The sequence below is a fragment of the Beta vulgaris genome, chromosome 8, assembly GCF_026745355.1.
Source record: "Beta vulgaris subsp. vulgaris cultivar EL10 chromosome 8, EL10.2, whole genome shotgun sequence".
NCBI lineage: Eukaryota > Viridiplantae > Streptophyta > Magnoliopsida > Caryophyllales > Amaranthaceae > Beta > Beta vulgaris.
In genome coordinates, this window is record NC_079209.1 from 53,039,149 (window position 1) to 53,111,237 (window position 72,089).

Consider the following 72,089-nt stretch of genomic DNA (forward strand, 5'->3'; position numbering starts at 1 on the left):
TTCTTCCCAAATGAAACCTAAACTATGAAAAAGTGAAATACGCATAACAACAATGAGCTCAGCTTCATCTTCAAGTTTTAAAAAGAATTCAAATAGCAATTTAGGTAATGGTAGGGTGTATCTATTGTCGACATCGATTGCTTGCACTAGTCCAAACTATTTAGAAGTTCAACCACAATCAAGGAAAACGCTGCTATGGCTGCCCAATATCTAGCACTTGACTTATAGCTGGTGAGAATTTCGATCACCAACCTCATTTATGATATGGACTGAACCCAGGTCCATAATTTTGGGTGTTCTGGTTATAGGTCGTATTTGAGGCTGTTTGGTGCACCCGCACTATAATTCAGGATGTTGAGGCAATTTTTGCCACTAATTAATTATGCATTCTCTTTAAAATAAAGGGAGCAGGAGCTAATACCTTTTTAATTCCTACATATTATCTAAACACTTATTGACATCTTTTTTAAAAATTTATTTTTGAATGTTAGCTTTTCCCAATGCTTAAGAAGTGTAAGTGATAATACTAACAGTGTGAAAAATACCTTTACTAAATTAAGAAGTCAACAAAATAACGATATTAATAAGTGAAAAATATCTTTAGAATAGAGGAAGTACGAGTTGTAATATGGAGATATAACTTCAAAGTAAGTTGTCCTGTTGTTTTTTTTTTTTGGAAAAGGAGAGTAATTGATGAAGTGATGATGAAAGTTAGGTAAGGTATGTGATGGCTAACGATTACTTATATGTCTCTTATCCTGTCATTTATTTTCAGAAAAAAATTATAAATAAGAAAAAAAAAGAATGTGATCTAACTTCCGTAGGTTCATGTAATAATAAAGTGTTGCCACTAGTTTAGTGCATGATAACAAAACCCCGGAAACCATGCCAAATTTGCGTGTAGTAGGTCCTATTTAATTAGAGGCAGAGTAAGGGCAAAACGAATTGCATTTTTAGGATAAGTATCAATTGAAGAATATGTTATTTTAATTTGAATAAATTTCTAGACTTGGTAACGTATAAAGTTGAAATTAATATATTCTATCCCACTTTTGCTATATCACTATTTTCATTGTACTGGTTGTTGTTACTATTACTATTATTATTGTCTGCCACATCATAGTTAAATATTAACACACTTTTTAATCAATCAATAAAAATAAATGACACACAAATTATACATAATGAGACCTAAAGTTTAAATCCTAACAGAATGTGCTATCTTCAAGATATTTTTAATCCTGATTTTGAATTTAGTAGTAGTGTTACTTTTCTCCCATGGTCTATTATAAGAATGTACTATAATGTAATTGGTTGAAATGATAAAGCTTATTTGAATAGATGTCGTTTTAATTCGAGTAATGAAATTGAGTTAAGATATCTTCACTAAGTACTGCTATTTAATATTTTACATATTCACCATAATTTTTTGATGAAAATTTTGCCTCTTAATTAAGGTATTTTACATATTTATTCGTCTAATTTTCACATAAGAAATTAATAATTCTAAAATTCCAAAACTCGACCCCTAATATCATGACTCATGAGTTTCTCATCAAAATATGTAAGTATTACATGATGTAGCATATTTTCTACTAAGAATTTTCTAATTGTGATCGAGAGGATTAATCAATTTTTTTTTTTCAAAATATCAACTTTTTATAAATTTTACTTAGCTTGTACATAATTAAAGACAATGGCCAAACTTTTGGTTGATGAGTCCAAAATTCAAGTTTTGTATATTATGAGAAACAGAAGTATTAGTGATAATGAAGTTATAGTGTAAAGCAAAGATCTTTTGTTTGTTTTATGATCATCCCTTACCAAATTTAAATTTCTTTTTAATGTCTCTTACTAAATTAGTGTGAAACTGTTTCGTTTACTCATTACAATTCAACAAAAACTACAGAAAATTTGAACCGAACAGATGCATCGTGTTACCTTAGAAATTCATAGGTAGGATAAACTTTGATTAGTTGTGTTGAAAAGATAAGGAAAATTTGTCAAAAAAATCTTTTAGATGTTCAATTTTACGAGAAAAAACCTTTTAAAACATTCTTTGCGAAAAAAACCACAAACTTAATTTTTTTTTGAAGATGAAACCTACTCCCATTTTCTGATGTGCTTTTTGAGATGCATAGGGGTGGTGCTCCAGTTACTGGAAATTGAGGGTTAAAGAAAGATAGAAGGGTCAACGTCGGAATTGAGAAAAAACACACCGAAAAATGGGAATAAGTTTCTCCTTGCAAGGAAAATTAAGTTTGTGATTTGTTTTTGCAAAGAATGCTTTATAAGGTTTTTTTTTTCGCAAAATGGAACCTTTAAAAGGTTTATTTTGACAAATTTTCCAAAAGATAATTGCTAATTTAGCTATAAAGGTGTCTGTAGACTGTAATAAGGGCATGCATTGATTCAATAAAACCTAGTTACAATACGATTATGTCATATAGATCACCCTTAGTTAGCTGATCCTAAATAGGCAGCTAAGTTATTTCAGTCAGTTAACAAAGAACTTTCATTATGAAAATAGTAGTATGCACCAAAATGGAAAACTAGTTAATATTTTGTTGTATATTTGGATTGTGCAGATATCACAGCTTACACCATACAGAGAAAGACTGTAACTTCTGTCTATTTATGCCTATTTATGATCTACTTGGCAATACTCTCAACGGCAAGTCTTGGGAAATTCAGAAGCAAATAAGTCTAAATTCAGGTTAGGAAACAATTGAGAACTTTTATAAGATATTATCTGACCAAATCTTTCTTATAATGTGAAAAATGCATTCACTTCTCATGTGTTCTTTGTCACCTTCCTCCTTAGCTGTTTTCTCACATTAATAGCTATGTTAGGAGTGTTGAAAAGGGCAAAGATTATATCTTTGGTTCATATATGAAGCAAATTTTATGTGTACAATACTTGAAGGAGTCATAAAATGTGCACCAGGCCACGCCAGGCCAGTCCCACCATGTCACCATATTAGTGATATTACCCTACCTATTAATCATTGTAGAGATCTCTTGGTTCTTTCAATAAAGAAAGAAAATATGATAACATGTGATTGGTTATTTGGTTTGGAATTGAACATATATAGATGTTCACATTAATGCTAACCATTTTCTGGTCACAAAATATAAAAAAAGGGTAAAGATTTATAAAAAGAAAAGTCTAACACGCATGACAGGTTAGAGAAAGAAATAAATGAAACTCCAAATAAGATAAAAACATAAGTAAAAATTTTTATGAAAAAAATTATTTTTTAAAAAGAGTTAATATTGAGAAAACAACTGGAGTATATATGATCATTATTCCCACGGTTTCAATATATTGAATTCATTTATGCTTCATAAAACCTTTTTACTATTAATATCTTTAATAATTGAACAGTAATAGAATTATATAATACATTATTCTTTTTTAAAATATACATCAGGACAACTCTAGCAATATATCTTTAATAATTGAACATCAATAGAATTATAATTTTTTTTTTTGAAAAATACATTAGGACAACTCTAGCAATATATCAGATGATAATTCTTGTCCTTGTATGTTAGTGAAATTAAAATAGATGATCAAAGTTGATGAAATTTAACTTTGAAATAATGACATGAATTCAGTATTTGTGATAGAAAGAATCTTTTCGTTTGTCATCTTTGAAGGATGAAATTGTTTGAATATTTAACCAATTGATCAAATTTCTTTTTGTTATAACCAATTCAATGCAAACAACAAGAAATTAAAGAATAAGGATGAGGAGTTAGCTCATGTGGTAGAACACTCCCCTCTAATACCTGAGGTCAGGGGTTCGATCCTTACCCCCATCATTATGTTGGGGTATTTCCTTAGCATGCTTTTGCATGCTTTACCAGCCAATGTGTTGGTAAGACTAGTAGCCTTGGTAGGGGTTAGCCCTTGGGCTTTCTTAATTTCCCAGTCAAAAAAAAAAAAAAAAAAAAAACAAGAAATTAAAGAATAATCAACACAAGAATTTAACGTGGTTCACCAACGATGTGGTAGCTATGTCCACACAACAGGAGGAACAAATTTTTATTAGTTTTAGGAAAGCGAGACCCCTAACGTTGGATAATTCAAGTCATATATCAACAATTTCTTCAAATTTTGTAGCATATATTCGTCAAAGCACCTGCAATACAAAAAGTTAGTTTACATATATACAAAAAGGAATTAGGAGATATAAAATTTAAGCTTTTAACACATCTTGGTTCAAAAAGAATTAACATATGGATGTCACAAATACAGGGAAAAATGTGAAGGTGCCAGAGTTTGTGTTCTTAGCACATATAGTTGACATATCATCCGCAATGCATGTCCCATTTTTGTTCCGCGCATATGCCTCGTATCCCTTCTCCATGCGGTGGTTCCTCTTGCCTGTTTGGCTACCTACATTCTTAGTGATGTGCGTGATGTGGGCATGGGCCAAGCCCTTCTCGGTGTCCTTCTACAACCTCCGCAACAAGTTGCACCATACTTGGGTCGTCCCTAGGTTTGGTTTCCAGGTACATATACTTCCTTCATCTCTCAATTCTCAACATATAAAGTAATTTTCAGATTATGCACGTACATTAACTAAGTGTAACGTAACAAGTTTTATTAGAACTACATTGGTATTCTGAGTGGGAGCGGAACCAAAAATATAGTAATTTGTATTTTTAAAAGCGGTCAAATATAAAAATTAACCTATTTTATTTTAAAAAATTACATTTACAACCTCAAATTTCAGAAAAATTCAATAGTTGGCTGGGGCTGCGACTTTACCTGCCCCAGTGATGTTCCGCCCCTGATTATGAGTGTCGAACAAATGTTGTCTGTTTTCGTAGATTGTATACTTAAATAGTTGTACTAAACTTGTTTTTGTGTTTTTCTGTTGTCTCTTGGACAGTATTTCTTGCCATTTGCAACAAAAGGGATCAACAAGCAGATAGAGCAAGCTATACTTAAGGCAGATAGAATGGGTGTCAAGGTTCTTAGCCTAGCAGCCCTCAACAAGGTGTGAAACTGTACTTTTTTGGGTTTTTTTTTGTCAATTTTAATATCAAATTTTTATCAGTGAAATATTTAATTTGGTTAACTGTTTATTTTAATTATCTTCTATTGAACCCCGTGTATGTTGTGCACATGTGAGTTGTCCCATATTGGAGAAAAATGAGAGAAAGTAACACAATATAAGCTAGAGGAGCTACTCCTACTATTGCCAATTGGTTTTAGTATGGAACCTCCAAAGTTTTGTATGTGGACCAAACTCTCCTCTTCCGTACTGGGTTGCCCAGCCCCATATTATGTCCTATCAAATTTATCATCTTCTTTGCCTCATTTATTCATTTTCTTTTCTCAATCTGATATTGAAAATTTGTATAATTTGCAGAATGAGGCGCTAAATGGTGGAGGAACATTGTTTGTTAACAAGCATCCTAATCTAAGAGTACGAGTTGTTCATGGCAATACATTGACTGCTGCAGTTATTCTTAATGAAATCCCAGATGATGTCGAGGAAGTGTTCTTAACTGGGGCAACATCGAAGCTTGGAAGAGCCATTGCCCTTTATCTGAGTCGTAAACATGTGCGAGTTTTGGTGAGTACTACTTTAGATCTCTAGCTACTATTTTTCTTTCTTACTCAAAAATATCCAAATGAAAGTGAGACATATGTACAATGTGACCAAGCAAATTTAGTTAAGCTTTACTTGGGGCAATCATGATATGAGATCCATGGCTAAATTGTCCTCAGTTGCATTGTACAACTCATTGAATGCTGCACTTTGCGAGACCCTATTAGATAATACTTCGTACAACCAAAAAAGAAAGTTATTCATTATAGATAAAGTTTTTTTATACTTTGTGTTAATTTGAGACCACCCACAATGTCAATTAATTTATTTTGACTTGTTCGAACTTTATCTTTTTTCATCTTAAAGAGGTCGAAATGAATTGAACTATCTAGTTGATGAAAGCTGAAAAGTCTTTAGGATACAGCTGATAATACAACATGAACCAGATACGAAAAAAAAGATTCATATATATCAAGGATTTCCAACATCTTTAATCAAACGGGACAACACGATATGACACGTCTTATTAGATGGGTTACGTTAACATTGAGATTTCCAACACTAAGATGACATGATTCATGATTGAGTCCCTTTAACAACAAAGTTAGGATTTTTTATATAGAATATTTATTTAAAGTGCCAAAAACCAGCATAAGACTACACTAATCGGACACTAAAAAAGTGGGTTAGTGTTGAAAATCTCGACACGCTTAAAAATGGATTGAGTCCCTTTAACAACAAAAGTTAGGATTTTTATATAGAATATTTATTTAAAGTGCCAAAAACCAGCATAAGACTACACTAATCGGACACTAAAAAAGTGGGTTAGTGTTGAAAATCTCGACACGCTTAAAAATGGATTGAGTCCCTTTAACAACAAAGTTAGGATTTTTATATAGAATATTTATTTAAAGTGCCAAAAACCAGCATAAGACTACACTAATCGGACACTAAAAAAGTGGGTTAGTGTTGAAAATCTCGACACGCTTAAAAATGGATTGAGTCATTAGTGTCAAGAATTCGTTTCATACTTAACATGGAAACGAACATGATAAGAACACCAACTTTCTCTAGCCCTAATTGACATATATACAAGGCAAAGAAACATTGGTGTTAAACTTTGGGGCCTATGAGTACTAGTGGGAGGACCAAACCAACATTTATTGGATTGGAGGTTGGTTAATTTGTTGGTTAACTCGTTAGCTGGCTGGTCCTCAATGATGAAGACAATAGAGACATATAATTTTGGTTTTGTTGCATGTGCATTGAAATTCATATTCACTTTTCACCTACCATGTAGACCTAAGACCTTTAACTTTAATTTGTGTCACTGGATATAGTTCAAAATTTTGAGGGTTTGTTACAGCGATAGCAAGAATTGTGGTTGATCAGGATTAGTTCATATATTGATATTCTAGTACTATATAGCAGTAAAATTTACCTTTGTTTCTTACTACTTTTATGTTGTATTTACAATTAGTTTGTGGAATAATATTGCAGATGTTAACTCTGTCAACTGAGAGGTTTCAAAAAATTCAGAAAGAAGCTCCAGTGGATTGCCAGAAATACTTGGTACAAGTGACCAAGTACCAAGCAGCCAAGAACTGCAAGGTAATAAATTACAAACAAAAAATAATAAAGAACCAAAATAATAGATTAATAATTTATAGAAAAATGATATATCTAGCACTTAGAATTGCATATAAAAAACATAAAAGTAAACATATTAAGCAATAACTAGAAATCGTCAACTACACTTGTTAGACACGTGACTTTGATAAATTACTTAGTTAATACCGTTTTAGAACTTGTATATTATTTTTTTCTATTATATCTTATCGATACATAAATCTGTTGGAATATTGATTCAAATTAGTGGGTGGTTAGTTACTAAGTACACTAACACATAAACTCTAATATGGTTAGTTACTAAGTACACTAACACAAGAATTCAAATTAGAGTTCTTGTGTTAGTGCACTTAGTGAGTTAATACTTAATATGGTCGCTCACTAAATATGATCATGGAAATTTTTTTCCTATTTGTAGTAAGTAGTTACTTTATTTAGTTATATAAGATTCTTCTTAATTTCTTATATACGTTATAAGTGGAATGAATATAACTTTTCTCCTCCTTTTCTTCTCTTCATTTTCTTATAAATTTTTACAAACCCAATAATTATAACCAATACATATCTAGGTTTGAATGTTTCATTATGTACTGAACTATCTATATTTTTCTATTCTGATGTCTGCATCGAAAACTATTTTTATATTAAAACCACATTGAACTATATATAAATAGAATTTATTTTCCATTCAACTGAAAATTTATTCATATGAACGTTATATATAAACATATGAAAATATAATATTTTAATCCAATGATTGAAATCTAGACATTTATAATGGATTCGGAATAATTGTACCTGTTATAATATGCATAATTATTTGGACCATAGGTCTACACACGTCAAAGTTAGGACCATAAAATAAGTTGAAAATATATTTGTATCTTGTTGCAGGCATGGATTGTAGGAAAGTGGATCACACCAAGAGAGCAAAGTTGGGCACCACGCGGGGCCCATTTTCATCAATTTGTGGTTCCACCAATCTTGCATTTTAGGAGAGATTGCACATATGGTGATCTTGCTGCCATGAAACTACCCCAAGACGTCCAGGGTCTTGGCAGTTGTGAGGTAATTAGGCACCATTTATTCCACAAGTTACATACTAGTTCTACGTATGCATGCATGTTGTTACACCTACTATGGCTCCGGATGACAACCCGGTAGGTCAGGCCCGGAAATCATTTGCTTTGATTTGGTCTTTCGTCAGCTTAGAGCCTTAGATCCCTCTGGACTGGCTTATCACAATTATTGTAAGGATGGCAATTGATAGGGTCTGAATAATAGGCTCTAGTCAATCGTTTTGCATATTCTATTTTATGTCGACTCATAACCTACCTACACATGGTGTTTGAAAAATAGACCGTTATCTGTACCCATAATTATTTAATCATTTATCAATACGCCAAAATATATGTTATCGAATAGTTTTGTTTGACAATTGCATATTAATTCACATACATAGATCATCTAGATATAAGTTGTTCTAACTTTTGGATTAAATGCATATACTTGCAGTACACGATGGACAGAGGAGTTGTTCATGCTTGTCATGCTGGTGGAGTGGTTCATTCTCTAGAAGGTTGGACACACCACGAGGTTGGTGCCATTGATGTCGATAGAATTGATGTTGTGTGGAAGGCTGCTATGAAATACGGTTTCAAACCTGTTTAGAGTTTGGAATATGCTCATGGATCAAACTGAATAATCAAAAGGGGAAAAATTGAACCCCAAAATTTCAATGATCCAAGTTATTGCAAGTTTCCATTTCTTTTAGAAAAGCTCTTTTTTTTCAATTTTAATACTCTTTTAGGACTAGGTCTCAGCTTTATATTTATTGTATGTATTTATGTACTCTCAGAAAAAAAAAAACAGGATGTTAGATGACAATACTAAAGTATTTTATTCATTCAATATAATTACCAATATTAGACACGGTATGGAATCTATGATGTCAATATAAGTGTAGATTTGTTCAAAAGGAGGTTCCTAATTAACAATCCAATATGCAATAACTGTTGGTAAATTATAAAAAAACACAAAATAAGGAAATGAAAAGGCATAGCGGCGGAAGAGTATGAAACTGATGCAATAAACTAAAATTTTTTTTTTTTTTCTCACTAATTGCATATCTAACTTACATTCAAGATACCTGCTATTATATAAGCATACAAGACACCTACGGTTAGACTTCCTAAGAGACTAATAACTAACTAGAGAGAAGTGGGGATAATAGTCCACCAATTTCTCCACTCACTATACCCTTAACAACAAATTAAACTAACAAATAAGAAAACAAACTCCCTAATAAATTAATGCAACTAGTATTTGATTTACTCCAACACTCTCCTTTGATTCAAACTGTTACCCCCATAATGTTAGATTGTTGCTGACTTCAACCATTCCATATAGCCATGGAATATACTGGCCCAATAAACACTTGTGAATATGAACTTTTGATTTTTTTTACTAACACTTGACTTCAAACATAGAAGAATTTGCCCTCTTCTTCAACCACACAACCACAAATACTTGACTTTAATGAACACAAACTCATAATTTTAGAAGAGTTTGCTCTCGTCTTCTTCAACCTTTTGAGCAAAATTATTTTGTTGACCTTTCTCATCCCTTTCCTTATCCCAACACCACTTTTTTGTGACCATACCTTTTGCAATAATAACACTGGATGTTTCTTCCAGCCGGAGGCACTTCACCTCGACCACCATGACCTCTTGCAAAACCATGACCACGACCACCATAACCACCTCTACCTTGACCATTTAACTGCCACTCATCAGAATCTCTTACACTTGAAGACTTACATTGGACTTGGAATGCCTTGTCTTCCTCTACAACCTCACTTTACTTACCCAAGACTCATGAGCTAACAAAGAGCCCATTAACTCGTCAAAAGTATAATCAGACAAATCTTTTGACCCAACGATTGCGGGAACTACATGTTTACAAACCCTATTCAAACTTTTTAAAACCTTACTCGCAACATCCTCACTACTAATATTTTCACCGTAAGACCTTATTTGACTTACAATTTTAAGTTACTTTAGAAAAGTAACTTTGCACAAACTCTTTATCACGCATAACTAATTCTCCAAAATTACGACGGAGAGTTTGCAATCTCACTTTAATCACTTTCTGATCACCTAAGTACTATTGTTTGAGTACCTCCCATGCCTCTTTTGCCGTCTTACTAGATGAAATTTGAGGAAACATTCCATCATCCACTGCCGATTGGATAATAAATAAGGCTTTCGCATTCCGTTTACGACTCTCACGCAAATTTTATCGTGTTTCGCTGGTGCCACCGGGGGTTCTTTCTGCCAATACTCATCAATATCCCACAACTCTTGGGATTATAATATAGTTTGCATCTTGATACTCCACAAATGATACTTCTCACCCTTAAAGATTTAAATTAGGAGTTGAAAGGATGAATTGAATCTATTGTTTTCCATATTTTGAAACTACCTCACTGTGAGTACTCTTAATTTTTTTTGCACAAAAGAAACAAACGTAGTACTGCTTCTTTATTTTGAGAGCAATATTTTTTGGTAAGAGCTGTGTGTGTAAGTCCATGGCAAACAATGTTGGTAATATGTCTTTCAACCCTTAATCCCAATTTCTAAGGGGGGAAATTATAATTTATGGAGTCTCAAGATGAAGACTTTGTTCAAGTCTCAAGAGTTGTAGGAGATGGTGGAGCAAGAGTATGAAGAACCTAAGGAGGCTCCGACTGAACATGATCAAAAATTGCGGGAAAATAACAAGAAAGTTGTGAAGGCTCTATTGTTTATCCAATTGGCATTCGATGATGAGATTTTCCCAAGAATTTCCACCGCGTCAACCTCCAAGCAAGCATGGAAGATTATCAAACAAGAGTATTATGGGATAAGAAGGTAATTACTGTAAAAATTACAAACTCTTCGTACTCAATTTAAGAATTTATCTTTGACAAAGAAAGAATCGATTCAAGATTATATGTCTAAAGTGTCTTCAATTATTAGTCAAATGAAAATATATGGTGACAATATCTCAAATGAGATGATTGTGGGTAAGGTGTTAAGGAGTCTTAATATTGAGTATAAATATATTGTAACTGCAATTATGGAGTCTAAATACCTATTAACTTACTCATTTGGAGAGTTGATGAGCTCCTTGCTGGCTCATGAGGAGGGAATGGACAAAACTATGGATGAAAATGTCGATGAAAAAGCCTTCCAAGTTAAGGGAAAAATGGCAAAAATGATGTTGATCTTTTAAAGAGTTTTAACATGAATAATTGCAAAGTAACAGCTACTCCTATGAACACTAATGAAAAGTTACAGCGTGAAGACGACATAGAGAATGAAGAACTTGATGGTTGAAATTACTTGACACACACTCGACCCGGCATACTTTTTTTTTAGGATCGAACCTGGTATTTGCTCTGGTACCATGTCGGTAAATTGTGAAAGACAAAAAATAAGGAAATGAAAAGGTATAGTAGCGGAATAGTATGAAACTGATGCAACAAACTGAAATTCTATTTTTGTTTTTATCACTAACTGCATATCTAACTTACATTCAAGATACCTATTATATAGGCACACAAGACACCTACGGTTAGACTTCCTAAGAGATTGAACGAAGTAACTGGAGATAAGTAGGGATAATGATGGTCCACCGATTTCTCCACTCACTATACCACTAACAACAAACTAAAAAATAACAAAACTGACATTAGAATAAGAAAACAAACTCCCTATATTAATGCAACTAGTATTTGAATCACTCCAATAACAAAATTAGGGTATCTGGAGTTTGGGGTAATGAGTTAGCTCCACATCTTGAACAAGTACTCGAACATCAACTACGCACATGCAATTCTTGGATCAATTTAATAAAATTTCTAAGCATTATTTAGCATCTAGTATATAGTTGGCCTTTACATATACTATCTTTCAGAGAGCCTACTTTAAGCCGTATAAATTATACATGGGGTGCCTAACATTTATAGTCATTCTTTAATGGGTTAATTGACCTGTCTAATGGGTATTCTGATCATGTGCACTAATTCTATCGTGCGCACGTCCTCAATCCTCATGATGAGCATTATGCACACGAGGAAAATATAATCACTTTAAATGAACTATGCTCAATGCAGCAATCATTTAATTGAAATTGGATTTTGGGAAACTTTCTTTCTCCTTGATTTGGTTTGCATTTTATTTATTTTTCTAAAACTCTTCGCTTCTCTCTCCTAGTTTGTGTCTCCTCTTATTAATAGTTTTCTCTCTCATTATTTTCTATCTCTCATTTGTTTTATATTATTTTATTGCTTTATATATACGATATATTTTCCATTTTCTCTCTTTCTCTCTCTCTCTCCTGAAGTTTATTTATATAGATTGTATTATAATACGAGTTGATGGATTAGTATTTATTAAGAAGAGAAAATTAAGTATTATTTTATAAATAGAAATAGAGTGGGGGAGAAAAATATGTTCGGAAACTACATATAATAATAAGACCACGACAAAAATAAGATTAAAAAAAACTAATCGAGACAAATAAAAAAATAAAAGTGTCCAAAGTATTCTAGGATTAAGAGATCATAAAAAGCTAATTTAAGTTCTTGGGTTAGATTTTCTCTATCGTTAGTGCCTATCTCTAATGAAGACCATGACCCATCTGGTAGATAAAGTTTTTTTTAATATAATATTATTATACTAGTTTTGAAGCTCGTGCATTGCACAAGTTGTTGTTCATTTTATTTTTCTATAAATTTTTCTTAACAAATTAAGTTGATTTTTTTTTTTTGTGAAATGAGATTTTTCAAAACCATTATATTTATATGTGAAAGACTCAAACTTGGATTATAATTTGGAAAATATCTTCCAGTTTTTTGTAAGAAAAATTACAGGAAGGAATTACTCCCCTATTGTGTTCTAACAGCCATACAAGCATTACATCCTATATATATATATATATATATATATATATATATATATATCAAAGCATTAAGAGAAAACCTACACCTATACAAGAGAGTTGTACATAGGACAAAAAAATACAGCCAAAACAACGGTCGTCATACTAAGTACAGGATCCTAGGAAGATGATCTACATTGGGAACATGATAGCAATATGTTCTTTAGTCACACAAACAATAAATAACTTGTATATTCCAATACCCCCCCCCCCTCTCAAGTTGGACTTGTGGTAAACAATCCTAACTTAAAACTGGAGATATTTTTGTTGCTGTTCACTGAAACACTTGGTCATGATATCAGCAACTTGCAGAAAAGATCTCACATGTAGCACATTAAGAAACCTAGTAGATAAATTCTCTCTCACATAGTGACAATCCACCTTGAGATGTTTGGTCCTTTCATGAAATATGTGATTATGAGCAGTGTATATAACAGATTCATTGTCACCGAACAAATCAATAGGGGTAGGTATAGATACACTCAGGTAATTTGAAAAAATAAGATTAATTGGTATAATCCAAGGTTTCAATTATATGCATCATAAAATAATAAAAATTCAAAGAAAAACCAAGAATCCAGATTTGGTCTGTGAGCAAGCCTTCAATCCAAACCATCTCACATGTGGTTTGGGACATACACTTGTATTCTGCTTCTGTGGAAGATTTTGAAACAGTCTTCTACTTCTTTGTCTTTCGTGATATGAGTGAGTTTCCAAGAAAAACATAATAGCTTGTCAATGATCTAGTACTGAAAGCATAATTTGCCCAGTCTGAGTCACAAAAACCTATAAGCTTAAGATCATATTTGGATGGGTAGAACAATCCTTGATTAATAGTACCTGATAGGTACTTAATAACATGAATGATAGCTTGAAAATGAGGTTTCCTAGATTATGCATGCCATGAACCGACTCAGTTGTTGGACTAAGTAAGATATGTCTGGTCTGGTCAAATTAAGGTAGAGCAGCTTGCGTATAATGCTTCTATATAGTTTAGCATCATCTAATACTTCTCCTTCATCAAGAGATAGTCTAATGCCCTTGGGAAAAAGGACATTTGGTAGGTTTGCATCCATCTGTTCCTGTGCTCTTAAGAAGATCAATGATAAATTTCCCCTGATTGAGCATTATCCCTCTCTCATTTCTGGCAACCTCTATGCCAATGAAGTATTTCATTTCACCAAGATCTTTTATGTTGAAAGCTTTATCAAGAGCACACTTCATTACTTCAATTTCACTCTCATCAGTGCCTATGATGAGCAAGTCATCCACATATACAAGCACAAGAGTAATTTTGTCAAGTGTGTGCATAATTTAGAGTAACTAATCGTTCTTTGATTGTGTATAGCCATGGCTAATCAGAATCTTGGTCAGCTTGAGATTCCATTGCCTTGATGTCTGTTTTAACCCGTATATGCTCCTTTTAAGTTTGCAAAACTGATCAAGAAACCCTTTGTGATAGCCTTTGGATCGTTTGATGTATACTTCTTCATCTAGATATCCATATAAAAAAGCATTGTTGATATCTAGATGATGAAGTTTCCAGATTTAAATACCAACTAAGCCAATCAAAGTTCTCATGGAGGTAAATTTGGCTAAAAGGGATAAGGTATGGTTGTAGTCTTTGCCTTCTACTTGCTTATCTCCCCTGGCAACAAGCTAAGCCTTGCCTTTAGTCTGTCTATTTCACCATTAGGCTTGAACTTCAACTTATATACCTATTTTGCTGTCAATGGCAACTTTTCCTTTAGGGAGATATGTAGGCTCCCATATATCATTGTTGTCCAAAGCATCAACTTCACTTTGCATTGCTTGAACCCAACCTTCATCTTTTGCAGCTTCAGTGTAGTGAAGGGGCTCCCTCACTCTCAAAACATTGTTGATATAGTTGATATAGTTGTCAGTGAAACAACCTTACTTCTTGATAGCTTCAATAGCTCCACAAGTTGTGTCTGTATTGCTTGTGGTGTTCCTTCTTCCTGGTATCTCATAGACATAATCTTGCAATCTTGATGATATCTCACTGGTTTTAGATGATCTTCTAGGTAAAATTTAATTTGCATCTATCATATCTTGATGTTCATGTCCATCATCTTGAATCTCTACTCCTTGCTCTCCTGTGTCATCAGTCTCAGGTTCACCTGTTTCTTCATCATTCACTTCATTAAGAATATTAGTAAGCTTTTCATAGTCTATTTCATCATTCTCACATTCACTATTACATACACTTTATATTTTGTGAAGTATGTGAGTTGGTACTTGATTTGTAAAGTAAGGAAGGGACTACTTTTTCTTTGAAAACAACATCTCTATTGACAAAAACTTTTCTGCCAATTAGGCTAACCTAGAATCACATATCTGATTGCTCTGGCATCAAATTTGTCTCCCGACTTCTGATGTGGACTGGCATAACAGAGACAACCAATCATGTTTAAATGGTTGTAGTCTAGTTCTTGCTTTGTTAATCTGTTGTAGGGTTTCCCACTGTATGACAACACTTAGGAGAAGATTTATCAAGTGTGATGTTGCTAGGATGCACTCACTCCATAAGTATTTTGGCAACCCTGCATGTATTCTCAAGGCTCTTACTGTTTCAAGCAAGAATTTGCGTTTTCTTTCTACCCTAGCATTTTGTTGGGGTACTTATGGCACACTTCTTTGATGACTGATCTTTTAGCAAACATATGTTTGCACACATCTTGAAGAATCTAAGTTCCATTAACACCTTCTAAGAGTTTTAATCTTAGTGTGAAAATGGTTCTCAACATGGATGAAGAAATTTAAAAGTGTTCCTTTCACTTATTCTTTGTCAGAAAGCATTTGGGTCCAAGTGACTCTACTATGATCATCAATAATAGTTAGGAAATATTGTGCTCCGGTTAAACACTTTTTCCTATAAGAACCCCATAGATCCACATGTATAAGCTCAAAAATATTAGCAACAATAGATTTATTAGGACTAAAAGGTAACTTGTGGTGCTTAGCAAGAGCACAAATATCACAAAAGAAATCTTTAAGATTTTTACACTTGCAAAAAGCTAGATGCTGCATCTTGGATATAGAAATGTGCCCTAATCTGGCATGGATAAGGTTCAAGTTCACTACATTTATTACAATTCACTACTGTTTCATTTCTTCCCTAGTTCAACTTAACTTCATCATCTTTTCTTCCAGCCTTACTACTCTTCACCAGCTTATAAAGATCATTTTCCTTCCTTCCAAAACGGATGTTCTTCTGAATGGAAAGGTCCTGTAACACACATCCATCTTTGTCAAATGAGAGTTGCAGATTTTTTTTCTTTTATCAGTTTAGCAACAAACAACATATTATTGTTAAAATCATCAATGTAAAGAACATTGTTCAGAGTGACATCATGGTTTAGAATCACATCACCTATCTCACTCACATATTTGATATTATCATCAAGTAATCCTACTTTTATTTTACCTTTCAAAACCTTTTTGTTACTTAGCAAATCCCTGTTACCTGTCATGTGGTCACTAGCTCTGGAGTCAATGAGCCAACAACTTATTTTCTTAACATTTTTATTTAAAACTGCATTAGAGATGCTAATCTTACCTACAAAATTTGCTTGACCACTGCTTGATCCCGCTTGTTTCTCTGTCATAGCTTTAAGTACCTCTTGAACAATGTTGTTCATGATGTCTTGTCTTGTTTCAGTTCCTTCAATGCCTTTATTTGTGAAATCCAAAGGATTGTCTTGCATCTGTTCTTCACCATCTTTGATTGCATTACCAGCATGTTTGAATTGTTCGGTAGACTTCTTGTACCAATCTAGAAACCCTACTATCTGAAAACATTCTTCTTTGGAATGGCCTTTCTTTCCATAGTGCTGACATACCCTTGCCATTTTTTCCATCTTCAATTTCTTATAGTAGTCCTTCTCTAAAAGTTTTGTCGCAAACCTAAACTTCTGCTTTGATTTTGTTTGTTCACAGCCAAAGCATTAGCTTCAATGCTGGCATTTTCAATTCACCAGTGATCTATGCTTCTGTCTTTCCATTTGGAACACCAAGTTATACGCCTTGTTAACAGACACCAGAGGATCAATACAAAGCAAATTTGTTTTCATTTGATCATAACCTGTGTTGAGGCCCATCACAAATTAATCACTATCCCACTCCCTTGTAATTCTAATACCGTACCTTCTTTACAATGTTACAGCTGCATTGCTCCACAAGTACACTCTAGCATCCCTTCCAGGTCTGCAATTTGATTTCGAAGACCTTTAAATCTGCAATAATATTCACTCATCACACTCAAATTATTTTGTTGTAACTCCCAAAGATCATTTTTGAGTTGGAACAATTGTGGAGCATTAGTTTGAGCATATCTCTCTACTATCTCCTCCCAAAGTAATCTTGTTGACTACATACTCACCAAACTTCCAACAACATCAGGTTTCATTGTGACAAGCAACCAAGATCTTACCATGTAATCACATCTCTCCCATTTTTGTGTTTATTTGTCATTTTTAGTAAGCTTAGGATGCTTTCCTTCAAGAAAACCAAATTTTTTCTTGGCTCCCAATGCTATCCGAATGCTCTTGCTCCAACTTATAAAATTTGTTCCATCAAAAGTTATGCTTCCAAGAGGGTTTGATCCATTTTATTTATTCACTAAAATGAATAGAGGATCTTTGTATGGATTCATAGAAAAAGTTTCTCCTTCATTTCCTTCTTTTCTCGCGGAACCTCCACCAGCCATGTATAAAGTTAGAGCCTTCGAAACTTTCTTAAGCCTAAGGCTTAACTCATGTTGCTATGATACTATGAAAAGAATCAAAGTCTCAAAGTTGGATTATAATCTGAAAAAAATCTTGCAATTTCTTGTATTGAAAGAGAGAAAATTTACAAGAAGGAATTACTCCCCTGTTAGGGTCTAACAACTATACAATCATTGAGAGAAAATTTAGACCTATACAAGAGAGTTGTACATAGGACAAAAAAATACAACCAAAATAACGATTGTTATACTAAGTACAGGATCCTAGGCAAAATAATCTACGTTGAGAACATGATAGCAATATATTCCTTAGCCACACAAACAATAAATAACTTGTATATTCCAATAATATGTTTTCTCCCTTCTTTTTCTATATCACTTTAGATAATTTATTCACCTACAACGATAAGTTGAAGAGATAAAAATGAAAAGAAAATGAACAAGACACGTGAGATATTCCAGAGAGATACACGTGTCTAGTTACCATCCCAAGTGTTCAACCTGTCAACCGCTAAATCCCCCCGCCCAAAATTCTTCTACACAATACACATGCATACATTAACAAAAAGCAGATCAAAAATATTTATACATAATTCAACAACAAAAATTGGATGAGATAAACTCATACTTAAAGCGGCAGTAATTTCTTCACCCAAAATCAAACAAAAACAAAGGAAAATTCCCTAAAAATTATACATGGAGGTGAAGAAAAACATGGGAGTGAAGAAGAAAGTGCCTTTAATGCGTACTAGTAACAAGAACAAAATTAGAAAGAAGAAGAAATTTAGTATTGATTACCGCAAAATTTTCCCAGAAATTGTTGAATATCTTAAATCTGATTCTTATTTTTATTCCCACTTCATCTCATCTTCTACGGCGTCGAATTCGTCTGCGCAATATGATGTTTTCTCCTCCTCTAGAGGTAAATTTAGTAACTTTTTCTTGTTCCTTAATCTTTATATAATCCCGTCTTGTTTTTATTTTGTGTTAATTTCATCGCTAGTTCAATATGTATGTCTTAGATTTTCATGGAACTCGGATATTTTTAGCTGTTATGACTTATAACATACTACCTACATTTGACATTTCCTACGCTCAAATTGAAATCTCCTTAAATTTCCCTAGGTTTCTTCCCAATATCCCTTATTATAAGTTACTAGCTTTATATGCACGCTATGCATGCGAAATTATTATAGAAGTTAAATCAATTGCATAATTGAATTATTAACGTTGGGGTCCCAACTATTTGTCATTGTTGTCTATACGTACGTCCCAGCTATTGATTGTTACGTCTCTAGATTTTTCAAAAAATTGATTTCAAGTAGCGTTTGTGAACCCGAATTTCATTTCAATTTTAGTATTTTAATTCTCATTTGAAGTCCAATTCCGATTCCTCAAACTCGTTTGGGAAATACGGGAATTGAATTTCAATCGGGTGGTGGGGTCGCGGGGGAGGGGAGGGAGCGAATAATGGGGAACTTAGAGGAGAGAGAAATTGGAATGACAAGGAGTGGGGTGGGATTTATACCATGTGTTTTTAACTTGGGTTGGAATTGTATTGGAATTGGTCTAATTTCAAATATAATTCCATTGAGTACCCAAACAAGTGAATTGGAAATTATGGTTACCAAACAGGCCCTTATTATTACATTATACTTCATTATTTTAGGTTAATTTGACTTAAGTTACAAAAAATCTCAATTTATTTACATTAATTTTTCCTCTTCTGGATGTAGAAGTGTTGTATTCCAGGTAGTTAGGCGTGGTTCGGTGGTTGTGACTTGTGTTTCAAATCATTGTGCTAGAATCTAGATAATTGGCGATGGTATTGTAGATGACTATGGTGGTTGGATGTACCAATGTTTGTAATCGGAGTATCTTAGAATTTATAACATCTATCTGAATTTTTAGGATGTGCTCTTTAATTTCATTTGGATTTGTGAAACCTGAATATGTTGAGTTACCGATAAATCTTCAATGGATTTGTACGCGTAGAGGTTTGCGGAGGAGAGACTAACCACATACAAGATACAAGTCTTGTAGGGTTTCACCTAAGTCTATGAGCACTAGGTGGAGTAGTCAACTACACTTTTATGGCAAAAAGGCAATCCTTTATCCTCCCCTAGTCTCCTTTCTTCCATCAAGTCCTCTAACATTGGAGAGTTTGGACTACTTATAAGTTGAAGGGAGGTTTCATACCAATTGTCAATAGGTGGAATAGTTCATTCGTACCGAGTTCTCTTCTTCAATTTGGAACAAACTCACATGCGTGTGACTTTTCTTTCAACCGTATGTCTACTGAAAAGCTAAATTTGGGGAAATTTATTACTCCTTTCACTCCGATTTAGTTGCCAAAATTGCTATAAGACACGTTTAAGGGAAATTGAAACTTAGCTAGAGTGATAAAGGTTGGTGAGTGGCTTGTGTGAGGCCCAACTTCGCAGAAGATGGTGAGAGGCCCAACTTTACAGAAGATGGTGGGAGGATAACTTCATCATAAAAAGCTATGTCCAAACGAAATTAATTAGGACATCCTACAATTGGGTTTCTGGGAACAATTGGGAGAGAGGGAGTATATATTTTTTGAAAATTCTTCATCATAAGTGGGGGAAGAAGAAACAAATTGGTAATGCCCCTATTGAAAAAGTAAACAAATAAGATTACAAATTGTTTTGATGAAATGTGGAGGTTTAGGTGAAATGGCGATCTTTGTTCTATTTTTGCGTCGAAAGGTTGTTTCCGAATCTTAAGTAATGTCAAATCATGTCATTGGGCTCATTTGTTCTATGTGGTGTCCGGTTTAGTTTGTCGCTTAATGTGTGATAAGGTCTTTGGATCATCTTGGCCTGATATGTTAGCTCTGTTCCCCCCCCCCCCCCTCTTTGGAATTTAAAAGGAGATTAGTTGAATTAGTTGGTTACATATAAAGGACATTGAATAATTGCTACTATTAAGTTGAATATGAACTTCCTGTTCAAGGAGCTTGGTTTCTTGCCTTGTGAATTGTGATGTTTATATGGATTTATTATTATTAACAGTGTTATGTTAGTTTAAGAAAATAAGAAGTTTTTACAGGCAGGGTCCTTTCTAAAAAATAAAATGAAATGATTTGAATGGTTTGCTGAAAACCTTCCTTTGTGTATGTAATTCTACTTTCTGAGGATTGGATACAGGTGAACCCATTTTGGGGAGTAAGGGCCGAACAAAGGAGAAGCTAGTGGAGTACCTTAAATCTGATACCTACATGTATGCTCCACTGGAAGGTACTCAACATCGTGATGATTTTGCGATAAAAAACATCATCTCTCCTCAAAGAGGTAAAGTTCCTTTTGGTATATTAATATTATTGTGTGTTAGTCAGTGTTTTGATTTGGAGGAGCTCATTGGAATTGAATTTTTATACGGGAAGTACATCATATAGCTTTCTTATAAAACTGAAATATCTTATTCGGAAAAAGTATCTTGCTGCCCAACAGACTTTGCTGTGCAACACCATAGCTGTCTCGAATATATAAGATTGCGGTAGATCCTACAAGTGAAGTTACAAAAATGCCTTGACAAAGTCTTGTTTCTAACATTTGGATATCTAGCCATCCTCTTCTTATTTTTTGGTTGGCTAGTCAATTTTACCTCAACCAACGAACTTTGAGTTGCTTTAGAGATTGGAGATCAATCACGTTCATATTTATTCGTATCTCTTTAATTATGCTGGAGTCAGGTATAATCTCTCTTGCAATTTGCATGATAGAGCTTGATCCAGCAATGTTGTAATTAGATGAACAACATTCTTTTTAAGTATCTCAGTTATGAATTTGGTTCATTAATGTTTCAACATGCAAACATTATTCCGGTTTCCTCTCCTGTTGGTTGCAGGACACGACTTGCAGTTTATGAGGGTAACTAGTACAGTCTTATCCACCAGTAAGATTGCCTGGCAGACAAAAGAAGTAGCAGAAAAACCTTCCGTGGTTGAAAAGTGTAGAGATCATGGCACAAGAGGTAATCCACCTGATGAGAATTTCGCCTCTCCTAAAACTCCGGGACTTCAGGAAGTAAAGAAGCAAGCAGCTCGACGGAGTGGTCGCTTATCAACAATCTCAGGTTCCTTGAGTCATACACTTCACTCAATTGCATTACGTTTTTGTCCAAAGAAAACAATATATAAAAATAAACAAGAATCTTCTTGAATACTTTGACAATAAGTATATAGTTAGTATCAATCTTTACTGTCATTTTTTTGTTCCTTGGTAACTTGAGTATAATTATGAAGTTATTCTTCTTTGTTTCTGTTTTAAAGCTTAAGATGTCTTGTCTTTGTTGGTGGTCTCAGGTTAGGAAGCAATTGATAGGAAGTACAAGAAGTCTTCATGGACTTACATTGCCTTCAACGGCCACGGCATAGAAACTGAGATCAATGTCAGTTTGTCCGTGGACTTGGTGCTTGGTTCTGTAATGGATTTTCAGCATGTGAATTCTTCTAATAGTTCTTGTAATCTTCGCATATCGTCTTTGTAACTTCTGTATGCGTAAGTAGATGTTTTAATTGGATTTAATAGAATGTGTAAACAAAGATCGAAAGATTTCGATTACTGATAGTACATTTTAGGTTCTATATCTTCGCCTAATCCAATCGTTTCTAATATTTTTCTGTAATGTTTTCTTATATGCACCTTGATCGTTAATTGGATTTTGGCATGTAAGTGAATGTTTTAAGCGTCTTTTCCTGGTTCAATATCGATAGGCATTGTTATATGCGCCTAATCCCTATCTTTCCCGCTCCACAACCTACCTCAAACCCGCCTAAAATTCAACACGTACTCGTCTAAAACCCAACTTTTTTTTCTTGAAAGGAAACAGCAATGTCCGAAAGTACATATGGGAAAATGTCTGAAGGACAACGATGTCCCAAAATTGCTCTATCCCAAACGGAATTATTTTGGCGAGATGATGGGCGACGAAATTTCTACCTTTCTTTACATGAGATCAAATAATAAAACTAAAATAACAGCTAAAGGACGGAATATCTTCCAAACACTATGTACCATAACTTAGTGCTTAATATAAAAGTCAAAATATATATCATTTTCCATAAAGATAAAAACATAAGCAGGGTAAAAAGGTCGGGTTAAATCTTCTAACAAACAAATGAACTTGAAAAAATATCAGCACATTTAACAAGAAGTTACTTCAACAGGAGATTAATTCTCTTCTTTTTTCTTCTAATTTTTTTTATTAAATATATACAAAGCAACGCATGGATGAATTGGATATAATAGAACGGGACGTTTTCCTATTTGGTCGTGTCAATGACATCCCTTTATAATTTGGACCCTTGGTCTTTTTTAGTAAAATATTTTAGAAACACAAATATAAAGGTTGAGACTGGATGTTATAGTAAGAAAATTATGGTTTATACAGAGTTTAGAATAGGGGTGCAAAAGCAAAACTAAAATGGAAAATAATACTCCTCAAACATGCCGTGTTTATATTTCTTAAAGGAAAATTTGCACAAAACCACCTTAAGTTTCACTTATTTGGAAACTTCCACCTTTATGTTTTTTTTTCTCCTAAATTTCCACCTAAATTTTACAAAACCTTTATAAACTCCCACCACTTAACAGATTTTGCCAAACTCCGTTAGTGGGGGACCCACATCAGTTATTTCTTTTGTTTTCCCTTCCAAACTACTCACTCCCCCCTTTTTATATGAGAAAATTTCCTTTTTCACCCTTTAATCCTTCACCAACATCTTATCAGAAGGAGGTTTGCCCCCTTTGTTGCTTGTGTTGGAGGGAAATCATCTTATATAAGAAGGGGGAAGTGAGTTGTTTGGAGAGAAAAACAAAAGAAATAACTGATGTGGGTCCCACCACTAATGAAATTTGGCAAAATCCGTTAAGTGGTGGGAGTTTATAAAGGTTTCGTAAAGTTGTGGAAGTTTGGGAAAAAAAAATAAAGGTGGGAGTTTCTAAATAAGTGAAAACTTAAGGTGATTTTGTGAAAATTTTTCTTTCTTAAATAATAATAATCTTTAGCGAAGTCCCACAATCGGATTGCTCGAATTGATACCGGAGTTAAGAGTTTGGCTGTAAAAAACGAAAATTTTCAGTGTATTAGTGCTAAATATTTGAGTTACATATTTCACAAATTATTTGTGACATGTATTTAATTTAGTACTACATGTTAATTACAAAACAATGGGGCCGACTTTAGCCTGACAGCATCGTGTCTATCCCATATGCCCAATTGTTCAATGTCAGTCTAGCCCAACATTAGTAGCATTGCATGAGTCCGGTGATATGTGGTGTTGTCTGATGGCCCAATGTGGATTTTGGATGTTTGCTGCTAATAGGAAAAATATTTGCCAATAATTCGAGTTAGGGATGGCAACGGGTCGGATCCGGATCGGGTTCAGGCGGATCCAGATCCGTTTTCAGACTCTGGATCCAGATCCGACCCGGATCCACCGGGTCTAAGAAAGTTGGACCCAGATCAGATCCGACGGATCATGCGGATCCGGGTCCAAAACGGATTCAGCTCATTTCATGCAATTTCACCCACTTTGTGATATTAAAATGATTATTGACGTTACTTGAGGCATTGTACTTTTGCCATCTGTATTGAATTGGTGATCAATAATTGTGTTTAATGCACATCATACCTATTTGGCTTGTATTATGTTTTTCTTGATGTTTTTGAATATTTGTGAGAATAGTTAGCTGAAGGGAGTTTGTTTAGATGTTCCTTTGTGTGGCAGAGCTAAAATGTTATGGAGTTGATGTTCCTTTGCATGACAGAGCTAAAATGTCAGGAGGCCCAGGTGCCCAGCCCAACATGGAGTTTTTTTAAAAAAAAACGGATTCGTGAATCCGGGTCCGGGTCTATTTTACAGATCCGGACCCGGATCCGTGATTTGACAAGTGGACCCGAACCGACCCGGATCCAACAGGTCCATAATTTTAGGATCCAGACCCGAAAAAACGGATCCGGGTCCACAGATCCGGGCCGGGTCTAGGATCCACTGCCATCTCTAATTCGAGTAATCGAGTATTTATGTGTGGCCTGTAGACTTGCAAAGTCAACTAGAGACTTCGCTGAATTATTTAAATATTTAATGTGTTTGTACTTCTCTATATTTTATCTACTTCATGTTGGAGTGTATAGTATAAAATTTTGCTTCAAAGAATATGAAAAGTATTTTGCCCTTTGTTCCACATTAAAAGAATAGACTGGAAGAGTAAGATTTATAACTATTACTCTTGATCAACCCTTTAAGTTGAGTAGTAATGAGACTTTTAGTGGGATCGGAGTGTGGTGATGGATGCTTATCACACACCTGTGTGCTGCCTGCTAATTGATTCAGACTAGGGCCATGGGCATTTTGGGTTTTGAGAAATAAACTTAACTTTCTTTTTGGATAAATTATTTATCAACATCAAGTTATGGTTTTTCCCTAAAATCTCTCTTAAGTGACCGGTTTTCCTAATTTTTCTCCTAGTCTACTGCCATTAACCTCCAATTATTGACCGTTTTATCCCATATAATCAGTCCAAGATCTAATGAAGTTTGTTTGTTCAGTTTCTATAAATACCAGTATTCTGATGGTATGGTTTAACACACAGAAAAATACATCTTCCTCTTCTATTCCAGTTTCTCTTTTCTGGGCAATATTCTTGAACGTTCTCAATCTGCTTTTCTGTGGACACCGAAAAGTTAGAAATCATGTATCCATTGAGGTTGATTGATGTGGGTCCTTATGTTGTAGCGGGGCAGATTCAACTTTAGGACAGTGTTTAATTCACGCCACGGTTGTCAAATAAGTTTATTCTATTTGTTACCAGTTTACGTTACTACATTCTAAAGTTGATTTTTTTGTATATGTTATTATGGAGTATGGTTGTTGCTATTCCTAATGATAGTGTCCCCATTCTGGATGTCGTCCCTATTACCAATCTCTTTGTCCCTGATATGTCTAAGTTAGAACATTTTCATGGGAAAACCTATAAGATGGGATCTAGTAAGATGGAATTTTTCTTGGGTCAGATTGGGGTAGATTATTGTTTATTTGTTGATGTTGCTCCTGAGAATTATGTTAGGGATTTTGTGAAAGACAATAAGACATGTCTTGGGATGTTACTGCATTATATGACTTCTTCTCTTTACATGATTTATAGTAAGTCAAAAAATGCTAAGGATATTTGGGATGCTTTGAATGCTAAGTATTGTATTGATGATTTTGGGACTAAAATATATGCATGTAGTCGTTGGTTGAAGTTTCCTATATATGATGATATATGTTTGTTTTAGATCATGTTTATGAGTATGAGACTTTATGTGCTGATATTGTGGTTGAGGGTATGGATATTTCTGAACTTTTCCAAGGCAACTATTTTCTTGGAAAATTACCTCCTTCCTGGGAAATTTTGTTCATTCCTTGAAACGCAAACAGAAAGATTTTACCCTTCAGGATTGAGTTTCCCATATTAAGATTGAGGAGCAGAACTGTATCCAAACCAAAGGGAAATCTGAGCATTCTTCCTCTACTGCTAATCTGGTGGAAAATAAAAGGTGCGGATAATGGATCAAGAGGTAAGGGTCCAAATCAGTTTTATGGTACAAGACAGAACCAAAACAACTTCAAGGGAAAAATACATTTTTAAGGGAAGTTGCTTCATTTGTGGTAAGTATGGGCAAGCTGTCACGGATTGCCGTCAAAGAAAGGAAGCTCAAAGCAAACCAAAAGACAACAAAGCTCAAGAAAACCTTGCTGAAGATGACATTATTGCTGTTGTGGTGTCTGATGTCTACTTGGTAAGCAATGTTTCTGAGTGGGTTGTGGACACTGGTGCAACCAGCCACATCTGCACCAACAAGGATATGTTCCAGGACTATAATAAAGCTTCAGAGAGAAAAGCCATCTTCATGGGAAAACTCAACTACTGTGAGTGTTTTAGGCAAGGAAAGGTTTCCCTGAAATTAACCTCCGGAAAAACCATTGATTTGCAGAATGCTATGCATGTCCCCAATACCCGCAGAAATCTCATTTCTAATTCTTTTTTTTTAAAATAAAGCTAAGACCAAGTTAACTTTTGAATCTGATAAACTAGTATTAACTAGAAATAGTGATTTTGTGGGTAAAGGCTTTTGTAATGGTGGACCTTTTTTGTTATGGATGTTGTTATTGATAATAAAATTTCTATTGCTTCCATTTATATTACTGAGTCTGTTTCTTTATGGTATTCTAGACTAGGTCATTTGAATGTTGCATCTATTAAAAGGCTAAAACAACTTAGTCTTATTCCTGACTTTAGCAATACATCTTTTGATAAATGTGAAGTATGTGTAGAAGCTAAGCACCCTAAGAAAGCATTCAATAAAAAATGTGTCATGATCCTCTACTTTATTAGAGTTAGTCCATAAGAAGTTAGATATAACTCCCTATGAATTTTGGAAATGTTATAAGCCTAATTTGGGTTACCTCAAAGTGTGGGGGTGTTTGCGTAAAATAGGACTTCCTGACTTTCAAAGAAGTAAGATTGGACCTAAGATTGTAGATGGTATCTTAATTTGTTATGCTTCTAACAATGTTGCATATAGACTTTTTTTTAAGGATGCATCTGGTTTTGGTCCTATTAGAGAGTCAATGGATGCTGAATTCTTTAAGCATATTTTTCCTATGAAATTTAGTATACAATAATCATGTTTGCCTGATGTATCTTCTTATACTTTTCATCGTGACATTATATCATAATTATTAAAATCAATATTAATTATTAATTATTTTTGTTATTTTTTAATAATAATAGTAATTATTATTATTATTATTATTATTATTGCTACTATTATTGTTGTTGTTGTTGTTATTATTATTATTATTATTATTATTATTATTATTATTATTATTATTATTATCACTTCTTCAGTTCAATGTAGTTCAATTTATCTCAGTCCAAAAGAACGGGGTCTACTTTTACGGAAAATCCTATATTCCGTATGAACTTGGTTTTCATCGTTACATTACTGTTGTTCATGATTACCTATTTTAATGATGTCAGTCAACTTTTAGCGAATGGTGTGAAAATCAAACTTATTTCAAAATGACGGGCTTTGAATATGATAAAGTTAATTTTTTTCTGAAGACCTTATCCCGATATATCATCACAAAATTGTATAGGTGAAAGAAAACATACTCCTAACTATGTTCTTTACAGTTCTCATACAATCCTTGTCTTGGCTTATTAGGATGCTAATTGGGAGCCTTAACTTTTTAGATAGTTCCTAACTTATTATTTGTTATGCTAGCTACTTGATACTAATTTAGATAGTAATATCGGATTAAAGAAATGGGAGGGGAAATAGGAGCAAGGGCAAAGGAAAGAAAGAGATGGAAAGATGGAGTTCCATTTTCCATCCAAACTAGTCCAAGTTGTGATAGAGGATGTTTATTACAGAAGGAAGGAAATTTTCCTTCACTCCTTCCTTCCTCTCTCTCCCCTCCCGTTCCCCAACCCTTTTATCTAGATAAGGGAACTTGTTCTCCTTCCTTTCTATTTTTCTCTTTCTCTCCGTTTCTTCTTGTCCATACAAAGTGTAAGTACTTAGTGAAAAATTAAAAGTTTTCAAGTCGTCTACTTAAGAGCGATATAAAGTAATTGTCCTGCCATATAGATCGATCATGTCCCATACATATATATATATATATATATAAGTCAGTTCATATGAGGGAAAAAAAAATTTGGGCTCAAATTTTTGGGGGTGATATAATTCTAATGAACAGGTTTTGTAACTCTAATCCAATTGTATGATTGAGATTCATTCTTATTTCTCATGTAAGGAGCATTCTCATGTGATCTTCCCTCCCCCCACCCCCCACCCCCACACACACATACATATATGGGTGTGTTATATTGTACATATTTGAATCACTTGGCATCTTTCATTCCTTCTGTGTGCTCCACTCATACATATGTTTGACAATGTTTCATCCGATTAATTATATATCATCGAAAACATCGTTCTTTACCATCGATATATATTTTAGTTTTTTGCCAATACACCCATGACAAATTAAATAATTCACCTTTTACGCTCAATGTTTCATATATTCACCTTGTACCCCCGAGTTTTTAAAAGTGTGCACCATTTACCTTTTTCTGCTAACGGACGTTAACTCGCTGTTAACTCAAAACTTATTGCATCATATGCCCTTTCTTGTAAACTTATTTCAGCGTACACTCCATGTACAATGGTTAGCTAGTGTTTGAAATTTGAAAAATAGTTGTTGGGTTTTTTGGTTAAAAATATAGCAGGCTTTTTGAGTGAAATTCAAATGTTTTGTCATGGATCTCATCATCCTCAACAATTTCCTGTTCATCCTCAATGAAATCAGTTTCAAATATTTCATCCCCACTAGACTCCCATCATTTGTAAACGCAAAATCCTCTATCACTTTCCTAAGTGTTGTTTGATTGTTCACTCAACTCAAGTTGCCTTTCACTCTACTTTCCCCTCCCACTGCTATTTCTTGCATTGGAATTCCCCTTAGGCCTCGGGATTCCAAATTTAACTGAAGTAGTCTTTAGTATCCTAAAACCAGCAGGCCTAGTCATTAGGTTAGAGTAAAGCAACTAAGGTAAATAAAGGACATACGGTGCAATAAGTTTTGAGCTTGCAACGAGTTGACGCATGTTAGCAATAAAGGTGAATGGTGCATATTTTTAAGAACTCAAGGGTATAGTATATAGTAAATATTTGAAACATTAAGGGTATATGGTGAACATTTTATATTGTTAGGGATATATGGCGAAAAAAACGTATCTATTTTCACCAAGTCTATGTCCCCTTTTTAAATTTTCTTTTAAAAATAATTTAATTTGTTATTTTAGAACCTTTTATAAATAGAAGAGATGTTATACATTGGCTTCCTCGTTTCTTTAAGAAAAATAAAAGATCATAATTGTTATATATATGTGACCGTATAAAATTATTCATTGAGTTATAATCATCAACTTAAATATATTTTCTTAGCTTACATTTTTTTTTAAAAGGTAAGTAAAAATGTTCTATTGGATCAAAACCTTGTACAGGATAATCTGATCAATCCAGCTATACATGCAATACCTTTTGAAAGTAGAAGGAAGTAAGGAACCTCATCTCTAAAATGCCTCTACTAAAATTTGACCTCATAACAATAAATATTACCACTAAATCAGATACTACTGGGTAATAAGGTATAGACTCTCTTCTCTTAAATTTGTCCTGATTGTGTAGATAATTGTCGCAATACTAGGTCTTGTTTGGTTGTATATAGGAAGTCATACTTCCTAGGAAGTTATTTTTTTCCATGTATTTGAAATTCCTAGGAAGTGTAAAATTGTGTTTGGTTGATAATGGGAAGTAGAACTTCCTATGTGAAGCTCTACTTACCTAGGGGGACCTAGGTAAGTAACTTCCTCCATTTTGGAGGAAGTAGAACTTCATAGGAAGTGCAAATTCTCATGGTTTTGCCAACCAAACAATTTCATATACTTTTACTTCCTAAAAATTTGCACTTCTCATAATTTATTTTGTTAACCAAACAAGCTCCTAATCTCAAAAGTTAATTTAATGTACATTTAAACATTGCACGAGGTGTACGATGTCGGTTAAAGTAGATTGGATGTCTAATATCTATAGGCAAATTAACTCCAAGTATGAGTGTGTGACGCTCAAGCTGTTGCAGGTCACATTTTCATAAACACGGCCACCATTGGCCAGATTACTAGACCAGCTATCTAATATGACATAGCCACATAGGCTTCGTGTCGGCTCACAAATGTACAGAAATGCTTCACAAATCACATATAAAGATAGAAATTAAAATTTTGAGTTCAATTAGTACAAAACTACAAATGGTTACCAAGTACAAGTTCACGTTCAAGGTATAAAAACGATCCTAGCAACATTGCCGTCCAAGGACGACAGATTAATGAGCACAACTACATAAATCTGTTGCACTCACTTGCAGGCACATTAAAATTATCCACTTTTGTGATGTTAGAAATTATTTGTTGAGATGATAATGTTTTTTGAAAGGAAGAATCGAAAAAAGAGTAATATCCTCGTGAAATTTTATCATATCTTTAGATATATTGTAAACATAAGATATTCAATATTTTTTTTCTTATAATTGCTCATTTGAAATAATTCAAATGAGCAAAATGAATTAGAAAAGAGAATTTTAAATGAGCAAAAATTAATCTTAAATGTACCACATGTATATGATGAATGAATACATTATCCTTGTTTTTGGGTTAAAGCATGACTATAATACTATGAAAGTAAATTGATTCCTTACAAAAATCATTAACCCATCACACTTTAATATACCAATATTACTAGAGTAGTCGTAGGCTATGGTTAGGACAACTAAGATAAGATACAATCAATTAATTATATCCTAGATTTACAAAATTACTAAGATTACAAATATCTCTGCATAATATTATAGTTTTTTAATGGATCGGAGGGTAGTTAATTATTATTCAAAAACATTCTGTTTTTACACAATCAATAAATTATTATATATATGAGAACTATAGGGGGACACCAAAATAATGAAAGACCCATTTTACCCTCACTAAATTAATAAAACGGTTTTTTCACCAGGTACTCCTATGATTTTTCAAAATTCATGGGGTAATGCATCAGGTACCCTTACTGTTTTCCAAATCCACTGTAGAGCGTGTTTACATGGATTATGATCTTATGGATTGATGACATGGACATTATTCCCGCCACTTATTGGAGTTTGAAATGTTTCGAAATTTTTAACGGTTTTATGCTTTTCATTTTTTCAGTTTCAAGTTTGAGTTTTTTTATTATTTTGAACCACTTATCGTAATCGAGTCATTTATATAAATTCAGTAATTGATCCTATATTTGTAGTCAATATATAATACTTATTATTATTATTATTATTATTATTATTATTATTATTATTATTATTATTATTAATTATACTATTAGAGTATATTAAGAGTCGATACTCATTAATAATCAATGCGTATTAGCTATAATATTTCCAATATTATTCTATCGTACTATAATATTAAGCTTACTAATAATATAACCCTAGATTATAAAACTACTCACTCATAATTGAAATAACAAAGCAAATAAAAGATAGGAGAAAATCAATATAACCCAAAAAAATTAGCAGATTTACTTATATAGCAAATAATCGAGTCATTTACGTGAAATATAGTATAACAGTATACTTATATTGATGTATTATTGTATCAATGAGGTTTAAACCATATGTTTTCTTGATCGATACTTATAGGCTTCATATCAAGATTTTATTTTTCTTTATTACCCCACTTAATACAATATTTTCGCCCCAACATGTCCCCAGGAGTAATATATCATGATATCACTTTAAAGCAGTATACTTAGTTATTTTGTCGTCTATATTTTGAATTTGTAGTTTCTTCGAAGCAATATGTCCTTATACATTCCCGGTAATTACTAAATATAACAAGAATTATTATAGAGAAAATTGATCATGCTAGTTTACTAATCACATTTACTTGCTAGAGAATAAATGTTGGTTAGTGAGACAATATTAATTGAAAGTACCAAGCTAACCTAATCGTATGACGTCACATTTTGTAATAACCAATTGAAGAAAGAAAATCTATCATGGGGGAATATTAAGGTTGGACTAGGTCTTTCACTAAACCTATTTTACTACTATTATAAAAGGTTATAATATGAGGGTGGAATAGAGCGTTCATCTTGTCAGTCTTTTTCAAACTAAAAAATAGAGAGAAACCTTATTCTTCTCCCTTGGAAAATTCGGACACGCTTCCTACAAAGCAAGAGAGTGAAATATATTCATCTTCTTCTAGTCTAGCAAACATGGGAATTCAATTGGTGCTCATGGACTAAGTAGAGGAGCAACAATTGGTGTTCTTTGATCTCTAGCGTATCATAAGTAACCTACTAAACAAGTGACAAACAGGTAAAAACTCAATAGAAGAAAAGAGACATACAAGTTTAACTCAATCAGAAATAATCTAAAGAATGACTTAAAATGAGAAAATCGCGCAAAAGTTGACTTATTTAAAATAATTTTTCCTCAAATTAAACCAAAGCAAACAAATATTGCATTGGCTGCATTTGCACATTGGTCAGCTATGCGGGAAAATATGTGTGCTTTGTGAAGTCCCTCCCCCACCCTTGCTTGACGCTTATATAGAGCAGAAGAGGACTTGCTCTCAGCCACAAATTTCAACTCTCAACTCTCAAAATAAAAGGGAATGCCCCCATGTGGAGACCATGTGGGAGATGGATTTCCTCCATGTCAAACCCAAATTTAATTTATTTTCTAGCTTGCGGTCCCGCTTTCTATTCCCTTCTTTCATTTTTTTTCCTTGGATCCTGCCAATTTTCTGTTGTGGACAAGCTTTTTTTTCTAGAGGCAGTATAGTTAAGAAATTATTAATTTATTCCTCGCACTAAACCAAATTTTATATGAGGTGTTTACATTAAAAATAAAAAATGTAGAACTTATAATATCTTTCGAAGTTATAATTAATGTGTTCGGTAATTACTATTTTTTTAATTAAAATTAATTTATTAATTCAAAGTTATACAACATATATAATCCAAAGTAAAACTAACAAATACATATCAATGCAAAATGAAATAAATACAATTCTAATATGACAAAATACGATATTGAGGAGATCTAACACTTTCAAAACTCTCATCTTTCACATCGATGTTTGATGCAACATTTTACTAGGGGGTCTATCAATCTTTTGTAGTTCTTTTGGAAATAGAATTGGATTCAATTCAAGTAACTATAAACGAAAAATTGTCATCAGTTGCAACCCCGTACAAATTTTGATCAGCAAATAAACCTTTTGAATTACAAAAAGTAGCAAATATAAAGTGCCCAAATCTCATATGGAGAGAGGAAAAAAACTCAATAGATTGAGTTGAAAAACTTTCCATTAGAAAAATACTGAAGTTTATTAAAAATAATATCATAATAACGAGTAACAAAATGAAAAAAGGAGCTTACCACTGTCTAAAAAGATGAAAATTAGGGATTTATGAAAGTAGAGAGAGAAGAGAGAAAAAAGGGGACTTTTGATATATTCATTAGTGCTATAATGAAGTTTTTTCATGAATACAAGCTATGTTGTTCTAATCTTATTATAATAAGTTAATTTCAGCAAACGACATTAAGTTTTGCAAATAAAAAAATTATTTAAGCAATAAAAAAAGCGAAGATTAAAATCTCATAAAAAAACCAAGTTTAAAATCTCATAAAAAAAGCCAATTACATTGTTTATTTCAATCATAAAATAAGCTAATCTCATTACTTAAATATAGTTCTAGTTTACCGAAATTAAGCTAATTTTTATATGTAAAAGTAGGTTAAGTTAAAAAATTTTATTAGGTTTAACAAAAACAAGTTTAATAGAGCATAGCTTGCTTAAAGCAAAAAGACAAAATGCATTGCTTAAAATTTATCTACCAAAATATTGTCCACAAAGAATCGGTAAGGGGGATTATGGATTAGACGAAAATTGCTAAGAAGGTAGCAAATCTCATAGGAGAAACGGAGAAACCATTACCTCGGTTAGGGATTTTGGTGAAAGGAAGATGGCCAGATGGCTACTAATAGGTCACACTGTCAAATAAGCTTTAGTGGAGAGATGGTTAACCACCTAGCATTTTACACAGTAACATATTCTCTTACTTATATATTAGTAAAAAGTATGATTAAGATTATTGATATATGAAAAGAGTAAAGTCAAAGTGTTATATTTAGAAGAAATATATTTTCAAATAAGAAATTGTTAAAGGGTTTAAGCTCCTCTGAGTCTCAACAAAGATCTATCTGTAATTGAATAGTATAACTTAAATCGAGTTTAGCTCAACTCAGCTCATGACAAACCTTATTTGATGAACATTGACAATCATTGGTAGAATAGTTATTATGCTTTAATTTGCCGATCAACCTATTCTTCAACTGGAGATTAACATTGTTTGAGTTATGGGGTAATCTTCGCTAAAACTCTAAATTCACCCTTCTCTCGTTTTTAAACTACGTTTTGTTTAACTTAATTATTTCAAAAACTTTTTAGTCATTCTTATTTGAATCAAAATAACTCATGTCAAATCATAATTAAGGGTGGGGAAATCGAATGGGGGGCTACGAGGGGTGGGGGGCTGCTAGGGTGGGGAGGGGGTGGTGGGAGGATTAGGGTTTAGAGTTAGGGGATAAGGTTAGGGTAGGGTTAGAAGTTAGGTTTAAGTTAGGTAAATTAGGGCTAATTAGAGTTTAATTAGGGTTAAAGCTAATGATAGTTAACGTCGTTAGTCATTAAGGGCTTTTGAGTGTATCATCGTGAAATTGAGGGTACCCCGTATATTTTCAAAAGTGCGAGGGTAACTCGTGAATTTCCTAAAAAATCGGAGGTAATTGGTGAAAAAACCATTAAATAAATGCGATAAGATTCAATATGATTCAATAATATGATAATGATTTACCTTATAAAATTTTAGCTAAAAGATACAGTCAAAGTTTAGATTAAACTAGTTAGGCTAAAGATATCTTCGGTGCCAGCTTTTGAGATAGTTTTTAGTGTTATAATTTAGTCAAAACACTAATTGAGAAATATAGGAGGGTTTTGTTAGATAGTAATACGAGTATCTTTTAGTGGTCGAATCAACATTCTAGTAGTGTTGGTCAAAAGTTACAATTTGTAGCTTTTGGGGGTATTGTTTAGTGGTGTACAAATTAAATTTTATATTAAGGTTTTGTTTAAGTTTTTGACTAGTTATTCGTAAACAACTACTTTTACAGCTAACACATCTAAGAACTACCCGTGCAACTAACATCTACTTTCACAGCTAAAAGCTACCACCATAACAACTGTGCCGAACACGCCCTAAATCAGACAAAAAGTATCTAGACCATATTTAAGCCGTTCGTGACTGTACAACTTTAAAAAAAACCACTTTTATCTAAGGTGAATAACCTTAATTAGTACTTCCTTCATATTTTTTTTTCATATAATTGTATCTCTTGGATTTTTACGCTTTTAATTCATACATTTATTTGACAAATTTTCTTTTGTGATGTAGATATAAGGAAATATATAATAATCATGTACAATGTTATTTGATTTATCTTGATATATAATTAGATACTTCAAAATACTGTTAGAGATAAAGTAGGATACTAAAGATATGATAAATATCTTTAGGATATATTTCCCTAAGATAATATACGATGACAAGTTTATGAGAGGAGAGAAACAATATGATTTTATTAAGTTGTGTTCAATAAGGAACGATGACTACAATATATATACGAGTACATAGAAACTCCTATCCGGAAACCATCTCCAGAAGATATATTATTCTTAATATTTATCTGAAATAAATCATAAGATAATATTTCCCTAAGATAATATCATATCCTAAGTACTAATATATCCTAAAGATATTTATCATATCTTTAGTATCCTACTTTATCTTTAACAAATACATACTAGCTTTTTATGCACGCGATGCGTGCGATGACATTTTTAGGCCTAATTATTACTAAGTAGTAAACAAAAAGAAAATGCAAGTTAGTATTTTACGGTCACCTCCATTTTGTGAATAAGATTCTTTGAAATACAATCAAATAGTATTCTTCTACATTTGTTTTTCTTTTGAGTCATTAACTCTTTGCATCTAAGTAGCATTATAATATTACTCCCTTAGTTAAACTTATCTCTGTTGAAAAAAAAAATTGAGTCCATATTATCTGTTATGTTGAATTTTCAATGCAACAATATTATAATTTGGCTAATTTATACTTTGATCTACACTTGTATTTGAAACCCATATTATAATTATTTGGCTAATTTATACTTTGATCCACACTTGTATTTGAAACCCAAAATTTTGAGTGATGTTGTAGCCTGTAGGCACATCCTTCTAGAATTTTAACAAAAAAAATTTCACTACCTTTTCCACTACTTGGCAACATCAGTATAATTCCACTACTTTTGCTATTCATTTTCTCTCTCCTCTCACTACAAATCTACGAACCATATTTTCAAGGAACCTAGTTCATCAAACTATACACTATACAATAAGAAAATAGCCTTTTCAAGTATTAAGCAAAGCAGTAGATCTAATTCATCAAAAATCCATCAGCCGTATCAACCACTTTTGAAGGAAGCAAACCAACTTCAGTTTTTTCTTAGGTCGATTTTCTAACAAAGAAAGGTAATTTCTTAAATCAACTTCAGTTTTTTCTTGGGTCGATTTTCTATCATCCCAAAATTTAATCCGAAAAGTATGAATCAATTTCAATTTTTTTTCCCTTTCCTAACATCTAAATTATGATTTCACAAAAATTTATATTTAAAATTTTCATCAGTCTCATATTTACAATTATATTTGTAAATTTTCATACACAATTTGATATTGGAATTTTTTTAAAAAAACAAAAATTGTTTCTTTTATCTTGTTTTCTGATTTAACATGAAAATGAATTAAATTTTAAATTGTATAAAAACCCTTTTTTTCCATTTCAAAATTTTACAGTTGTCTTGGTGCTTAATTTCACTATTTGTTTTCGCAAAATAATGTAATTTTTTTTTCTGAAAATGGTTTTAGCAAATTAATTTAATTTTTTTTTCTGAAAATTGATTTTTGCAAAAACCGTTCGCGAAAACTTTGATTTTGGTTTTTTTTTTTCAAAATTTATTTATTTGTGAAAATGGTTTTTTTGCAAAAGTTATGAGCAGAATTTTTAATATTGGAATTTTTTTAAAAAAAAACTAAATTTGTTACTTTTATCTTGTTCTCTCATTTCATGTGAAAATAAAGGGTTAAATTTAAGTCCTTTTTAACTAATTGCTATCATCTCCCTTTTTTCTGTTAGTCGCTACATAACAATTGCTATTGTTTTTTCAACTAATTTGAAATAACTTGGAAGATTAAAAGAATTATGTACCTTTTTGGAAGTTTGCAAATCGCTGATGGACAAATGTGTGATATCCCCGTCGAAATTTTATGTTTTTTTTACAGATTTTTATGCATAGCGTGTATAGGTAAAGAATAATTTGTAAGTGAAATTTGTGAGTTCTTGAGAACAATGATTTGTAAGTGAATTTTGTGAATGTTTTTTTTATGTATTTACGCGCTACTATATTAGTTTTGGTTTGTCAGTTAATTTTTAAATTTTTGTAAAGTTTAGTGATTTGCGGGATTTCTTGAACGTGATTTAGAAAGGGATTTGTAAAGTTTCTAACATAAGTGATTTGGGAGTGATGTTGAAATTTTATTTCCGGTAGCTTCGTTTGAACCCCATTTTGGTATTGATATTATTTTTGTAATTAAATAAGGGAAAGGGGGGCAAAATAGTCAGTTCAAAAGAGGACACCACAGGTCCCCCTTTCTCTTATGTAATAGAGATTATAATTTTTATAAAAGAATGATTGAAAATATTAAAAATTTAAATTATGCATTAATAATATGTGTGAAACTCAATTAGTGCAAGTATTAAAAAAAGGAAAAGGGTGGAAGTACGTATTCATATATACGTGATTATGTATAATAGTCAACAAAGTGATAAATGGTCTTCAATATTTGTACCTCTATTTGAAGCGCAATCTACTCCCTTTTACCTCCCAATTATAACTGTCATACCTAAAGCATGCATTACTTTTGCAATTTGCAATCCTTATATGTAGCTCAATAGCCTAACACTTATATTAATATTTAAACCCAATTGGACATTATCTATTATTTATAATACTACAATTATCACATTGCTAACGAATAATTTGATTATTAATATCACTAATTATTTATTAGTAAAACAAGTAAGTTTTTAACATTTTGAAATTATTCATCAAAAGAAATCTATTTTACATAATACTCTCTTTCTATTTATTTTTTACTTTTTCCACTTATAAAAGAAATATGGTATGTGAATATTGTAAAAGTCAATGTCTTATAATTTTTCAAAGGTGAATAAAATATTTTCTACTCAATTCTAATATATTTGAAAATATTTGCTCAGACTCGGATACTCATGCCCGACACGAGTACGTGTTCAAGTGTCCGATTCGGTTATTTTTTTAGAGTTTTTTCTAATTTTTTAGCCCAAAACAAAGTGCCCAAGTGTCCCACCCATTTCCGAGTGTTGAGGACCCAACACGGTGAAATGAAGAGTACGAACAACATAGGAAAATATACACCTAATATCGATCCTCTATATATATATAGTTTATCAACTGTGTTAAACTATGCTTCATGCATTAGTACCTTAATGCATTTACCATGTATCAGCTATAGCAAAAAAGGTAATTAATTGCTTGCTAAAAGTGGGTATTTAATGCTTGGTAGTGACCTTGTGTGTGTCAATAATAAGACCAGCAAGGTCTTTCTCACTTGTGTTCTCTATCAGTTGTAGCATGACTTGTAGGGGTCAATGATATTGATATCTGATATCTTTCTCACGGATCTCACCTCTTAACCACAATTCTAGATTTGCATTATTGACTTAACTATTGATTCATTAGATTTAATATTGCATTCTTAATGTTGCTGCGTAATTTTTTCTTAGTACTCACATGGCGTTATGGCGATTATTGGATAAGATTAGGACCTTATTTTGTTTTGATTAGTACGGACAATTCAGTGATTTGTTCTAATTTTCCCTTTGCTTTCTTCACTCTTCATTTTTAATGTTTAATGTTCAAAGGTAGAAGTAGCTAGTACTTTTTAGATTTAATTTATACTACACAAAGTACAAAGAAGGGGAGGAGAGATTCGAACCTGTGACCTATCATTCACAGCACCTCAATCTTAACCACCAGGTCAAGACATCCTTGGTTAATTCTTAGCTTTTTTTAATACAAATATAAAATCAGGTATGCCTTCTAAATAGAGTTGTACCTAATGTATCATCTTCACATATAATATGAAGTTATGAAGAGGGTTGCGTATATAATGAATATCGCTTTAGAATAACTAATCAAATGACCAACATTAACTACGTTATATCTTCATGCGGACATATTTTCATTAATTTATCGTCATTATAGATTTATAGTATTGTTGTTTTTTTCTTCTTCAGTTTTTCCCCATTATCTATTATTTGATATAGGCAAAAAACAGAAACTTACATACATGAATACACAATGCCTGAATTGTATCTTAGACTTTTGTTTTTATCGTCAAACATTATACTATTGTCTATAGAATCAAATTAAATGAAGGTACAACACATTAAAGACTATTACATATAAGTATTTACTCAAATAACATAATTAGCTTACATTTCAAGTGAAATATAGATTCGCAATCTAAAAGAGTTTGACAAATTTGTCACCAAGCATATGCATATCTACCAAATTCAAGAAAAGTGCGTAATGAAATAAATGAGGTTTTAAAATATGAAGCTCTTTGTACTAGTAACAAGTAACAAAAGTTGAGTTTGCACAACATTAGGGAAACCCTCCTTTATTTTCTTGATGACTAAAATTTGAAAACATTTTGGCATGTCCTCCAGGGCTTGGGGTGGTGGGCCATAGCCCACCCATGTGCCTGCATGTGCTGTGTCTTTCTATTCAAGGCCCACCATTTCTCTTTCTACCCTTTTCCTCTAAACAAAATAAATGGTGTTGCCACACCTTTCTTCTTCTCATGTGCTTCCAATTTATTTTTTCACTTCATTTCTCTTTGTTTATTCCATCTCAGTGAAGATTATTTTTTCTAAGGTATGAATTTTCATTCTTTTTCTTCAAATCTTCAGTACCTTTTTCTTTTTCTGTGTTTCCTTAGCATTCAATATATAAGAACAATGGAAGTTTTGAGTTTTCCTTTATGTTGTAATACGTTTTTTTTTTAATTTTGGAGACAATGAACTTACTTATTAAGCTATATTTCCAACGAAATTCTTAGCACTACTACAAAAAAGCCAAGGAGACCATATATAGGAAACTGGTTGAGGTTACTAACCCATTTCTTAAATATAGGAGATCATTGATTATCCAAAACCAGTTTCGTAAGTTTAAGTATTTGACTTATTGAAATTGTTGTTGTGAAATAGGAGACTGTTTCTAAGTAAAACCGGTTTCATCGACATATTATAGATATAGTTTCTATCTGATATTTATTAGTTAATTTATACATTCACATATGTTTATACTTTTTAGAGTAAAATACAACTAGCTAGCTAGCATTACACTTTTTATGTGCATTAGAGCTTCTTCAACAAATAATATGTGCATTTTAAAACTTGTGTTATATTTCATGAAAGTTGGAATTTGAAGTAACTGAATTGGTCATTATTGGTAGTGTAACACCTAGAGTGAAGAAAATTTATTACATATATAAATTAACCAATTATCACATGCATTGTCATGCTACATGTAATTTGTTTCCTCTTACCAACATATTTGGTTGAATTTGGTCCTTATAGTAATGGGTTGTCACCTTTTCTTTGTACAGAATGCAAAATGATAAGTCTCTGAAGAAAGAATTCTTCAAGAAATGGATAATGGGTCTGCAAATATGCAGGTCTTCAAAAGAGAAAATGAGCTTATTGGAAAGGAAGAAAGCCATAAAACTATCAGCAGACTTAGCCATGGCTTCCATTAGAAAAGGTAAACGTTCATGGAGTCGTGCCTTCATCAACAAGGCCTCTAAAGATAGCGAAACGCGAAGTTTAGCTAAGAAAATCTTGGGTGACAATGAATCTGATGAGTGTTTTTCATCACAAGAAACAACATTATTGATCACAAAGCATAAAATTACAAGAATGAATATTATTGGAAGTAATTATTATAAGAAGTGTACTTCAAAGAAGATATGCAAATATGGTCCTAGGCAATGTGGAGAGTCTATAAGTTATAAAATGAGAGCTAAATCAATGGCAAAGAGATTGGTGAAGAAAAGAACACAAATATTAAAAGGTTTAGTTCCTGGAGGAGAATACATGGATGAATACTCTTTGATCAATGAAACACTTGATTATATTGTCTCACTACAAGCTCAAGTTGATGTAATGCATCATATTGCAAACTCTCCTCAACTCTTTATTCATAATTAATTAGTATCATCGATCAAAAAGTATTATATAGCAATTAGCATATATATATGTGTTTAGGGTTATTAATTTATTAGTTATTTGGTTATTATTTAATTTGTAGCTTGTTTATTAGCCTACTCCCTCCCTCTCTACATATCTATATATGGCTTTGTGGCTAAAAGAAATAGTCTTGTGTAGATGGTGGTGAATCATATTGAAATTCACTAATATAAGGCTAGGTTTCTTTGCCAACGTCCACATAAACAAAAACGATCTATTGGCCAACCATTCTCTTCCTAGAACCTTTTGCTTTAATTCTTCGAAGTTCACAAGTGTATGTAGAAGAAGTTTATACATTATAATTTGTTTTGCGACGGTTTTTTAAGTTGATTTTGGAGGTTTTATCAGGTTAAAAACTCTAATACAAATGAAAAGTAATACAATTTTATCTATTTCGTAATAGAGACACTATTAATATCAATAAAATAAAATTAGATCTTCGTGGACGACCATAATATGAATTAATTATTCCTTTGGACTTAGGAAGTATGAGGAATGTAGCCTGGTAGATTTGGAAGGCTAATTCTCATAATTTTTTTTTTTTTTCTAATTTTATGGCGTTTTCAATAGGTTGAATGTTCGATGCTTTTTTCTCTTGGTTATACAACTTTTAAAAGGGAAATGTCATAATGTATCCCCAAGCTTTTAATCTAGAATACATAATATATCCTTGCGTTTTGAAAATTGCATCATGTACGTCTAAAATTTGTAATAAATCTATTGCATAAACATAATGACTACCTAAAGTAAGATTGATTCTTTGAGGTACATGGTGTAATCTTCAAATCGGGAATGTACCTTGTGCATTCTGAACTGTTTAGTGGTATGTCAATGCATAAAAATTCTCTTTTGAAATTGGTCTACTGAATGGCTCAGATGATGTCCAAAGTAGTTGTCAAATTCGAAATTTAATTTATCAATATTTGTGTTTTTGACACAACTAGTTTTACTTCTAATCTATGGGTATTATACAAACATCAATTTTTTCAATAATTATCAATATATAATTACATATTTTCACGGTAAAGATGTGTATTCAGCTATAAAAATATAACATGATACAAAAAGAATGCGGTAAGGTAGATTAGTTTACTTTAAAAGGGGCCTGGGATACTTTCCATCCCAGCTTTGCCATATAGGCACGTGGTTTATTCTTTCCTGGATCCTAATTCCTAGCCCTCCTCGATTCTCGATTCCTAGCCCTGGCCTCCCAATCTAGCTCAAGAGTGTATAAAATCCAAATATGTCCAGGATCATCGAGTCACCAAGTTCTCCAATGGATCCGCCACGTGGAGGAACATAGGGAGGGGGTGGCACCTCCTTCAGGAGAACTGTATATGGAATTTAGGGAATGAGAAAAGTATCCATGTCTGGGAGGATGATTGGTTAAGGGTGGGGACCCTTAGATCCCTGATCAGTGGCCTTCTTCAGAGAGGGGAACTAGATATGAAGGTGCACAACATTGGTAGGGGGGAGTTGGGATGTGAGGGACCTTTCATTTCACCTGCCTCAGGCCATCCTTAACCGAATACTTAGCATGCCTCCTCCCTATGAAGATGCTCACAACGATCTTCTCACCCCATCATTTACGTTAAATGGTGGATTTTCGCTTGCCCAAGCCTATGATGCCCAACTACCCACCCCTTGGACCAACCTAGATTGGATCTGGAAAAATAACATTGAGCCTAAATTGAAATTCTTTTTCTGGTTACTTTGGAAGGACCATATCCCCCATATGAACCTACTTCACATAAGAAATATTATGCCTAACTCTCATTGTCCTAGATGTTCCAACATAGGTGAAGATTCCCCCATATTATTCGCGATTGCAGTTATTCGAGGGGGGTTTGGGATACGGGTACACCACAGTGCTCTAGGATGCTCTCTTTTACTGAATGGTTAAAGTTCAATCTGGGAAGTAATAAAGAAATGTTTAGGGGAGTGAGTTGGTCTGACATTTTCCCCTATCTTTGCCATGAGATTTGGAAGGACCGCATCAATGTTAGCCTCAAAAAAACAAAAACCGGCCCAACCAAACACCATCATCCAACGTGCTCTTATCCTCGCAAATTTTCGGGCTAAGGGAGGGACCTATACTAGACAGGATGGCGGACCAAAAAACTCTATCACCCGAGAGATCGTAGATATTGCAATATATGTTGATGCTTCATTTGTGAGCATCCATGAGTCTAATGGTCTTGGGGGATTATTCGGAATAGGAAGGGTGAACGGGAGGTGGGATTTAGCCAACGCACTTTTGCTAGAGATAATAGTCTTGCTGAATTAAGGGCCATTAAACTGGATCTACAAATTGCTAAAGAACAAAACATCCATACGACTACCATATTTTCGGATTGCATACGAATGATTAACCTCGTAGGTAATACTGATGGTTATGCTGACAACTATCTGAGTGATTTATGTGAATGCAGAAAGTTGTGGAAGGATCTTCTGGGAATGAAGATTAAACATTGTAGCCAGACTCTTAACATGGTCACAGATGGACTCGCTAAAGAATGCAGGAGTAATACGGATAGTATGAATGTAACTAGGATTTTCCCAACCCCCTAGTTATATTTTGAACAATTTCGTTGCGGATTGTAAAACTTTCATGATTTTGTAATTTATAAAAGATACGTATGTTCACCATAAAAAAAAAGTATATATACTTTAAAAGAAGATAGTTGAATAGAAGTGCTTTTGAAGACAACTTTTGCAAAGAAAGACATTTTATGGGTTTAGAAAAAATAAGAACATACAAAATTTTGTAACTTGGCAAAGAAGAGTACTGACTTATATTTGAAATATTACAAATAATAAAGATATGATAAAACTATATTATTATGTTAGGATATATTATTATCTTAGGAATATTTTCAATGACTGTTTGATTAGTATTAGGAACACAATATCATCGTTACATCTAAATAACATATCCTAACATACTATTATATCCTATTACTATCAGGGGTGATGTTAGGCTTGGTTGTGGAGGGGGTCAGTTTAACAAAGAATTAGAAAATGGGGTTGGCTCAAGTGGTGAGCTTTCCCATCTTCCCTAACAAGATCTAGGGTTCAATTCCTACCCCAAGCATTTGCTTGGGATTTAAGGGGGGAGGGGGTTGGGGGTGTCTGGCTTGTATATGTGCCTCTGGGTGGGGGCCCTATGCGAGGGCAACCCAGAGGAATCTTTCTTACCATTTTTTTTTTCTTAAAAAAAAGTTTAACAAATAATTCTTGACATGGTTATGAAGGGTCGGACCAGTTTACTATTAAAACAACTTTTATTTTTACTTTTTTAATCTTAATAGCCTATTATAATCAGTACAACTGAACTTTCAGACTTTAGTATGGATCATGGCCCTCTTAAACCTTTATTATGGCTCACCCTGATTGTTATCATATATTTCATTATTTGTAATATTCCTAATAACTTAGAAAACAATATCTGGTATGATTGGGGTGTTAGTCGTACAATGTAATTCATAGGTCGAATTTGGGCTCTAATACAAAATAAAAGTTTGTAAATGGTCAAATTATCTTGGGCCGCACCCACAATGGTATCCAAAGTGTTATAAGACTAATTAAAGCAGCCTATTTATTTAAATTCCTAGATAAAATCATCATCAAGAAGAGTACACTAATCACTCGACGACCATGGCGGAATGAGGTGAGACCAAGATCGATGCATGTGACGTCTCCTTATTAAATAGGATCCAAAGACAGTCTACTCATCAAATGTCTTACTATTATTTTGTGCGACGACGAATAGACGAGATCTATTCATTTGTCACTTCGACCTCAACCAAAAGTTACTAAAACAAAAGGAAAATCAAGGAACATGCACAATCGCAGATCATTTATTACCTCTTGTCTATTCAAAATGTTGTGACGGATGCAGAATTGTGAAATAGTAACAATTTCGCATCCTAAGCAAAAAATATAAACAAATTTAAGGAGCGAAAATTAAAATCATGACGAGCACATATCTAATGTTAAAATCCCTCGAATTAGAGTAAAAACCACCACCAACACACGCATAGATCAACTAGTACGGGAATTGTTCAGATTTACTAAAGGTCTCGGATTCGAGCCCTGGGAACGAGTAGTGTGTGTTGGGAGAGCTTTCCCCCCAAATTGGGGTTTGACCCGGCTCGGATCCGGATTAGTTGGATCCAAAATGTATTTCGGAAACCGGATATGGTTCACCAAAAAAAAAAAAGAAGTAAAAACCACCAAATATTACTAATCCTTCAATGATACTACTATATTACTCCCTCCGTTTCATTTTAATCTACACACTTTGACATTTTACACTATTCACAAATTTTACTTTGACCGTCATTTGTGATTTATACGCGGATAAAAATATAGTTATGTGGGATCTTGTTAAATTTATTATAACATGTATTTTATTAATATGTACTTTTTATAATTTTTACAAATACAAAACTAAAGATATATGTCCTTAAAATTTTGCATGCATGAAAAGTGTAAGTGTGTAGATTAAAATAAAGAGAACGTATTGTGTCGGACTCGTCCGACCATAATCTTGGTCGAACGACTTTCAGGTGGTTCCAATTTTTTTTCAGGTAGTCTTCATTTTTTTTGAGGTAGTCTTCATTTTGTTTTCAGTTAGTCTTCTTTGTTTTTCAGTTGGTTTTTGTGCTTCAGTTAGACTTACTTGGATTTCAGTTGGTCTTTATTCTTTTTCAGGTAGTCTACATTTTTCTTCAGGTAGTCTTCATTTTGTTTCAGTTAGTCCATTATTTCTTTCGTTTGGCCCATTATTTCTTTCAGTTGGTCCAACTGAAAGAAAAGAAAGTCTAACTGAAAGAAAAGAAAATCTAACTGAAAGAAAAGAAAGTCCAACTGAAAGAAAAGAAAGTCTAACTGAAAGAAAAACAATAACCAATTGAAACAAAACAAAGTCCAACTGAAACAAAACAATAACTAACTGAAACAAAAACAATAACCAACTGAAACAAAACAAATTCCAACTGAAACAAAACAATAACGAACTGAAACAAAACAATAACCAACTGAAAACAATAACGAACTGACCTGATGAATCAAAACCATCTGCAGAAGTGGGAATTGATGGTCAACCATGGCTGGTGAAGGGAGCTTCTTATTCTCTCTTTCTCCTTGGTGCTTGTGGTTAGAATTTTCTCAATTGAGGAAAACAAAGAGGAGATAATGATATGTGCACACTTGCTCATTGAGAATTAACTGACATTTCTTTATACATCTGACAGGGAAAGGAAAATCACATCAAGTGGCCAGCGTGATCTTGATCAAGTTGCTTGCACAATCGGTGTTGCTGCGGTGTAAGCTTCAGGGTTGTGAAATTTTATTAATGAAATATATATCTACTACTTGATTTTTGTCGAAGTATCGTGTATCACCTGTAGTATTGTCGACGGCGAAGAGTTTCACTTGATTTTAGGGTAGGATTGGCAGCATCAGTGACGAGAACTTGTTTTGGGCTCAGCCCGTCTGACAGTAAATATTGGTCAGACGGTCTGACCCAATACTTTCACTAAAATAAAACGGAGAGAGTAGTATCTAAACACCAAGCTCTCATATTCTGTGAAATTATTTCCTTTGAATTTCTTTGGATCACTTTAAACATTCCTTTGAATTTCTTTAATTTTTTTGTTTCTTCTTTTGAATTTTTTTTACATAAGATCTAAAGAAATTAATTAAATTTTTTTGTTGAAAAAAGCTGTGTAGAAAAGAAATTCGGACTAAATTTTTATTAGCTAGAAACAAAAAAGAATAGCAATCGCAGAAATTATTGTAAGATATTGGAATTTTAAAGTGAGAAAAAAATTGATGCACAAAGAAGATACATTGTCAAGATTTTTTCAAATAAGTTTTGCTGAAAGTCATTGCTAATGCAAGTGGGAATACATCCATTAACATTTCATCTTTTCAAAGAAGTAAAAGAAAAGTTTTCCTTCAAACTAATTAATCTTATTAAGTCCGTGAAAAATAATCAATATTGATTAATAATAGTTAGAGAAAATTTTATTTCACAATTAAGGAATCACAAAATAACGCAATTCTATATTTAAGATGTTTTAGGTAATTGCATGGCATTACTACACAAAACTCTAGTTCACTTCAATACTATATTAAATAATTTATATAATGCATATATCTTGTGCATAATATTAGTCAATAGTCATCTCACATTCTCACTCACATATTTTTCCTTTTGAAATTAAGAATCATTTTGATAACCACTGGCTAGTTGATACCGCGTTTTTTTGGTAACGATACTAGACTTTCGTTGCTTTGATTTCATGCATCAAAGAAAGCACACTATCTTTTTTAGCTTTTACAAACCAGAGAATTGATTAATGTACAACTCGATAATTGTGTTGTTTCTGGCCTCCTATCACAAGTGGTCCTGCTTGTCACACGCCCCCAATTACTCTTAAAGTAAATTAGCAAAAGTTGAAGCTTAGCTTTGTTCTTCACGAGTGTAATGATCACACCTAAGTTTTTATTTCATAAAGGAGTCTGCTAGCATTCTCATGTATATATTTATAAAGGATAAAGAACCTAACAAAGCCACTCAAAGCAACTTCTATGGCCCTTCTTAAATCTTAAGTGGTTTAAGAAAAGGCTAATTCTAGCATAACGCCGGCTGGCTTCTATCTTTTTAAAATCAAAGCTCATGATCGGTAGAACTAATCAAAACTTTTAAAGAACGGTTGAGTTAATCATAATGATTCATAGTGTCTAATAACCTCTTTAATTAACCAAATGCATGCATGGTTATCATGTTTGCTAAGTACCTTCCTTATTAGCTTACAAAAGTATTATCACTATGCAAAGCCGTGATTTATATATCTAAGATTGGATCGATACAATAATTATTTCATCCAAAACGAAGTTATATTTAGATATTTGAAAAGTTAGGAATGCGTCTTATATGTAAAATGTTACACCATAACTTATTATGTAACAAAATCTTACATATGTGAATTACTCCCTCCATTGCTTATTGACATTTCTAGTTTAACTTGCATATTTGTCAGTCAATGCACATATTTGACTACAAAATATTTGTAATTACATATTTGTAAAAATTATAAAAGTTTGATATAACTAAAGTATTAAGGGGGCGTTTGGTTTATGAAGGGAAAGGGAAAGGGTTTAAGAAAGAGAAACAAGGAGAAAGGAATAGAAAACCCTTTCTTTAAAACTGTTGTTTGGGTAGAAAACCTCATCTCCTCTTCTTACCATTGCACCACCATATATCCTCTTCATCCTTTTTCTAAAGTTTCGCCGGCCACCACCCTTCCTTTCACCGCCTGTCGCCACCTCCTTAAGGCCGTCCATGACCACCACGGCACCACCTGGCACCACCGCCCCCTCCTTTCGTTTCCTTCTCCGCCACAATTAGATATGAAATTTGAGGTTTTAAAGGTCAAATTCGACCATAAAAACTCTAGATCTAGAGTTTTTGTGGTCGAATTTGACCGTCTAAAGCCATAAAAAAAGGTATTCATGCATTCTTTCTTTGAAATTTGAAGTGGTGTTGGTGGGTTTTTGAGTAGGTACTAGGTAGTGGTGGTTTATGTGATTTTTTATTGGCTAAGGTGGAGCCATTGCATTTTCATTCTCAAAGTGGTGGTTTCAGCCGGTGGGTGGTTTCAGCGGATATGGGGGTGCTTGGGGGTGGCGTGAGGGTGGCCGGTGTTGGTGGCTAAGGAGTAGTGGCAGCCTGTGATGGGGTGTGTTTTCCGGTCATGGAGGTGGGTTTTGGAGGGGGGCGGTGGATATGTCGGTGGCTGTGGTGGTGCGGTTGGTGGTTAGGGTGGTGAGGTGGGTGGGTAAAACTTGGGTGGTCAAACTAAAGTGGTCAAGGGTTTCCCTTACCCCTATTTGAAAGTGGAGGGGGTGTGGGTAATCAAGTTAGAGGGATTTGGGGGTAAGGAGGGGAAAGGGAGAGAAAAGAAACCCCCAAAACAAACAACATAAAAGGGAATGAAGAGGTTTTATTCCGTTTCCCTTTCCAGTTTCCCTCAAACGAAACGCCCCCTAATTAAGTCAAACAAGACCCCCACACGACTATATGTTATATATAGGGAAAATTTTAGAAGATTATATGTTATACCAAATAGTGTCAAGATCCCAATTAGCAATACTAATAAGCTAAGGAATGGAGGGGTATCATTTATATAAGAGAACTGATATCATCATTATTTATCATTTTTCAGCAAACTTGTATCATTTTCCTCTATTTCATCATCATTTTTCAACTTTTTATATATCTTATCTCTATTATACTTCTTCCATTGTTTTTTTTAATAAGTGACACATATTCTTCTTTGCAAAATATCATAATAAGTGACACATAATTAGAAATGGTAAAAAAAATTCCGTTTTATTACATTTTTGTCATTCTTTAATTACCCACCCACCTTATTACATTCACTAACCCCCACCCAATTCATCAAATTTCCCTCCCACCAACTTAATGATTGCCTCCATTTTTTTTTTTAAATGATAATATAGAGAAAAGCTACTTTTTCCTAGCTTTAACAGCCAGAAAGTGAGCTTTTGAAACCCCATATCTTGACACTTTAATACATGAAACAAAATCTAAATTGGAGCTACGGGCTCGAATTTCTTCGACAATGTTCCTTATAGTCGGATTTGCGCTGTTTGGGTTTCTAAGAGCCGAGATCAGTTTCTTGTTATCCGTCTTGATTGAAATTACTTTTGTCTCTAAATTAAGACTTTTGATGCATTGAAGAGCCGCTAGAGCTTCCGTTTGTATCGGTTTAGTAGCAAGAACTGGGATAGATTCTTTATAGTTGTTGTTTCCTTCGTTGATCCAAGCAATTCCTGCTTTCCAGTGATTTCTTCCTTTGATTTTTTTTCAAGCTCCATCTATTTGGAAACTGTCTAGAGTGTTACCTTTGATGGTGCCTTGCGTCCATACATGACTGGAATCTTCGGTTTTCTCTACTTGACGACTATTCTCCTGAACTTTGTTCTGCCATCATCTAGCTTGCTTTTGCCTGAAGCTGCACTCTTCGAAAATGCTCATGATTCTTCTTGGATTTGGCTTGGAGTTTTGGAAGACTATTTCATTGCGGTGCATCCAAATCGCCCATAGGGTTATAATAAATGTATCTGTGGTTTCTTCTTGGGCAGATTCTTGTCTGTGGCTGGCTTTCCTGTATTTGGGTTGCATTGAGTCTTGCATGGACAGCTTGGGCTTGGGGAATAACTTGGGCTGGGGGGAGAGCGGGTTCTAGGATTGCTTTTCGAAAGAAACTTTTTAACGACTTGGCCCAGTTCATCCCATGGCTCAAAAACTAGCTCGGGCTCGTTGACTTGATTATGGGCTAAAACATCTTCATTCGACCCAAAAGAAGTTTGCTCAGAAGCTTGGGACAGATTTTGGGAGCTAAATATATTATTCAGCTCAAGGTAGTTGATGGACCCAAATAGGATGAATGGGTCATCAAAAGGGTCAGAGGGAATATACAACCTATCATTGTCTTGGAGGTGGACTTTACTAAAGTGGTATGGGTTGGTAGAATCAAAGGAGGACAACGAACATTCCTTTTCATGGGATGGTCCCTTAGTGGGTCGAAAGTTGTTGCCATTTTTAGTTGTTGAATTAGACTTCATGCTGGTTAAATTCTGGAAAAAGGGGGGGTTGGAAGAGGATGATGATGGACCTTTTCTAGAAATGGAGAGTTTTAATAGGTAAGAGAGAGGGAGACAGAAGAACAAAAGAAGGGGGGTTTGAAGGAGTAATGATTGTACTTGAGTATCATGAGGTGGAATAAAAGATTTTTGCAGGAGGCCCCTATTCCTTTGTTGACAAAGAGCATCTGGGGGGGGGGGTAAATTACTTCGGACTCCTTGAGGGAAGTCGAAAGAGGGGGGGTAATATTGACATTTGATGCATCCGAATAAATATGGGGGTTGGAAGAGTAAATGTTATGGGCAGAGGATAATTTTTTTGAGCTGTAAAATCTTTCATCTGCTCTACTTAATTTGCCTCTTAAATACTTACTTGTACTTCTCTTCCTCACCTTCTTCTCCTTGCACGTTCGAACATGCTTCTCATGGACTGAACTTTTTACCTGACTTCCAAGCTGCATGCTGGGAAAGAAAATAATCTGGGAAGAACATACGCACTCTTGCATTTTTAGACTAGGATGGTTATTGCATTTTCGTCTCTTGCTTGTTTTATGAATTCTCTGAAGGCACTCTAGTTTCTCTTGTCTTGCGTTTCCCAAGGACTGATCTCTTAGCACTATGGGGTGATTCTTGATCATGGGAGCGGACCCGATCTTCTTGAGAGTCTTAGTTGTGATGATCATCATTGTTATGATCGTCTTGATCACCCGAGCTTCTTGAATCACTAGAGGAAGAGTGATCCTGGGATTCGTCTTCATCTTCGTCTATTGTCATTTCAGAAAGACTATCTCCTTCTTCGTCCCTATCCCAAGAATAGTTGACTAGATTTACATCTGTTGTTCGATTTTCTCCACTCTTTTTAGGCCGATTATTTTGTTTGAGTACAATGGGAAGAAAGTGAGAGAGATATGAGCCTGGATGCCTCCTTGGCTTATGTTATTCATGACTATGTCGATGTGTTCCTTTGCAATGTTCATAGCTAGGCATTCTGTACCTTGGTTTCCTATGACCTATTCTTCCACATTTAGCACAGAAAACAAAGATACCTTCGTACCTGAGGTGTACCCAGTTCGGTTCTCCGTTCTGGTGGTCGAAGAAAAACCCTGGCACTAACGGGTTGTTAACTAGGATCACCACCTTGGCTCTGAGATAATCCTTGAACCCTGGGGTTGTTGATTTGTTATCAAAATAGAGCACGTGCCCTATCTTTTGCAAAGCCCTTCTTGCTACGTGTGTTTTGTTATACATTAGTGGTAAGCCTTCCACTCTGATCCAAACTGGAGCATGTAGGAATTTGTAGCTTTCAAATGGTGCAGTTGTGATACATGTAGTGAATAGAACCAGGGCTCCATCAAAGCAGGCTGAGCCTAGGCTGAAAGGTTCTCTTTATCTCTTGCGTCAAGACAAAAGAAAAAGAAGAGGTTTCTTATTTTTTTTACTGTGATTTCATCATGAGTGATCCACCTGAAACGGACCCAATCTCTTATGTGCTTTCTTGGAAATCCCTTATATCTTTAACTTTTGCCACTACTGCATTTAGAAGTAAGCTATCTTCAGGTACGTACTATGTCTCCGTCTTGAGCTACGAATTTGGTCCCCATCCTTCCAATGGTGTGATTTTGCTCGGGGACAAGGTTGACATCTTGGGTGGTATTCATTCTATGAGAATCAGAGGTGTGGGTGTTAGTAGGTGAGGGAGTTTTTGGTGGAAAGTTAGCTAGTTGAAAGTATGGTCCAGTGATGATCTTGGGGAAAAGGGAAAGGTTTGGAGAATGATTTTGAATTGTTAGATGATTTCACTCGTGGATTTTTTTTCACTCTCCTAAAGGTTTTTTAGAGAGAGATGCTCTTAATATTTTGAGATTACTAGTTGTCTACCTCCATATTTCCCCAAACTTATCACCTATCCTCATTTGACTTTATTTCCCCCCAATTCTTTTGATCTAAAAACCCTAAACCTCCTTGAAACCAAGAACCTTAAAAACAATTTCTCCCAAATTCTCGAATATCTTTCTTCTCTTATCTTCACTTCTTCTGATTTTGCACTCCTTTCATTGTCTTGCAAAAAACCCTATACTTCGTTATTTCGCTGTCTAATTTTAAAGACACGAAAATCCTAAGTCCCAAATTAATTACAATTTTCTTTGGCAATTTTTTTGCGGTGGATTCGTGGAATACAATCGATTATATTTTTCGGATTGATGCTATTGAGGGCTCTGAAGAGTCATGGCTTTTGAGGAAATTAGATCGGCGTAAAAATATGTCTTCATATACTTCTACTAAGATTCTTTATTATGTTCACAATTCGCAAGAAACACCATTTACTAAGTTTCGTTGGCCTAATCAAGTTGAAAGCCCTCAAAAGGGTCCTATTGAGGTTGGATATGGGTTGCATGTTAAAAAAAAGCTCAAATTTGGAGATCTTTTGTGTCCTCTACTTCAAAGACCCCAAAAAGAGGGAATTCAAAGGAGTCTTTCTACTGCGGTTAGTGTCAACACAAAAAACAAAGTGAAAAAAATTTGAAAAAATGCAGTGTCTTCGTGGATTTGTGGTGATATCTTCTAACTCTTCCCATAAATGTTCTAAGCTTAGATCTTTATCTTTTTATGATTGCATACTTTGAGTGTAGGATTTTGCTGTTGGGTCGATTGGCAATTTCATGATCTTTATCTTGTTTAATGTTGTTGATGCATTTTTTTTGTGAATTTGGGTTCATGGCTGTTATTTTGTGGTAATTTTTCTTTTTTTCATCTTGTGATTAGTTATTTGTGAATTAGGGTTAGTTTATCATCTGTTTGTGAATTAGGGTTTTCTGAAAAAAGTGTTATTTATGTTGTAATCATTTTTTTTTGTCAATTAAGATTAGTTTATCATTTCTTTTGACGTTTTTCAGATAAAAATAATGTGATCTTTTATGCTTTGATTATGTTTTTTTTTGTGAATTAGAGTTAGTTTATCACGTTTTGTGATGTTTTATGCTCAAAATTTTGTTTCTTTTATAATATGATTATGATTCTATGTGATTTAAGGTTAGTGTATCAAGTTTATCATGCTTAACTTGGCTCATTTTTGTGCTCTTTTTATTTTTATTCTTTGTGCTCTATGATGTTAGGGTATGTAATGAACATGTTTAGGTGTGGTTTGGTTAGCTTTATATTTATAGGTGTTGATTTTTGTGATCCATGATGTTTTTGTGATGTTTATCATGTTGAGGTTCTATTTCTTGTGCTCTATGATGTTAGGGTATCTAATGAACATATTAAGGTATGGTTCGGTGTGCTTTATGTTTGTAGGTGCTTATTTTTGTGCTAAAAGATGTTTTTCTTTCATTTATCATTTTGAAGTTTCGTTTTTTGTGTTTGTGGAAATGATGAAGATATTGATTCAATTAATTTTGAATCAAGAGAAGAAAATATAGAAGAGAAAGTTCTCTCTCTAGAGTTCTTATTATTCTGAAATCTCTCTCTATTTACAACATTATGTTGATTTATATATACAAAACTAACTAAGCTTGTTATGAAAGCTATGTAACAAACTATAACTAACTATCAACAACTATAACAACTTTCTAACTAACTGTAATATTATATTACTAAGTTGATTGTGAAGGATCAGTCTATTTATCCTGATCCACAACCCCTCCTCAAGCTGGAATGCCAGAAGTATCTGGAACAATGAGACCAGCTTGGTGAGAAGGTCTACAATCTGGAGATGAGAGCTAACATGATGTGTGGCTATAAAACCAGATTGAACATTTTCTTTGATGTAATGAACATCAATATGCAAATGTTTAGTCCTTTCATGAAAACAAGGATTAGCAGCAATGTGCTGAGCAGCCTTGTTATCACAAAACAAAGGAACAGGATTAGGAACATGAACAGAGGGATTAGATAATAAATTAGAAATCCAAGTCAATTCACTGGTAGTATGACTCATGCTTATGTACTCAGCTTCAGTTGAGCTCGCTCTTGGAAACGGCTTTCCGCTTCTTAGTTTTCCATGAAATGAGGGAAGTAACAAGAAAAACACAGTAACCGGCCAGTAAGAGATCTTGCTGAATCAAAACAATTACCCCAATTTGCGTCACAATATGCATGAATCTGAAGAGTAGCATCGGCTGAGTAGAATAAACCATGATGCAAGGTACCTTTAAGATACCTAAGGACATGTTTGAAACGAAGAACGATGAATGAAGAAAAAACAAAAAAATGAAGAATGAAGAACGAAGAACGAAGAAACGAAGAGCAAAAATGGGGAATGAAGAAACGAAGAACGAAATGAAGAGCGAAACGAAGAAATGAAGTGACGAAGAATCGAAGAACGAAATTGGTTCATTTGAGTTTTGATGGGATTTAGTTTTTCGATCTGCTTGTAGCTATGTTTTTTTTCTCCGTTTTTTCTTTTTTTTTACCTAATTTTTTCGTTTTTTACCAGTTTTTTTCGTTTTTTTACCAGATTTCTTCGGGTTTTTGTTTTTTTACCAGATTTTTTCGTTTTATTTGGGGTTTAGTTTTTGGATCTAGCTTTAGATGTAGGTTTTTATTTGGGTTTTTGGGCTGCCATTTTCGTTTCGATTTTTTTGGCTTCCATTATCTTATAATTTTCGGGTTCTTAATTTTTCTCTTTTTCGTTTTTAGGCTCTTAATATTCGCTTTATTTTGGTTTTTTGTAGCTGTTGGTTTTGGATATGTATTGTAATATTCTGTATATATATTAATTTTGTATATATTTTAATTATGTATATATGTTAATTTGTTATTTTGTATATTTGTATAATTTTCTATATTTATGTTGAAATGTTGTTTATATGGCAATTCTCTATTTTTGTTGTTTCTATGTATAATTTTCTTTATTCATATTATTCCTCTGTATTTTTTTAATCATCGTACATATATTGTTGTAATTATCATTATATGTTGTTGTAATTATCGTGGTATAAGTTGAGTTTTTTTGTGTAATTATCGTACTATTGTTGTAGATTGAATATAGTTTGATTGTTAAATCTGATTTTCTTTTTTTCTTTTTTTTTGGATTTTTAAATGTTCAGTTTGGCTGGATTTGTTCCTTTGTGGATCTAATATAGCTGGATGGAAGGATATACTTGGCTGGATTTGTGCCTCTAGCCTCTACAGAGTACACAAAAAAGTACTTTATACAAATCATAGTGTTGTACTTTGTATAAAGTGCTTTTATACCCTCACAATTACCTATCTGATGCGGTCATTGTACAGAGCTGCACTAGTTTTTAGACTTACTAATGCGGTTCTTACGGAATACCGCACCAGTTAACATAAGTAATTGATGCGGTTCATTTTTCTCAAGAACCGCATTAGTAAATGATTTACTGATCCGATTTTGGACCGGATCAGTTAATGATTTGGATTTGCTGCGAGCCCATCTCATGCAGACCAAAACCGCATCAGTAAGCCTGATTTTGATCGCATTAGATGGATGGTGGTTAATAAACTATTATTATATTGACTTTTTAGGCACATTTAGGTTGCATTGTTAGAGCATTTTAGTCCATATAGTTGTATTATAGGTGTCATTAGCATTAATTATCTATTTTGTGTTTTATTAAGCTTTGTTTGTGGTTTTATTAATGTTTCAGGTTTCATAGCTATTTGGACGTTTTCGAAGCAATTTTGAATGAATTGGATAATTCTTGCAATGGAAAGTTGATGTTTGCGGTTTATGATTGATGCATATATGCTCATAGATGTTTTTCCTAAGCCTTATAATCATATGAAGTGAAGATAGCTTCCATGAAGATCGTGACATATTTTTCAAGGGTGAATTTGAGTTGAAAACTAAAAGATAATATTTGTCGTAAATCAATTATCATTGACTAAGAGTCATTATATGGAAGAATAAAATAATTTGAGGGAAGGTCGTTGTCATGGTGGCTGAAAGTGGTGCTCACAGGGGAGAGAGAATGAGAGGATATATAAGCAAGGTACTAGTGGACCGACACCATTTCTAGGAGGGTGGGGGTTGTTTGTAGGGGAAGTGGTGGAGGAGGCAGTGGTCGCAGGGGGTGGAGATTCTTGGTGAGACAAGAAGGAAGTCAACAAAGGGAGAGAGATATCACAAAAGACAAAAAGGAAAATGAAAAAAAAGAAAAAAGAAAATGAAAATTAATTTTACCTTAGGGCTTTACGATTCAACATGAGCGAATTGTCCGAAATGGTTGGATTATTAAAAATAATTAAAAGGTAGGATTAATTTGAGTGAACGTCCCAAAGGTTCAGTTGTTTCCCCTTCCTCGTTCCCCTATTCGCATCTGCTCATTTGCCTTTGTTTGTTCAATTCTATTTTCGTGCCTTAGGTTACGTTTGCGTGGGAAACAGGGGCAGTGAGCCTACCGTCCCACCATCAAGCTAGTAGCAAGGGCCGGGGTAGTTCGAGATCTCGTCGTCGACTAGTGGGTGCCTTTTTGGAAGGCTCTTCGAACACTCTATGTTTGTTTGGCGAAGAAGAGTTGTCGAAAGGCATCTTTGGTTATGGTGATCAGTTCTTCAGTTTGTTCGGGTTATATTTTTTGTTTAAACCTTAGTTTATTTTTATCCAGACCAATTATCCTTGTCATTTCGTTTATAGTTGTGCTAGGGTGGTATTTAGTAGTGCTAAGTTGGCAATATTAGGATCTTAGTTTCCTACGACAAAGGAATAGCTAGGAAATCCTGTCCATAAAGAAGTTGTTCCTAAAGTTTGCCATTGTTGAGTACTTAGAATGCTATAAAATTAATTCATCTCCATTAAAAAATTTGCACTTCCGATATTTTATTTCATCTTACACGGTTTCTTGAATACACAAAACGTACATCCACAAGTACGCTATGGCACAATCAAGACATTATTCATTCATTAATCGGTTAATTCCATGTCAAAGTGAGCTAGTTTCATCTTGAACCTAGTGGAGTTGAGCATCATCAGATTGACCTAATTTTTTTTACAAAATCCTTCAAGTTCTCTTTTGCAGTGGATGAGTGGAGAATAAAGAAGATTGCATTACACAATCATGAGATTATCGTATCTTGCATCTCATCTGTATCTACTATTTAAAAACAACTACCCCATGGACACATGACATTCTCTCCTATGATTTCCTATCAATTTTAGTTTTAATTTCTCTTTCATGAAATGAATTGGAGAAGTTATGATTATTATGAATATCTACCCTTCTCGCTTTCATTGAATAACATGATCTTTTTCCTTTCGCTTGTCTTTCTTCCCATGTTTAATTTTCTCACTTTTCACATCCAATTCCTATCTTGAATTTTGAAAAAGGGTTTTTGGGTTATAATGTCAGTATGTTACAATCATTAAGTGCTAAATTAAAAAGACATTGTTATGTGTCTTTAAAGATGTTAATTTTTTGGTTTTTACTTTTGAAATCTTGTTAGGAAACACTTTTAAAAATTAACAACTTTGACCACTATCCTCTTACAACTGATAGAATAACGAATATCAAATCTAATAGTTAATAATTACTACAAAAGATAATTTTTTACATAATATATCCGCAAATTAGTTTTTTTTACATGATATTGATTAGGCTCGTCTGGTCAAAATCTTTTAACATGGCGTGGTCAAATTCTCCTATCCTAATTACTTTATGATTGTATTCTTACTATAATATGAAGCAAAAACTGTTTTTACAGCCGAATCTTATTAGATTCATTACCGTGTATATATTCGAAATATTAACATCTCACTTTTTTATAATACGTGACTAAATGAAATAATGACATCATATAATATGTAACAATAATAAAACACAAAGATATATATTATTGGTGAAAGAACTCTTTCAACCTTCTTGTATTGTTGATTGATTCTATCACAAGATTTATGTTGTTCTCCCCTACATGTGTGTTGATTATTCTCGTTCTTCTTTGCTTGTCGATTGATTCCATCATAACAGAATCCAATCCACAAAAAGAAAGCTCTCAAACTTGTTTTCACCAAGCCACTTGCCTCAGAAGCTGGCAACTAACCTGCCTGCCCGAGCACCTTACTCTGATGGGCAATTTTAGTCGGAGCTCCTTACCTGCAAAATCCGCAGCTTCAAGCCTCTCATTGTCTACCATGATATTGGCCTTAACTTACAACAAAAGTAGTTCGAAACTAATCTAATCTCATCTGATATGATATGGTTTGATTCAAATCTAATTAAAATAATATTTTTTTTGAAATTAATGACTAATACAAGTATATATTAATTAACAAATGATACCATTTTATCATATCGTATTTTTTACTTCTTCCATTTAGAAATAGTTGCACCATACCATATTTTCACGCTTGCTAATGTATGTTTTCAACCATTAATATCTTTGATTACCAATAAGTAAAAGTTATAAAAAGTTGATATTAAAAAAAATATATGTTGAGATGCATCTAACAAGATTTCACATGACCATATTTTTTCTATAATATAAATCACCAAAGATAATCAAAATGTACCATGTGAATAGTAAATATTATGCAAACGATGCAACAAATTCTAAACATAGAAAGTATATACTAATTAGAAGAAACATCGATGCCAAATTAAAGCGTATAATTTTTTGACTTATGAGTGTATAATTCTATAATCAATTGACCTCGAGTTTGCAGGAAAGTGAGCCAATTATGTGGGACTCGAGAAAAAATACTCAGCATATGCAAGAAGAAGGCAAAGTGTTGATGAGCAACAAACTCCCACCTGGCAGTTGACAGGCGAGCTGAGGAAGGGGGGTGAACATGACAAGTGGGTCCTTTTAGCCAACCAATAAAACCATAACAAAATCCAAATAGACCCCTCCTCAGTCCTCATCACACTTTCCAACTATGCAATATCTGATCCCCATATTATTTTCTTTCCTTTTGAGGGAATTCTTGGGTTTTTATATTACTGTTTAAGTGTTTTTATGCAATAAACAACATTATGCGCGAACTATTGGTTTAGCCTCTCTCGCAGATCTCTCCCATTCAATTACAATTCCCACCTGCCCCCATTAGTGGTCACCCATATAATTGAGAACTGTAATGTATCTTCTCAATAAACCAATGAATTTCATAGAGTATGAATGTATGTATGACTTCATTTATCCTTAGAATTTATCGATTCTAGTACTACTCTTGTGGAAGTATATGCCTATTATTGTGATGCTAGATACCAGGATATCCTTATGGATTTTGCTTACTATTCGCATTTGACTACATGACTCATATTTGACATTTGAAATATACGGGTCAACGCTTGAGAGTAAGGGATATAAGGGAATTCCTGCTCCCAAGCATAAGTAGGTAGTGAGGTTCGAATTTGTGACCTCCAAATCACAAGGTGAGTTCCCCCACCACCTCCATCAAGCAAGTTTGGTTATGTATATAGAACATGTGGGAAATTTTCTCTATATTGATTTTTAAGATGTATTAGTTGGAAAGTATTTTACATATATTCTTTATCATTTATAAATATACATATTCATTATCTAGAATGTTTGTTATTGTACATCGAACTAGATGAATAATAATTCTATATTATTAATTTGCTACTATTATTTAACTTATTTATAACTATCCATTTAATCTTTTAAAAAATACAATTATCTCATCCAATTTACTTAGTTACAGATAAAGAGGTGAGTCACGCGTGTCACAATCAATCGAATGGCCCAGTTTTTTGTATCATGAAAAAAGCAAAATAATAAAATTGGCTATTTGATGAACACGTGTAGTGAATGTAAAGAAAGTTTTATACTTTTAGATGTATATGAAAATTAAATAAAAACACCAGTGTTTGGTGGGTTTTCTAGCCGAGATTTTCTATTGTATTATATCTGCCTCTCAAAGGGTTGTTCTTTCTTTTGTGTGTGTCTTATGTTTCACATAATTAAGACGGCTGTTTATACATATATATATATATATATATATATATATATATATATATATATATATATATATATATATATATATATATATTGTTATTGAAAGAAGTAAAAACCCTACAGCTATACATCAGCACATACATATATACACTAGCTGACAATACACTAATTACGGTTGGAGTAATGATCTGTCATTACACATGATCCCATATCGATTTTGGTGAAATTCCAATAAGGTAGGATGCACCTTAGATCATTGTTCTTTACTCTCCCTTCAAGTTGGACTTGGTGTGGTCAACAAGTCCCAACTTGGCACATAGGTACTAATGTTGCCTTGTTGAGAGTGATTTGGTCATAACATCTACTAGCTGAAAAGCCGAGCTAATTAAAGCAGTATAAATGAAAACCTTCCTCCAAGTCATCTCTTACATCATGACAATTCACTTTCAAGTGTTTTTTTCCCTTCAAGGGAAGCAGGATCGTGCGCAAGGTAATGAGCTGCCTTGTTATCACAATACGGAGGGATTAGTTTAGGGATATGGAAAACAACATCATTTAGGACTCCATCCATCAATACCGATTTAGATGTAGTTTAAGACATACACCCATATTCTAATTCAGTGGAAGACTTTGATACCGTCTTCTGTTTCTTGGTTTTCCACGAGGCTAAACAATCTCCTAAGAAAATACACCAGCCTGTGATTGATCTAGCACTAAAGGAACATGCACCCAATTTTCTGCATCACAGAAGGATGTGATATGAAGTTGTCCATCACAAGGGTAGAAGAGCCCCAAATCCATACTTCCCTTGAGATATTTCATTACATGAATGGCTCCATCCTAGTGTGGTTGTCTTGGACTTCCCATGAATTGACTTAACTGTTGAACTGAATATGAGATGTCTGGCCTACATACTTAGGTTAAGATATAGTAATCTCCTAATTAGACTTCTATAAGCCTCAGGACACTCTAGCAATGCCCCATCTTCAGTAAACATCTTCACATGCTGTGAGAAAGGAGATTTGCAAGGTTTGCAATCTTTTAAGACGGCATCTCTAACAATATCCTAAATACATTTTCTTTGAGTCAACATTGTACGTACCTAGTGCAGTTTTAGATACTTCAAGCCCCAAGAAGAATCTCACATCTCCCAGGTGTTTAGTGGTGAACCTCTTATCCAAATTCACCTTTAAGTATTCAATACATTACATATAATCACATGTGATAAGCAAGTCATCAACATAAACCAAAATAGCACACGTCTTCCTAGATTCTTGCTTACAAAACCTAATCCCTTTTAGACTGAGTGAAGCTGTTTTCTTTAAGGACTTTAGTCAGTTCAAGATTTCATTATCTTGATGCTTGTTTTAAGCCATAAAGACTCTTCTTGAGCTTACAAACCTTCCCAGGTGCAACTCCTTCACTCCTTTAAGGTACCTTCATGTAAACTTCTTCAAGATACCCATATAAAAAGCATTATTGATATCAAGCTGGTGAAGCTTCCACTATTTCATGGTTGCCAAAGCCACCGACATTCTCACAGTGGCCAAATTTAGCCATTGGAGAAGGTGTGCTATAATATTTCCCTTTCTGCTACTTGTCTCCTCGAACAACAAGTCTTGCTTTCAGTCTTTATATACCACCATCTATGTTATGCTTCACTTCATAAACCTACTTACTATCAATGGCCTTTTTATACTCAGGCGAGGCTGCATACTCCCATGAGCTCTTCTTACATTGCTTATAGCTAGATGGTTCAAATACTCTCATAACATTATTAAGAGAGCATATGTATTCAGGAGAATAATACCTCATGTTGGACAAATCATGTCCACTCATTACTACATTTCCTTCCTTTCTTGTGTTGTCAGGCAGTTGAGATTCAAAACCTTGCAGTGTAGATGAAATTTGTTTATCTCTAGCTGATCTTCTAAGGTCGACTTGATTATCAACTTGCTTTTTTCCAGTTTCTACATGTTCTGCACAAGCAGATCTTTCCCTACGTAGTACTTCATCCCCACTTTCATTATCCTTCTTATAATCTGATTATGTTGGAATCACAACATCATGTGCTATTTCCTCAGTCTCTTCTTCTAATGCTTACTCTTGAACTATATACACTTCATTCATTTGAAGCTTCATGTTATTCTCTTTTCCTCCCTTCAAAAGAAAAGGAAATATATTTTCCTTGAACACTACATCTCTGCTGATGTATATTCTGCCTTTTTCAAGATCATAAAGCTTATATCCCTTTTATGCAAAGAGATAACCAACTAGCATACTTCTGACATTCCTCTTCCTTCAAACTTGTCATGTTTCTTTTCACTACTTCTTCCATAACACAAACATTCTATGATTCTTAAATGACCATAGTTTGTTGTCCTCCTCATTAATCTCTCAAATAGAGTCTTCCATTTAATTACAACACTTGGTAAGAGGTTAATAAAATGAGTGTGTGGTTGCTAATATATACTCTCCCCAAAGGAATTTGGGCAATCCAGCATGAATTCTAAGAGCCCTAGCAGTTTTTAGAAGAAACCTATGCTTTCTATCTACTCTTCCATTTTGGTGCGGCACCCCAGCTACTTACTTTGGTGCACAATGCCTCCCTCAGTAAACAATGCATCACACTCCTCTCTAAATATCTCAGTTCCATTATCACTCCCCACTAGCTTCACTTTGCAATCAAACTTATTTTCAATATGATTTAGGAACTTGGCAATCATATATTCCACTTCATCCTTCTTGTTCAATAGGTGAGTCCAAGTGCCTCTATTGTGATCATCAACAATAGTCAAGAAGTATTTACGCCTGATATATTTGGGATCTTATAAGGTCCCCAAAGATCAATATGAATTAAATCCAATATTTTACTAGCCATACTACTACTAACATGTAGGGGAAATCTATGATGCTTAGCTATACAACATGTAGTGGTGAGCACAACCGGGTAACTGGTGGAATTTCGTAAACTCGGATCCGAAACCGACGGGTTTCAAAATACTAGAATTTGATCTGGTCCAACCTGGTTCTAAAATTTTGGACCGACACTTGGAACCGATGGGTACCGAGTCCGGAACTGGGTACCCGGTTGTCAGTTTAACATCATACAAAATGGGCCGATTGAGCTATACAATTCAAAAAAAGAATTAAATGGGCCTAAAGGCCTACTAACTTTTTACTTATCATCTTTTTACTTAATTATATTTGGGCTATCTGACCATCTCGCATATATTAAAAACCAATTCCATTTACCGGTACCGGGTCCTAAAAGCGGTTCAATCGGGTACCCAGATCCATAACTGGTTATATAAGGTACCCATCACGTACCGAGTCCGAAAGAATACTACCCAAACTGTGAACCGTATGCAATAGGGTCTCCTTTTTTGGACCCAGACCCAGGCCAATTGAATTGGGTCCAAACCTGGGGGGTCCAGACCAGGTCTGGGTCCGAGTACCCAGGATTTTTGCTCAACCCTAACAAGATGTACCATAATCAAACTTTTTAACACGTTTAATTTGTAATTACAAAAATTTTAACGTTTCAATTTTGATAGAGATCCATGTCCCAATATGGCATGAATAATATTTAAGCTAATTTTGCTATTCAAACTCATTGAATTAACATTGAGTCTTCTTAACTACATTTGAAACACTTGTTTGAACTTTATTTCTTTCTTCCTGTTTCTTCTTAACCTCCAAGTTTAGTTTATACAGACCATTGAGTCTCCTTCCATATGCTATATCCTTCCTATTAGTAAGGTCATGTAAGAAACATCCATTTTTGTCAAACATCACTTTTATTCTGCTAAACTCAATAAGTTTGCTTATTGATAAAAGATTATTTTCAATTATAGGTATGAACAAGATATTTACAAGTCTTATTCTTGGAGAGATATCCACAACTCCTATTTTCCAGACCACCCTATTGCTTCCATATGGAAGCCCAACTTTTGTAAAGTTTTTCAACGTTCTTATTTCATTAAATAGCTTGGAATTCCCTGACATGTGATCAGAAGCTCCATAGTCTATTATCCATGATTCTGAGTTGAATATTTCATTATTGTTAAATGCAACATTTGAGAAAGAAAGTATACATGTAAAGTTGCTCGCTTGACTACTGCTTCCATGTTGCTTCTTTGTCATAGCCTTCACAACTTGTTGCATAATGCTGGAAATCAAGTTTGGGTCTTGTCTCCCTGACCCTTCTTCCACTGCATCATCAAGGGGAGTCTCCATGTACCCTTCAACATCATGCTTCCCAGCATTACTAGCATATCTTCCTCCCTCTTTGTTCCTTGTCTTAATTTCAAGATAACCAATAAGCTTGTAACATTCCTCTTGCAAATTTCTGCTCATCTTGCAATAGTCACACTTTTTAGCCATCTTTTCCATCCTATTTTTTTGTACTCTTTCTTGTTAAAATTCTGTAGAGGTCCTAGTCTTTTCACTTGCATGTTTACGTTCAAGGCACTCATCTCACTGTTACACAAATAACCTTCTATCATTTGTTTCCGTGTCTCAATTCGCTAGACAAGATAATAAGCCTTGTTCACACTAGAAAGTGGATCCATCCCTATTAGGATATTTCCTCTCATGTTCTCATACATTCCACTAATCCCCATAAGAAAATCAATCAACCTATTTCTCTCTTGCATTTCAAGAAGTTTCTTTTCAATGTTACAACTACACTTTAACATTGCACCACAACTACACTCAGGAATTCCTTCTAGGTCATTCAGTTGATCTCAAAATGTTCTCAGCTTACAATAGTAATCACAAACACTAATCTCATTCTATTCAAGACTACTTAACTCCTTCTTAATCAAATAGATTTATGGTGCATTGATTTATGTATACCTCTCTGCTATCATCCCATAGACTCTTAGCAGACTTCACATGAATCAAACTTCCAGCTATATTTTCTTTTAAAGATTTAAAAATCCAACACCTCTCTATGTTATCATTCCTATTCCATTTAAAGTATTCCACATAAGGTACTTTAGGCATAGGTATCTTTCGATTATGCAGCCAATTTTTTTTAAGAAGTTAACCCTATTTTTGCACCCCTATTCCAGTTTCAGATAATTACCTCCATTGAAGATCACATCTCCAACTTGCATTGTGTGATTATTTGATGGAGATAAATAATAAGGGTCATGATATACAATTGCCTCCTTCTCCTTTTCTTCTTCTTTGGCTGCTTCTTTCCCAGCTGTCATCTTACAATATCTTTATCAACCTTGCTGCTCTGATACCATAAAGACTTTTTTGTACTTTCAGACTATGAAAATTAAATAAGAACACCAGTGCGTGTTTGGTGAGTTTCCAGCACAAATTTTCCATTGTATTATATATGCCTCTTAAAGGCTTATTCTTTCTTTTGTGTGACTTATGTCTCACATAAGGCGACTGTCTATACACGCACACGTCTCACATAAGGCGGCTGTCTACAGACACACGCACGCACGCACGCACGCACGCACGCACGCGCGCACACACACACACACACACACACACACACACACACACACACACACACACATATATATATATATATATTATTGTCTAAATAAGTAAAAGTCCTAGAGTTATACATCAACACATACATATATACACTAGCTGACAAAACACTAATTACAGCTGGAATAATGATATGTCATTACACATGATCTCATATTGATTCTGGTGTAATTCCAATAAGTTGGGATGCACCTTGAGTATTGTCAGTGGCGGAGCCAGGATTCTCAAAGTTGGGGGACAAAATACGGACGTCGAGTATTTGGAAGAAATTTTTTGGGAAAAAACACTACAACTCATATTGTTTAATACTTAATATTTTACATCCGAAATTCCAAAATGCTTAGTATTACCATCCAAAAGAAAAAGAAAAAAAAATACATAAAGTATAAATGAAAATTACAAATGCATCCTTCGGGTTGTTTTTCCTTAGCCTTGGACTTTTTTGAATTAGGTGAATGTGAAATTAAATATTGCCTGAAAAAATGAAATTAAAACTTAGGGTTTAGACTTTAGAACAACTCACTTGGGCGACGCGACTGGACTTGCTCGGAGTATGGCGTCGTCGACGGAGACGGAGGCGGAGGTGCCGGTTGTGGTGGTGGTTGCAGCGGCTGCGTCAGCCATTGATGAAGGAGATGAGAGAGAAAATCCTGGAAAGTAGAAAACGAGTGAAGTGAGGAAGATGAAGATGAAGAAGAAGATGAGTTGAATGCAATTGCAACATGAAAAAAATTGTTTACGAGGTGGTTGTTAATGGTGTGAGTCTGCGGAGGAGAGAGAGTGTGAGGGTTTTCACTCTTTGTTTTGGGGTCCTTTCTTTTGTTTTCTCTCTCTTCACCATTCTTCCTGCCTGCTTTTTTATTTAAAAAAAATAAAAGTCTGTGAATTATTTTTCCTAATGTGGCCGGGGGGACACCTGTCCCCCCTGCTGGCTCCGCCCCTGAGTATTGTGTACATCATTCTTCTTTAGAATGCTTTGTTAATTGGTTTTCTAGATGGTTAGCCACTAGGACTTGTGAGATATAGCCCAAATTCCCACCGGGGTTGGAGGCAACAACAAGATATCGTGGCCAATGAGTAAAAGCCAGATCCATTCATATCGTATGAGTGAAGTAGGTTGACACTGCTTGTGAAGCTAATTTGTTGTGTGCGTCATCATCAAGAGTTTGAATGGTGTATATTAAAAAAACCCAGATAAAAGCGTATCATTTCCAAAATATTCCAAAGACGCTTCTAATTTATTATTGCACCGTGTTTCCTAAAAGCCTTTAAAATTATTAAGTATCCACATTATCATTCATATATATCAGTTTTTAGATGCATAAATATATGTCTATCATCCATATCATACTCCCTTCCTTTAATTAAAGAAAGATGAAAGGGAAAACATGAAATAGGGTGGTGGTCCAAGTGATTCTAATGATATTGAAAACAATGCCCTGTTCCCCTATGCGCCAACTTTCCAAGCAAATAAAGCACCTATTGAGCTACTTTCTAGATATCTATATCAAAGATATGGACCATATTGTTAGCTAATCTAAGCATATAATAACAACTAAGGTAACGACATAATGTATTACATCAACTAAGCATCCCATATTCTAAGGTTTAATTTTATACGGTTAGAGTATTACTATTATATAGTGGCTTATTTATATCACTGCTATATAGTCTTGTAGAGCACTACTGCAACTCTTCCTCCCTACCATAAACAACTTCGTTCCATATTAATTAGTTTTGAGCTTCTTTTCATTTACCAATAACTATGGATCCTACTGATCACCATTCTAATAATCTGAAGGCGGTTTCAACACTTTCTGAGGCTCATCCTGAGACTATGGACTTCCTTTCTAGTGCTTGGTGCAACTTTGCAGTCCAAGCTTTACAGCCCGAGTTTCACGATGCTAATGGATCGTCCATCCTTGTCCGAGATAACACCATGAAGAGTACACTTGATATGGTAAGTCACGTCTTCAATGATTGCATTATTATTTTCTAAGTCGTTATATATGGGCGTGTTTGGAAATAGCTTTTGAGCCAGTGTTTAGTGGTTTAACCATGTCGAACCAATATTGCTTATGTGAAATGTAATGTTTAAGATGTGATGTTTTATTTTCGTATTGCAGAAGATGGAAAGGAATAGTCCTAAGATGGATGATAATTCAGATTATATGAAGTCAATACCTCCTTGGAAATCAAATGATGTTAAGGTAATAGTAGTTGTCAGTATATAATGACACTCTGAGTAGTGAGTACCTTCAATGATTACAAAAATAATGCCCATATAAGGTGAAAAATTACATTTTAATGCATGCGTACTTCATTTTGACCACATCATACAACTAGTCATATAGGTTGTATTATGATACTTGATACCTTTGCACTATTTATTTTATTTCTATATTATTATCATTTCTCTAAGTCTATATGTTTCATTAATCTTTAATTTCTTGATTATCATAATAAAATCAGCCGTATTCTAGTTAAAATTTCATAAAGTTCTTATATTCAATTTAAAGTGTATATATTTAAGATGAACTATCTTCAATATATTATACCTTCTATCTGTATTAGTCTCCACACTTTATATCCGGCTTTGATTATTATTTGTATTCATTTGTAATAAAAAACAAAAAAAAATTTTGAAGGGGTGTAATAACAAATATAGTCTTGTACGCCTACGTAGTGTAGTATTCGTGCTAATACAAAATTGACAATTTTTGTTCACCCCTTTTTGGAATCTCGTAGTAAAATGAAATACACATATCCAACTCTTTTTTTGGTGCCCGTTCTCGTCTCCGTATTCATGCAAGGTAGGTGATCTGGTGATGCCTGATAATTAAGTCATTAACGAGTACATAAAGTACAATCGTACCATATATAGTACTGAAGCACTTATCAAGTTCCTAGTCTGTACATTTAATAATACCAATACCATTTACCATCCCAAATTTCTTGACTGTTATGTTTCACATTGTTCGGCACAAGCTTTTTAAGTAGCTTTTAGGGTCTTTACTATGTCAAAACACTAATTAGAAAAAATAAGAGTGTTTGGCAAGGTAGTGTTGTAAGTAGTTTTTCGTGGTACAAATAGTGTTTTAGTAGTGTTTGTCAAAAGCTACAATTTGTAGCTTTTGGGTAGCTTTTAGTGGTGTATAAATTATATGTTAAAGTTTTATTTGAATTTTTAACTAGTTATTCTTAAACAGCTACTTTCACAGCTTCTTTTACCGAACATCAATATTTTACATCGCTACCTGGACAGCTAACAGCTACACACCAACCACTAATAGCTACCAGCACAGCTAACAGCTACTCTCACAGCTAAAAGCTATCACCACAGCTATTGTTGCCGAACACACCCAAAGTTGAGAAAACCTTTTATTTTTTCTTGGGTGGATGAAACAAAAAAAACAGAAAAACGCTTTCTACTCTTTCGGTCCTCAAATTAAGGTTCATATTTGAGAATGGGAAAAATAAAACGAATTTCTAGCTCTATGGGAAAAGATCCTTCTTGTACTTGATTCGGATACTATCAAATATTGAAAAGTTAAGCCTAACTACCACCATATTTGTTGATTTATGTTTGTGCTTTAGCTTCAAAAAGTTGCATAAAAAGACTAGTCTTTGCTGTATCATAGTACATGTAATGAAGTTAATTATACTTCTTTTAGATAATTAATTGTTAAACTTAGTTGTTAATTAATTATTTCTCACAATTTGATATATTTCTAACCTTTCAGTCTTGGATATGGATGCAACAAGCAATGCACCCGGAATTAAACTACAATAGCTGCTTTAAAAAGAAATGGGTATTACTTTCTTTCTTCCTTAATTTTCTTTTTAATAGGAATTCTTACTTTTTGCTTCATACCTTTTTTTGTGGGGAAACTTCTTGCTTCATACATAAGAACATGACCAACATAATTTCGTATGTTCTACGCCACTATCATTGCATTACAATAGAACCCAGCAGAATATATATTATGATTGCCTTATAACATATTTGTATGAATTTTAAGATGATAAGCTTGATGTTGAAAATTACTCCCTCCAGTTTCTTTTATTTTTCTTATTTAAAGTAGGAAGAACTTTCCAAAAGGGAGGGAGTACTTCGTCTAAAAAGAATTGTCATCTTTCCTTTATAAGTTAGTAACGGAGTTTGATTGTATTTCCTACCACACTAGGTAGATTAGATGATGTGAAAAGAAAACCGTTATTACTAAATGTCTGTTTTTTGTTGTAAAATTGATAGAATATTAAACTATTCTTGGAACCCCAATCATCAGCTTAAACTTTTTGGTTGAGTTGGTCCTTTGACATGGTATCGGAGCTAGCGTAACATGAAGGTCACAAGCTGGCTCTCGCATAAGGAGGCGTGATAGAGTATTAAACTACTCTTGGGACTCCAATCATCAACTTAAGCTTTTGGTTGAGTTGATCATTTGACAAAAACCATGACAAGAATGTGTGTGCATGTATGCTTGTATACAAGTTGTAATGACCTTCAATCTTCATCACATTATTTTGCTCAAATTTTTCTTCTAATAAATTGGCAGTTCAACTGGAAGATGCCCTTTGGGAATGTATCAATAAAGAAATGGCTAAAAGAAGTAAAAGAAAAAAGAAAAGAGGATAAAAGACTCCAAAAGGCCGAAGTACATGCAGCCTTATCCATAGCTGGGCTTGCGACTGCGCTCGCGGCTATAGCCGAAGAGACCTCTAAAGGACAACTCGAATACGAGTCGAGCCCAGCAAGGAAAGCTGCTCTGGCTTCAGCCGCAGCTGTGGTGGCTTCTCAATGTGCCCAAGTAGCTGAATCAATGGGAGCTAAGAGGGATCAGCTTAGCTCTATCATCGGCTCAGCCATGAGTGGAACTGGCACAAGTGATATCCTTACTCTTACTGCTGCCGC

General features: G+C 33.8%; 5 protein-coding genes and 1 long non-coding RNA gene across 6 annotated transcripts in view; 4 read left to right on the forward strand and 2 right to left on the reverse strand.

Moving 5' to 3' along the window:
- LOC104901781 (very-long-chain aldehyde decarbonylase CER3) overlaps positions 1–9,133 on the forward strand; it is a 12,002-nt gene extending 2,869 nt beyond the window's left edge. The window contains exons 5-11 of the mRNA XM_010689394.4: positions 2,589–2,716; positions 4,265–4,521; positions 4,905–5,012; positions 5,388–5,594; positions 7,071–7,181; positions 8,094–8,267; positions 8,715–9,133. Of these exons, the coding sequence (XP_010687696.2) occupies positions 2,589–2,716; positions 4,265–4,521; positions 4,905–5,012; positions 5,388–5,594; positions 7,071–7,181; positions 8,094–8,267; positions 8,715–8,870 (1,141 nt within the window). The 3' untranslated portion in view covers positions 8,871–9,133. The remainder of the gene's footprint in view (positions 1–2,588; positions 2,717–4,264; positions 4,522–4,904; positions 5,013–5,387; positions 5,595–7,070; positions 7,182–8,093; positions 8,268–8,714) is intronic.
- Positions 9,134–16,105: 6,972 nt separating this feature from the next.
- On the reverse strand, positions 16,106–18,397 carry LOC125492481 (uncharacterized). The gene is made up of 2 exons (XR_007269084.2): positions 16,765–18,397; positions 16,106–16,434 (listed from the first exon to the last, which is right to left on the reverse strand). It is a non-coding gene; the product is annotated as an uncharacterized LOC125492481 (long non-coding RNA).
- An 88-nt stretch (positions 18,398–18,485) lies between these two features.
- LOC104901782 (hypothetical protein) lies at positions 18,486–22,584 on the forward strand. Its single transcript, XM_010689395.4, has 4 exons — positions 18,486–18,853; positions 21,105–21,248; positions 21,805–22,032; positions 22,262–22,584. The coding sequence occupies exons 1-4, from the start codon at positions 18,628–18,630 to the stop codon at positions 22,264–22,266; spliced, it is 603 nt and encodes a 200-aa protein (XP_010687697.2). The 5' UTR covers positions 18,486–18,627; the 3' UTR covers positions 22,267–22,584.
- Positions 22,585–40,615: 18,031 nt separating this feature from the next.
- On the forward strand, positions 40,616–42,148 carry LOC104901783 (hypothetical protein). The gene is made up of 2 exons (XM_010689396.3): positions 40,616–40,721; positions 41,455–42,148. The coding sequence occupies exon 2, from the start codon at positions 41,456–41,458 to the stop codon at positions 42,053–42,055; it is 600 nt and encodes a 199-aa protein (XP_010687698.2). The 5' UTR covers positions 40,616–40,721; position 41,455; the 3' UTR covers positions 42,056–42,148.
- A 21,174-nt stretch (positions 42,149–63,322) lies between these two features.
- LOC130589942 (uncharacterized) lies at positions 63,323–66,037 on the reverse strand. The gene is made up of 3 exons (XM_057391596.1): positions 65,371–66,037; positions 64,242–64,478; positions 63,323–63,693 (listed from the first exon to the last, which is right to left on the reverse strand). Exons 1-3 carry the CDS (start codon positions 66,035–66,037, stop codon positions 63,323–63,325), a joined length of 1,275 nt encoding a protein of 424 aa, XP_057247579.1.
- Positions 66,038–68,757: 2,720 nt separating this feature from the next.
- LOC104901784 (hypothetical protein) overlaps positions 68,758–72,089 on the forward strand; it is a 4,934-nt gene continuing 1,602 nt past the window's right edge. Inside the window, exons 1-4 of the mRNA XM_010689397.4 lie at positions 68,758–69,134; positions 69,301–69,384; positions 70,918–70,986; positions 71,734–72,089. The exon at positions 71,734–72,089 is cut by the window's right edge and continues 8 nt beyond it. Of these exons, the coding sequence (XP_010687699.2) occupies positions 68,940–69,134; positions 69,301–69,384; positions 70,918–70,986; positions 71,734–72,089 (704 nt within the window). The 5' untranslated portion in view covers positions 68,758–68,939. The remainder of the gene's footprint in view (positions 69,135–69,300; positions 69,385–70,917; positions 70,987–71,733) is intronic.

Bases quoted from the DNA above. Each gene is read 5' to 3' on its own strand.
- LOC104901782 (XM_010689395.4), top strand. From the start codon at position 18,628: ATGGAGGTGAAGAAAAACATGGGAGTGAAGAAGAAAGTGCCTTTAATG. The intron at 18,854-21,104 runs GTAAATTTAGTA...GATTGGATACAG, and splicing joins TGTTTTCTCCTCCTCTAGAG to GTGAACCCATTTTGGGGAGT. The intron at 21,249-21,804 runs GTAAAGTTCCTT...TGTTGGTTGCAG, and splicing joins CATCATCTCTCCTCAAAGAG to GACACGACTTGCAGTTTATG.
- LOC104901783 (XM_010689396.3), top strand. From the start codon at position 41,456: ATGCAAAATGATAAGTCTCTGAAGAAAGAATTCTTCAAGAAATGGATA.
- LOC130589942 (XM_057391596.1), bottom strand. From the start codon at position 66,037: ATGGCTAAAAAGTGTGACTATTGCAAGATGAGCAGAAATTTGCAAGAG. The intron at 64,479-65,370 runs GTCTGTATAAAC...GGACCTTATAAG, and splicing joins ATATGGAAGGAGACTCAATG to ATCCCAAATATATCAGGCGT. The intron at 63,694-64,241 runs GTAAGTAGCTGG...CAACATAATCAG, and splicing joins GGGAGGCATTGTGCACCAAA to ATTATAAGAAGGATAATGAA.